The following is a 60,948-nucleotide window of genomic DNA, read 5'->3' on the forward strand; positions in this document are numbered from 1 at the left end:
TAAGAAAATTGAATATTCCTTTCAAACTTAAAAAATATATATAACATATCTGTTTTCGATTGGTACATATTAGGAACTTTTTAAAGGGTATCGTCCTAGTGACAGCTATTGTACATTTAATTCTGAGAGTGCATCATGTACAAAGTACAACAGCGTATAACTAATTTGCAGTTCAACCTCTTATCTAAAACAGCACTTAGAATGCTTATAAATGCACAACAACAAAAAACCATTAACCCTTGTCACTCACTGCAGTTCAGAATGCAATCAAAATGCTAATGGACAAGTTAAGTGGAGAGGCCACAATTCATTTTCATGTTCCCATAACAAAAATCTCCTTATACGCCCATATCACTGACAGGCAGTACAAGTAGCTCTCCATAAGGTGGAAGTGCCATAGAGTAGTGATTGGATCAGATGGCAAAACTATAATAGGTTCATGCATTAAATGATGCCATGGTATGTAGACAAGATACTATCACAGTAAAAACTGTATACAAAACACAATGTACCGTGGTACTTTTGGGAATTGTTGTTGAAGCAATAAAAACAAGACATACCGCTACAGTTCTACACCAGGGGATTTTACTTTCCTTTACATTCAGAGAGAAGACATAAGACTTTTTTAGACGACAAGAAAACAACAAACGAGATGAAAAGAATAACAGGCAGAAGATGGAAACAGACGTTACAGATGGGAGGCCAGGATGTATTTAGTGAAAGAGCAAAGCTATAAAATCCCCAAACGTAAAAGATGTAGAGACATTTCTCAAAAATATCATTAATTGGCCTGTGTTTACAAGACCAGAACAAAGAGAGTCGCCACAAAAAAAAGGAAAGAATTCTCAAAGAGAATCATTTATTTGAAATAACCAAGAGTAAGAGACACAAATAATTGCCATCATGTTTTACCTTAGTTTTGGACAGGGACTGTATATGTTGGCTGGGGAAAGCTGCTGTTTTTCTTTGAAAAATTACTCTTAGAAGCCTGAACTGACTTTCCGAAATGTTGAAATGTAAAGCACTGTTTGTAATTTTGTGTTTATAATAACACAGATTATGCAACTAAATAATAATACTGTGGAGAGGAAAATCTATGAATTGCATCAACGATTATTAGTGCATTAATTAAACTCACTAACAAACTGTATACATTTTGTTGTTCTGCTGATTTAAGATTTAAATAATCAAACAGATCTGGGGCACCATTCACTTTCACTGTATTATTTTTTCCTACTATGGAAGTCAATGGTGCCCCAGATCTGCTTGGTTACAAACATTTTTTAAAATATCTTAATGTTTGTTCTGCAGAACAAAGACATGTATACAGGTTTGGTACGAATTAAGGGTGAGTAAATGATGACAAAATATTCATCTTTAATGAGCCATTCCTTTAAAATGCAGACAATGGGTCTCATTCACTAATAATTGCGTACATTTTTCGTATTTTTACGCACACTTTCCGCGTAATTCACAACACATGCGTACGCACATGAGTTTGTTTTTATACTTGTTCTTACGTTAGTGAATTTGGAGCATTTAATAAATAAAAATAAATAGAGACACGCATCTGTATCTAAAATAAAACAGACAGGAGATCAAGTGATTGACATTTGGACTTTTTAGAGATTTAAAAAGTGAGGAAGGAAAGCGTGAATATTTGTCATTACGTGCATCATCTTTATATGTAAGTATGCTATAATAATGTATAATATAATGCATGTAAATTTTATATATCAACATTATTATACCCATTATAATTATAGCCTAGTATTTGATTATAGCATACGTGATTATTGCGTTATTGTGTGGTTATAGGTTTTCTTGAATTTTTGCGTACATTTAGAAGAAATTTTGATACGAAAGTTTTTGTTGAATCACAATTTGTTTATGAAAACATCCGTATGCACATCTTATGCACAAATTTGTTTGTACGCATGCTTAGTGAATGAGACCCAATGTTATTCTGTGCATATGTTAACATTTAAAATATGATGGTGGAGGCAAGTAAAAATAGTAAACCAATAACAAAGCTTCTCAATCTAAACTAAACCAATTCACCAGTTTTAAACCAATTTACTTCATTTCTATTTACAATGTTACATAGAAAAAAACTGCACAAAAGGTCTGCAACAACATGACAGCTAGTAAATATTCCCAATTTTTAAACTACTAGCCAAACTCTTCCTTTAAACTGAGCTCTTGTTTAAAGTTACACTGCAATCACATTCAATTCGTGCATAATCCTCTGGGTGATTTTTTTAATGTATCAGAAATTCATAAGGCACTCTTTACAAACTTACTTTTACATTGTTAATCTATAGATGTAGTTTTGTTACAGTGGGGGAGAGAGAGAGAGAGAGAGAGAGAGAGAGAGAGAGAGAGAGAGAGAGCATCTGGGAAGCAGACAGCAGTTAAGCAGAAATAAGACCTCTCTCATCGGCGTCCCTCGTAGCATCACCGCCTCCCCTTGGCATTTCAATGCTCCCTCATTAAATCACAACACAGCACTATATTAATGACCTGTCAGGACCGTTAACATTTATTTCATGTGAATTCATTCAAATCGAGTGAATTTTATAAATGGCACCCACCAACCACCGCCTGGGTTTTTCTCCCTTCATTGAATTTAAGCCAGTCGTGCTCTGGTGCGTTGCATTCACAGAGATATGAGAAAAATTGGCTATATTTATGGTTTTCTGAAACATTGTTCTCAGAGGCACAATGGTTCAAGGCGTTAAACAAAAATGCAAGAGCGGGAGATTAATCTTTGCACCGACTAAGTAAGTCCCATAAAATACACGCATATATACATATTACATAACCAATCCAGCTTTAAACGGCGCCACCACATTGAGACCACCCTGCTGTCCGTCGTGGACACCCTGAGGTTGGACGGAGAAATTCAAAACCACACAGTGCCTTCCACACAGTGAATCATTAGTCACCCTGCATCTGATCACAAAATCTGCCTTTTTTTCAGCCTGACACTAAACTTTGCAAATTTTATAAAACGTGTTCAGAAATGCACAACGATGCTCTGGTTACCTTCCAGACATCTCGGCCTGGATGAAGGAAACAATCTTTTTAAGCAAAAACCCTCCCTCCTTTTACTGTATTTTTTAACGCTTACATGAATATATTTCGTGAATTGCAAATTGTTCTGCATCAACACTTTTTGATGGGAGGTCGAGGATGTTGACAACAGCTGAGAGAAACCATTTTTCCAGAGCTGAGAGTAAAGATGAGAGGAGGAAGATAACTTGGCTTTACATCACTTTCCCATTTCTAAGACAAACATGCCCATGAAAGAGGATTTTTGGCTGTAGATCCACATTAAAGATGAAGCTACTGTAACAACCTCATCCAATCTCATTTCAGACCTTTCATTGGTTGGCAGGACCAGAACTCATTTAATAAACTGAAGATTCGCTTGTGATTAATGGTGTCGATTTGTAGGCCTCCTTCCAAACAAATCTTACGTTAAGTGTTTTTTTGTTGTTTTGTCATTTTCAGGTCCTCATTCTTAGAAGTATTGCTTTTTTCAGTTTGCCATTAATAAAAATGTTTTTAATATACATTAATACAGATTAAATATACATTAAAGGGCACATATTATGCCCATTTTACAAGATGTTGTATTAGTCTTAGGTGTGCCCAGAATGTGTCTGTGAAGTTTTATCTCAAAATACCCCCCAGATCATTTATTATAGCATGCCCAAAATGCCCCTATTTGGCTAGGAGGGAAAATGCGCTGTTTTCATGTCTGTACCTTTAAATGCCAAAATTTTGAGCAAAAAGCTGAAATAATTGTGTTTTTGTGAAGGACTTTTGATAGAGATCAGATTCAGACCGATGATCAAAACATACACAGAGTTCTTACTGTTTGACGTAAGACGTTACTTCCGGTTTTATAAGTTGGGTAAGAGCACCACCTGGTGGATAATAGCGAAAATACGGATTGCCGTAAAACTCGTCATTGGCAGGGAAGCGTTTTCTCTTAATTGACGGGTTAACTCATCAATGGCGAGGAAAGAGTTAACAACAAGACCAAAACTTGGTTTTATTGTATAATAATTAGAAATAATAAATTAGAAGCACTGTTCTTATACTTATTCCCTCCTCGGTATGTATATGTACGTATGATTTTAAAAACAGATATAATTTGCACACACATATGCAGAGCATTTTGATTAATAGGCGAACAAACTGCAGGCACTTTACGAGTGCCTCTAAGAGCAGCGCTATTAAGAGATTAAACGGGCCGCAATGTTTATCAGCCACTGAGCACAAGAGCTCATTAAAAACTTTATTCAGTTAGTGGACTGTATTCACTCGTTCACTAGCGTGGTAAGTGTTCCCACTGGATCGAACAGGGCATTTAATTATAGACATGTCAGCGAGCTGTGAATTACTGTCACATTCATATCACAGGTTCACCAGCAGAGGTCACTGTGATCAGAGTACTGAGATTAGCCAATCACATGCCGGTAATTACTGTTTGTGTTAATCTCTGCTTCTCAATTACAATGAAGATATTGTTTTTTCATTAATTATCGGCACTGAAGCCTGTACTGGTTGGTTAATAATTGGTCTTTTGTCTTTTAAATTAAGTTTAAAAGTTTGTGAATTGCAAACTTTGGGTTAAATCTTAAAGGTGCCGTGTGTTTATTTCAGGAGGATCTCTTGACAAAAATGCAATTACTATATTATCAGTGATGTATTAAGGGCTATTTATAGTCGTGCGTAGGTCCTACGGCGTAGTCGCGACGGCATAGGTTCCGCGTCGGTTTTCATTTATACTTTTGCGTCGTCGTCCGCGTCGACGTGCAAACACCCCCGCAGACCGCTGGTAGGCAGTAACCACGCGTGTAACCACTGTAGCAGCAGAAGAAGTCACAGAAGAAGCAGCTAAGCAAGTTAACCCACAAACTAAGAAGAAACAGCAACTTGTTGTGTATAATTTGAGAAGACCAGCAATGATGAAAGTAAATAAACAGTTACTTTTGATGCAGTTTGAGTTAAATCACTCCTCAACTTGGCTCATCTTTGTTTTCACCGTCACAAACGGAAATATGACGTAGTTTTTTTTACCTGACGGGAGGGGTTCTGGTGGACCAATCACAGCGCTTGCGGTCCGCGTAGATCTGACGCGCTGTTGTTCTGTGGCGCTAACGTAGTTTCTCTATGCGTTTCGAAACGTAGTGGTGAGCAGTGGACTGAGCCGTTGGTTGCAATTCACAGTCTTACCACTAGATGCCGCTGAAAGTTAACACACTGAACCTTTAACTCTTTCCCCGCCATTGACGAGTTATCTTGTCAATTAAGAGAAAACGCTTCCCTGCCAATGACGAGAATTTCCAGCTTTCCGCAATACCGCTCTTCCGCAACTTTTACAACCCGGAAGTAACGCCTTATGTGAAAGAGAAAGAACTCAGTGTATGTTTTAAGGATCGCTCTGCATCTGATCTCTATCAAAAGTCCTTCACAAAAATGTAATTATCTCAGCTTTTTGCTCAAAATTGTGTGTTTTCGAAGAAACCTACCCATATTTTTATCACCATATGTGATAAAAGAGAACTAATGAAGGTAGGATGATTTTTTTTTTTTTTGAAGCAGAGGGTTCTTTCATTTGATATATGGTATATTGTATGTTTGTATATTTAAAGAAAAACATTTTCTGAAAGGCATTAAATCTTGGTGAAAATCATGAAAAATGATGGCAACTTTATTTTAAAATGCTGGCGGGGAAAGTGTTAAACGTCAATGCTGTTCTCATATGTAGTAATTAAGTTTTTTCAGATTTGTCTCATAGGATTCTCCTAAAATTGCTCTGCAAAAACAGCTGAAGATGAATGTAACTCACATCATTTGGTCCTGAATTTGATGGGTTTATATTTGAATGTATGACTTTGATCTTGGTAAATTTGTAATTATTTTCTCCTCTGAAGACCAAGATTTGATTTAAACATCAATTGACCCAACATTACCGTTATTTAGGTATTTAGGTTGCATTATGATGTTTAGTTTGGTTGTGTTTTATAAGGATATTTCGTATCACTTCTACGCCACAACATGAATTTGCACCATAAAAAGGTAATAGGAGTTTAATTGGATGCAGAGCCTTGAAAGATAACAACAAAACTTAAAGGGCATATTAAATTATTTCAAAGGTACTGTATGCACAGGCTTGTTGGAAAGTATGCACAGTGGGATTATAAGATGTTGCATTTTGCTCTTTGGTTTTTGTATACGTCCTAACAGCAAGATGTTTGACATGAACAGACAAAAAAATACAAAAGAAAATGGGCCCTTCCCCTTTTCTGTAGAGGAACATTAATGAAATTGAATGTAAACATACCCACTTTTCTTGACTACGGGAACAAAGTGGAGCTTATCAGAAGTTGATCTTTAGAGACAGACATTTAGACAATCTCAGGGTTTAACTACTGCACCATATATCCTATGAACCTTACAGTCCATTAACCAGGAGACATTCTGCCAATGCTCTGAGGACAAAACATCCCAAAGAGTTAAATTATAGAAAACCAGGCTCTTAAATAGTATAAGGATATACTCCTGAGGATATAGGTTGTTTTATGTGCTTGTACTGTTTTATATATTCTACTTTATAATATTGTTTTGAAATATCAATAGGGATATCAAATTCTGTACACAGACAATATAATCACATTTGTTTAACACAGTGTTCCAACAAAGCAAATCAAGATTTGCCTGGTGGTAAACATTTGTGTGTGTCACCTTGTAGGCAAGAGACATTACAAACAAGATATCTCTTATATCTCAACCATTTCCCCTAAACTGCAATAAAATTAAATTGAGAAATGAAGACTTCAATCTTTTGCTTAGTTATGGATTTCAACAAGAACCAAAATTTAAAGAGCAATGTCATCTTATTCTTATTTGTGTGGTTTTTTGGTCCATTAATGAATTTAAGGAGAAACATCCGATACTAACAAAGCCATAATCAAGAACTCATGGAGCAATGAAAGCGACTGCTGAGCAATGCAGTTGTCCTTTGGGTATCTTCTTGTGGAAAACTCATTATCATTCCGATGGGAAGCAGATTTGTGTGTGAACGCTGCAGTTTTCTGCTATTATGCATTCCAGACATCAACTCATATTCTAGATGTATTTTCTTGTCTGCCATTTCCTAGATATTATCACACAGTCGAACCATTCATAGCGTTTAAATACTGATTTAGTGAACCTTTTCTTCTTTCGTAACCCATTTTTACCAAAATCAGGATAACAAACAAAGTAATGAAATAAACTAAATTGAATCCATTCAATTCATAAAGCCTTGCTCTGACTGTGATATGACAAAGCTGACTCTTAAGCTATGTTTATAACAATGTAGTAAAACATGGATTTAAAAAAAAAAACATCCGTGTTTATACGGATCCATGAAAACGTAATATTATGCGTGCCAGACCAGTAGATGCCGATGCTACTTTGCAAAGAAACACTACACACGTGTGCACATACACATTCTTATACACAACAATAAATACCAGTCATTCCAGAAAAACGTAGAGTTTTTTGGAGATTGTGCCGGGCAAAATTCCTTGATCTTGCGGCACGTTTTCTTAAAAAATGCGATGGAATATGCAGGATATTCATGCATTTTCTTGCCATGTAATTGCAGGAACTTGCAAAAACTGTTTGCAGCTTTTCATTAATGTTCACGTCGCGTAATTACGTCACTTCCTAACATTCCCATGACAACAGGGGACATGGCTGCGCATGTGTGAAGTAAATGCAACATTTTTCAACTTTCTGCAAAGATATATATGAGTTTTTGCTACGAAAATGTGGGGATTATGAAATCGTGCAAGCCCTGCATATTTTGCAAGCAGAAATCTGCAATTTATGAGGCGCAAATGCGGCGTATTTAAAAAATGCGGTCCCCGCATAAATATGAGGACTTTGGCTGATTATGCGTTGAATCATGCGATCGCATAATCACGTTTTTCTGGAGCGACTGAATAATGTTCACGTCACTTCATTACGTTCCCATGGCAACAGGGGACATGGCTGCACATGTGCGAAGTAAATATATATGATTTTTGCTACGAAAATGTGGGGATTATGAAATCATGCAAGCCCTGCATATTTCGCAAGCAGAAATCTGCAATTTATATGCGAAAATGCTGCATATTTAAAAAAATTCGGCCCCCGCATACATATGCGAACTTTGGCTGATTATGCATTGAATCATGCGATCGCATAATCACGTTTTTCTAGAGGGACTGAATAATGTTCATGTCACATAATCACTTCATAACGTTCCCATGGCAACAGGGGACATGGCTGTGCTTGTGTGAAGTAAATGCAACATTTTTCAACTTTCTGCTAACTTTTTGCTACGAAAATGTGGGGATTATGAAATCATGCAAGCCCCGCATATTTTGCGAGAAGAAATCTGCAATTTATACGGCGAAAATGCGGCGTATTTAAAAAATGCGGCCCCACATAAATATGCGGACTTTGGCTGATAATGCATTGAATCGCATAATAGCGTTTTTCTGGAGGAAATGAAATACAGACAATCAAGATGGCAAAGCATCAAGCAGTTTTGTTTAGACTAACGATGAGGTCAGTTTTTAACTACCTGTGACCCTGAACAATAACTTTGTTAGAGAAGCGGTAAGAAATTGCCTTCGTTGTTCGGTCTATACTACAGCATGCCTATAGACTGAATTTTAGACAGGCGCATGACATCACCATTATCATAGATTTGCATTTTTGTCATTTATATAAAAGCAGCAAAGCGGCATTCTCAAAAATGTGCATTCTCAAAGAGTTTGCATTTTCAGGACCCCAAAACTGTTGTTGTGCAAAGTACTAACAGCTAAACTGCATGAAAACCGGTTTAAACGTTGTCGTATAAACGGCCCCTAAATTTTAACACAACAAAAGGATCTAGCAGAATCTTTTTGATTTGCTTAACTATAAATATAACTGGAGAATACAGAAAAATATATCATTCATCAAAGTAGTCTGACAGTCCATTAAAACAGGCCATTCCAGATCATTCCAGTACATTCAGGACCCTGCAGTAAGTGCGGTTACTTGATAAATGCTGGACATATGTTGCATCAGGTTTCACATTCCCCGATCATATGCTGGTAGATTTTGTAACAAACTGTACTGCAGAAGGCTCATTTGAGGAAGTCTGGAAATAACCTTTAACTATATTGAACAAATCCACTAATAATGACTGCTGTAGTGCAGGATGATAAACAATCAGATTACTGACAAAACAACAAACTAATGATATCTGGGGCCAATCTCTACACCAATCCGTATACATTTAAAGGGTACATATTATGTCCATATTTACAAGATGTAAGTCTCAGGTGTGGCTAGAATGTGTCTGTGAAGTTTCAGTTGTGGGTGTGGCTTTATCAGTGTGACATCAGATTAACAAGAGAATCAAAACAGCATGTCTAATGAGACTGCTTTGGTTTATTGTGGATTAAAAAAGCGTTTTTTTCCTTGTAGGGTTGTTGTGTTTACACACTGCCAACACAAATTTATGTCCAAACACCTTGTAAATGTGGATTTTGCATAATACGTGCCCTTTAAAACACATTTAATATTTAGAAATATCTAAAACAGAAAATGTGCACTAGGATGAAGCTCTCAGTAGATTTTGGACATTATGCAGAATGACAGCTTTTGTTTAACACCAATACTGACAATATCTCACACATATCCATCTGTCAGATATTAGGGGTGTAAATCGATACAATACAATATGATATCTCTAAGCTAGCACATACAACGGTTGTAGTTAACAAAACATACTGTGACATAATTTTTAATTCAATTTAGGGATACATTAATTGATGAACGGTGGAGAAACGGCCCGATCTCAGAAATCAATTGAACACAGAGATGGTTCAATGTTAGAAGGCACACTACATATTCACCAAACATCCTGCAGCAATACACAAACCCAAAGCATTTGACTGCTCACCTCAAGGCTTCAGTTCTTTGCCTCTAGCCAGACTAGGATTACATATAAGAAGTGGCTGAAGTGAATGCCAAAGGACCCGAAAGAAGAGCCAAAAGGTTTAGTAAAGTTTGTTTTTAAGACGTAACTAAATAGACCATGTGGTCAACGAAGATTGAGGGTCCTCTTGGCAAATGCGCTTTCAAAGCGGCGCACGCAACCGAGCCGCTTCATTATTCATTATTCAAGCACAGGTGACTGCAAACAAGATAGCGTAGAGAAGGAGAGAGAGAGACCGTCACAGTTGAGTTGAGGGAAATGAGGAATATGTACAAACACGATGGCTGGTGGTACGTGAGGAGAGTGGAGCTCTGGATTACTGCTATCTTGAATAACATTCACATTAACAGCGGATGACCAATGCTAACCGTATCTCCACATTGCTATTACATTTACACATTTGGTAGACGCTGTAAGTCAAAGCCTCTTTCGGTGCATTCGAGGTATTGGCAGTATTTTATCTATACGCGTTTATAATGGGAATCGAATCCATGACCTATGAATGCACTGCAAATGCGTTACCAGGTGTGTTACAGGAACACCTTTATGTGATTTTTGGACAGTCCCACTAGTTCCTTAACTAATATAAAGCACCTTTAAAGGGATAGTTACCCAAAAATTATGTGTCATCATTTTTGCATCCTCATGTTCTAAATCTGTATGAATTTCTTTTTTCTGATGAACGCAAAAGAAGATATTTTGATAAATGATGGACAGTTAATTGTAACCATTGACTTCCATAGTAGGAAAACAAATATTATGGAAGTATTGATAAATAATGAAAAAGATATTTTGTTGATAAGCACACACTTGCTGATACCCACTGAATTCCATCGTAATTGTTTTTCCTACTATGGAAGTCAATGGTTACAATCAGTGTGTGCTTACCTTTATCATTATCATTTATTAATATATATTCTTTTGTGTTTATCAGAAAAAAGAAATGTATACTGGTTTACAACAACATGAGTATGAGAAAATTATGACTGAATTTTCATTTTTGGGTGAACTATCCCTTTAAGGGCACTTGGTAGGTATTGGTCCAGTGTTTCTAGTTTGAAAATGAGCAACAGTGCCATCTTGTGATACCAGCATCAATATACACAAATTTTTAATACAACATCCAAAATCTAATGCTGATTCCATAATGAAGTAAACGCAAAGATGCTTTTAGCCAGTATTATGCTAATTGCTACATAATTTCCTGAACATTTTACAATAAAGCGTTTGGTAACATTGACAAATTTACTTTATATTTTTATCAAAAGTGCATCAACGTGCAAACAGTATAATAAATAATTTTTGTGATTATTGAAACGTACACATTTAAACATAGGCCTACACATTTACGAAGCAACTAGCGAGAAAACATGAGCGACAAACTTTATAAACACAATTAAACACAAATTAGCGTATTTATTTTATTTTCCCGACACAGTAGGCTACAGTACAGTACTGATAAAGACTCGGCTAAGTTCATTTTGTTGTGGTTACTTCGTGCTTGTGAGAAGTTGATAGCCTTACTCGCCAAGATCACCAACTGACACCATCATGGCAAACCGACTGATGAATAATACGTCAATGTCGCCGCCATATTGGGAAGGGCAAACTAAAGCAATTAGATGAATTTTAAATAATTTCAATTAAAAAAAACTTCGTTGTACAAAAAATACCTTTCACAAAAGCACAAAAAATATTCACCGTTTTTGGTGGCCTGAGGCCCACCCAAACTGTCTTGCCCTCGAATTATCTTATTTAAATTATAATATTTATCCCCGCATCCCCCCGAGCCCTGCTTGTAAGGTTTCTTACCTTTTAGGTGCTCTTGAAAGAAACTCTAACCGTTTTAATCATGCGATATTATTAGAAGTAAAAAGTAAAATTAAGTTGGTCTTCGAAATGGACTCTTCTGATCACCAGAAAGCTCTCCTCAGCTGACGACGCTTCAGTGCATATTTTTCCCGCCCTTTTAAAACGGAAGCGCTTACGTCAATCACTCAATTTAAAAAATAATGATAAATAAAAAGACATGAGAGTTTGAGAGCAAATTCAGTAAATAGAAGAGATAATTGTACATTTAAGTGTTATAAAAAATAATAAACAATAAATATCCATAACATAAAATGTTGTCATAGGATCAAAGTGGAAACAACAAAGACCGAGATGAAGATAGAATTGAAAAGCATGAATGAGAAACAAATGGTTATAAAGCAGACAGGTAAGAGACGAAAACAACAGAGAAGTGCATTATTGGAAATGTTTAAAGAACATTAAACTGGTTTTGCTGATTTTGGCATGGATCCGGCACAGAGTCGCCTGCTGTCTGAGTTAGGATTCTCACATTACATAAAAGCCCTGGTCGAAAAATATTTATACGAGAAATGTTTCAATACTCAAGAATATGCGAAGTTACGTTTATGCTACAAGATGAGGTACATGTACATATATCACTTAAAGGGGTCATTCCATCTCATTTTACATTTGACAGACATCTTTTACTATTATTTTCTATATGTCGTGTGTTATTCCCAAGCAGTTCCCAGACATTACCACCGAGTTTATGGAGACAGTGTGTACCGATATATTAAATAAAGGTACAAGGCAAAAATGTGTTTATTTGAAGAACAAAATAGAGAAAACTTTATAAAAACAATGACATTTATTAGTCACATGTTCAACTTACTATTCAAATAAGGGTACACAGACAACATTGAAGGCTCTAAAAATGAAAGAGCACAAATCATATTGATACAAGCAACTGGAATGTGGTTTCTTTGGAAAAAACAACAATAGGCATAAATACAAAAACAATGTTGACAGCACAGCCGCAGTATATTTTATACCTAAAGACAGATCTAATTTACAACTCTACGCCTTCCTAAAAAGGTCAAGCTACTTGTAGACGAGGATCAGTGCTGCAGATAGATACAGTACATCAGTGGGACCCGTAACAACAAATGTATGTATTGCTGTACTGAAGGTCCTCGCCAAGTGAGGTTTGACGTCAGCTCACAATTTGAGCTTTTTCCGGCGGCCGCGACTGTCAGGGGTCCCTTCTTGCTTGCGTTTCTGGGCCTGCGAAAGATTAAAAGGTGGTTTTAAAGCTTCACAGCAGGTATGAGGTAAAAATAGGATGGGGAAGACTAAGCTTACCGAAGATGTGCGAGGTCCTCTCTTCTTCTTCTCTGCCTTCTCTCGCTCTTCCAGCTCCATGTTTTCACGTTCAATGAGCGTGATCAGTGTGTTACACCTTCTCTGAAGCTCCTGCGTATGCACACCCATTAAGATATAAAGTTAATAAATATGTGAACTTCGTGAGAAAAAAAAACGAATTTAATATGACCATTATTCGTTAACATGTGCTCCAAAAACTCACCATTGCTGTGCGGGATTTGAGAAACCAATCGAAGCGAAACTGGGGAGAGTTGCGTATGCACTGGCGCAGCTCATCGTAAACGCTCTCCTTGTCAAAGCCCAGCTTGTGTAGCATGCAGATGAGAAACCGATCCTCTTCCTCCGTGTAGTTTTTTCCCTTGTTAGTGCCGTAGGAGATTCTGAGTTGGTGAAAAGGTGCCTTATAACGCCCGATCTAGGGAGAAAAAGGAAACGTTAATACATCAAACTTGTATTTGTATGATGACAAAACCCTTTCTGAGATTTACTTTAGAGTCCAATGCTTTCTTGATGCTGATCCTCCTCTGGATTCTGGCTTCTCCTCTCTCGATCTGAGCCATGATCTTCTCGATGTCCTGCAGCTCATTGCAGCGCTCCCAGAACACAGCTGCACACCAACATAAGAGTACCGATCTCAATCCCATGCATTCTGTATATTATTCAGCTACATAGTTAGGACACACAAACATACCCGAATACTCCATGACCTCCTCTGGAGTTTTTCCCTCGACCTCACGGGCAATGTTTTCTATGTCATCTCTTCCCCACTTCTCATTGGCCTTGATGAACTGGTTAAAGTCTCGCTTGGTCCAGATAGTGAAACCCTGTGAAAGGAGACACAAGAGCCACTATAATTAGCACCATCACCTAAAAAAATAAATGTAGTTAAGTTTTCACGTATACACTAGGGCTGCGACGAGTAATCGTGTGTCCCATTAAAAATGCCCCTGAAATCGATTCAGAATCGATTGTTCATGCACAGCTTGTACGTGTACTATGGCATTTGGTCAGTAAGAAGTCCTTATCAATCTAAAATCATTATGAGTCTGAGTCGTTAATAATGTGCATTTAAAATATTCTTTATTATCATGAAAATACCTCAAAATTTTTGAAGAACAGCAATATAAATATTCCTATTATTGACATTTCCTGGAATAGGGTTTGTAATGCTGCTACTTCTGTGGCACAAAGGGAGTTTCTGAACAAGAGCGCCCCCTGGCTGCAGGATTTCACCGTAATAATTAAAATGTATTCATTGAGAAAACGCGCATTTGCACGATTAATCGTTACAGCCCTTGTATACATGAGGGTCCGCATATACGTGAAACAAATTTCATCATTAGAATAGTATGCGCGCTGTTGGATTTTTGTAACTGCGTGTAGGTCGCTCATGTAACGTACAGAAGAATATAGTATGTAGCCCAGGAGATGCATTGCATTGGTCGCAACATGCATGGGTCAAACGTCTGTGTACATGTATGAGTCAAATAAACTAGGCTGTGCATGCGCTAATGTTAGTGTACACAAAAAACTATACTCTGGGCCTTAAACATGAAAGGCGATTTTCATTAACTGTGACTGCAGGTTAACTCTTAATTAAACACTTGGTGATCCTTATTTTTTTAACTCTTTTCCCGCCATTGACAAGTTATCTAGTCAATTCTTAGAAAATGCTTCCGTGTCAAATGACGAGTTTTTACGGCCATCCATATTTCCACTATTATCCACTATTTTGCGCTCTTACACAACTTATACACAATAAAGCATCCACTGATCCAAAATCTTGTGTATGTTTTGATTATAGTTCTTTATCTGATCTCTAACAAAAGTCCTTTACAAAAATGCAATTATTTCAGCTTTTTGCCCAAAATTTGGTATTTTGAAGAAACCTACCCATATTGAGAGGTGATAAAAGGAGAACAAATGAAGATAGGATTAAAACGTTTTGGGTTTTTTTAAAAGCAGGTGGTCTTCTTTCATTTGATATATTGTAAGTTTATATATTTAAAGAAGAACATTTTCTAAAAAGCATTAAACTTTTGTGAAAATCAAAAATGGCAACTTTTTTTTAAACGTTGGTGGGGAAAGAGTTAAAAGCAATACATGAACTCATATCTAACACAAGCATGTGGCACAAGCCCTGAAAAGTGAAGCAAAAACGTCTTGATCACCCCCCAGTGACTGGTCCCAGTATAGGTCATAAACCCCATGTTATTCAATAGAGACAGAGCGCAGCGCATCATAACCTGAAAACAACGCCCACTGGGGGGGAAACAATCCAACCGTCTCCATTAACTTTGTATTGCGAGAGGCCGCCTCCTTGTCATTTCTGGCTTATAACAAAAAAACTGAATAATGCCTAAAAGCTGCTGTGTGTACAGCTAACAAGCCAAAAAACCCAGAAATAAGTTTTTATAAGCTGTCGAGCCGTAAAACTCAGCCTTTGAGGAGAAAAAAGTGGATCGCTGACTGCGTTTCCCCTAGTGGACGCAGATTCGTTAAAAGTAGTACTATGAAAAGTTGCCCATTTCCACTTTTATGTCTTTAAACGCTCGTTTTTTGAGGTCGAAAGCTTATAAAAACGTATTTACAGATTAAACTTAAAAACAGAACAATACCCATAAAAGCTGCTGTGTGACAAGGCGCACAGCCAACAAGCCAAAAAAACAGAATTAAGTTTTTATCAGAAAATCCACTTTTTTCTCCTTAAAGACTGGGTTTTACGGCTCGACAGCTTATAAAAACGTATTTCTGGGTTCTTTGGCTTGTTACCTGTACATATTGTCACACAGCAGCTTTTAGGCATTATTCTGTTTTTTGTTATAAGCCAGAAATGACAAGGAGGCGGCCTCTCGCAATACTAAGTCAATGGAGACGGATGGATTGTTTTCCCCCCGGTGGGCGTGGTTTTCAAATTTGCATAACTGCGCTCTGTCTCTATGGCACTTGAGACCAACTAAACAATTTAATTACACTACGATTCAATCTTTTTTTTTTCCGAAGCTGGTTTCTGTCATTTACTGTAGTTTTTTATCACACTAATGTAAATTCAAGTGTTTGTTTTTAAAGTAAGTTTAGATTTAGTATGATATAAAAATGGTGGTGTCACGTCATGATTGATAGCTGTGATATGAACATTCTGCAAGAGCGAGGCCTTGGTTTTGCGTCTTTACTTCCTGCTCACTTCTACGCAGGACTGTTCCCAAAATTACTACTGCGCAAACTGAAGACCCAAGATGTCAGCGCCATATCGGGACACTGATGGCTTCACTTTTCACCAATGGAAGAAAGCGAACGGGTGTTGTCCATCTTTTATTTTTCAGTCTATGATCTAACACAACAAGCCCTGTGTTTCTTTTTGTACAAAGTCAAAAGGTAAAAATTTTTGGGGAAAAATGTTGTTTCTAAAAACAAGTAGCCTCACCCAACCTCATGTTATTCTTCGTTTCATTAAGAAACGTCTCGCATCTCCCTTTAGGAGACATTTACCTGTGAAAGGAGGTTCTCCTTCTCCTCTAGCTCTTCCTCATTAAGTGGTTCTGCTTCATCAATCTTGGCCTGTTCCTCCTTCTGCGCTTGGGCCGAGTTGGGGAGATCTGGGTTTCTTGGCACCTGTTAGCATTGTGACATTCTGCATTATAAACTTGAAGATGACAGCTTCTGTAAAGAGTTTCTCATAACTTATTTTGATCTGATCTCGACCCCAAAACGTAGACCCACCTTGTAGCCAATAGTTTTCCTGTAATACAAGATCTCCTTCTCCAGCAGCTCGAAGAGCCGAGGAGGAAAGAACTGAAAGTCTTGAACATTGGGCTGTTTGGGAGGACGAGGAGCCTGTGGGAAGAAAATTACGTTTCATTATAACTGCTTGAAGTTTAATTCATATATCCATTCACAGTAAGGGTACTAATTTTACTCATACCTTTGGTGCTTTAGGCTCACTGACACGCAGGGCCTCTCTAAAATAAGCGTCCACAGCATAATTCGCCTTGCGTTCTCTTTTGGGTGGTTCAATCCAGTTAGTGATGACCTGATTTACAAAAAAATAAGTGAACTAGTATCAACGTCTTAGATACAAATTGGCCACATTACTGGGTTTACAGGTTAAGCACTAAATTGTTAAAATGAATGCATGACCTTCTTCTTTTCTCTGTAATCTTCACCCTCAAAATTGTACACACTGTTTTCGGTGTCCATCGTGAAGTTCCTCAGTGTGCCTTCTCCAAGATTGGCCAGCTTTTCCTTCATCTCCATGGTCTAAAATATATGCATAGTTCAATAACATGTTAGAGAATCCCACAGCTTTAATTAGCAAGACCCATAATACTGATGACATTTGTGTGTATTTAGTCACACCTTCTTCTCTCCTCTTTCCAAGATGGCATCGATGTCTTCATCGGTGATCTCGCTCTCCTTAGAAGCAAACACGTGAGTGGCACCGTGTCGAATGATGTTCAGCATCTCATCCTTGCCCAGTTTGTTCATGCTAGGATCTACCAGTCTGCCTATTAAGAGCAATAGAGATTAATTTAATTGAGGCTCAATAGGTGCCAAACCTTTTTTAAATTTAGAATTGGCAAAGCAATTTGTATTTGTTTACTGGGTAAGACACATTTTTAATATTTTATTTTTAGCATACCTTGCTGAATGACGATGGAGTCCAAGCGAAGTTTCATTTCGGCACGCTCCACGATTCTTTCCTCGACCGTATTTTCTGTGATGAAACGGAATACGCGCACCTGTTTCTTTTGACCAATCCTATGGGCACGGTCCTGAACAAAAATACCATCCAATGTCAAATATTTTTGCTTAAGTGGACATTTAACCAAAATTATTGTAGTAAAACATTATTATTACTCAATATTCTGTTAAAATTTTAGACTGGGCTCAAAAAACATCATGAATGAACAGCTGTCACAACGAAAGTGGATCAAAAAAAAAAAAAGTGTGCACGCAGTTCACATTTGATTCAACCTAAATTAGTCCGAGTTCACTTTATAAAAAATACAATGTGTGAGAGGTTTGCTATTTAGGGCTGTCACAATGATTAAATAATCGTCTCATCTCATGATTTCAGATCACCGCAATTATTGCACATTTCTTTAAAAAACACAAGGGGGAGCTGCAGCGCATATATAAATTAGACCGTATCAGATGGCGCTCTTTAACTAACAGTGTAACGCGATACATTGCAAAGCCATTCAATACAGTGGAAAAAACAGCATTTAAAGAAAAGCTGCAACACTTTTTCAGGTAAAACTGTTCTGTTATAATCAGTTTATTTTGATTGCATTTTGACACTTTATTGTGTTTATTATATGAAGAATTTTCAGTTTTTGAAAGATATATTCATTAAATAGTTACTTTTAAATTTTGTTATGTTTATTAATATTTACTTCCAGGTAAACCTTGCAAAATATTTAATTTAAATAATCACAACGTGTGAAAATTATTTCATGAACAAACAAAAAAATATGAGAATTAAATGTCAATGCAATAAAACAGACAACTAATCGTCACAATTGTCAAAGCCCTTATTAGGCAATTAAAGGAATATTTCATTTTCTTAAAAGAAAAATCCAGATAATTTACTCACCACCATGTGATCCAAAATGTTGATGTCTTTCTTTGTTCAGTCAAGGAGAAATTATGTGTTTTGAGGAAAACATTGCAGGATTTTTCTCATTTTAATGGACTTTAATGGACACCAACAATTAATACTTAACACTTAACAGTTTTTTTTCAACGGAGTTTCAAAGGACTATAAACGATCCCAAAGAGGCATAAGGGTCTTATCTAGCAAAACGATTGTCATTTCTGACAATAAAAATAACAAATATACACTTTTAAAGCACAACTTCTTGTCTAAATCCCGTTGTGATGCACTAGCGTGAACCCACGCAATACGTCATCACGTCAAGAGGTCACAGAAGACGAACGCGAAACTCCACCCCAGTGTTTACAAGCGTCTTCAAAGAGGACCGTTCCTACGTTGTTGTATGTCAACTGATACTAATTAATGTCTTTGTGTCAGTTTATTGTTTACAATGGTCCGCAAATGTGCGTTTTATATATGTAACATGTGACCTCCCTACGTCACTACGCATTTACGTTAGGTCGCGCTGGACCGGACCTAGACGAAACGTTGTAGTTTAAAAGAGCATATTTTTTATTTTTCTTGTCAAAAATGACAATCGTTTTGCTAGATAAGACCCTTATGCCTCGTTTGGGATCGTTTATAGTCCTTTGAAACTTTGTTGAAAAAAACTGTTAAGTGTTGAGTTAAGTATTAATTGTTGGTGTCTATTAAAGTCCATTAAAATGAGAAAAATCCTGCAATGTTTTCTTCAAAAAACATAATTTCTTCTCGACTGAACAAAGAAAGACATCAACATTTTGGATGACATGGTGGTGAGTAAATTATCTGGATTTTTCTTTTAAGAAAATGGAATATTCCTTTAACCGTCAGCTAAATTTCATAACCGTGACAGCCATATTGCCATTTTCATTTAAACTCTGAAATTACACCAATCGTTCTGCTTTATTCGGTGACCAACATGCGTATGAAAGCTAGACAACACGGTCCATAGCTTGTAGATCAACTTGAGGATTCCAGTCCGAGTCGTAGATGATGACGACATCAGCAGTCGCCAGATTGATACCGAGACCTCCGGCTCTGGTGCTCAACATGAATAAAAACTTTGAGCTGTTGGGCTCATTGAAAGCGTTGATGGAGATCTGCAGGCCACGAGAGAAGACGCCACATTAACACCATGTTAAATTAGTACCCACACCAAGAGGGTATGCATAAACTTCATACCTGTCGCTCCTCATGGGGTGTCTGTCCATCCAGACGGCAGTAATTATAGTTTCGCCACATACAGTAATCCTCCAGGATGTCAAGCACCCTTGTCATCTGACTGAAGATCAGAACCCGGGAGCCTGTGGGAAAGGGCACATCAACAAAAGCATGAGTAACTATTATGCAGGTCAACTGATGGAGATTGTCACACTGTAGTAGATCTAGGGCTGTCACAATGATTAAATAATCATCTCATAGCAGTTGTTTGACCTCATCGTGATGATTTCAGCTCACCGCAATGATTGCACATCTCTCTAAGAAACACAAGGGGGAGCTGCAGCGCTTGTATAAACAAGACAGTATCAGTTGTGTTATCTGTATTAATATTTACTGCCAGGTAAATCTTGCAAAATATTTAATTTAAATAATCACAACACTGTTTCTGAAATAATTTTTACACAAAGAAAAAAATGTAAGAGAATTAAATGTCAAAGTAATCAAACAGACAATTAATCATCACAATTTATTAGACAATTAACTCTCAGCCAAATTTCATAATTGTGACAGCCCCAAGTAGATCCCATTTCGGTGGACAGAACTGTTATTTACACAACATGAAGAAAAAAACACTTATAGCGGCATTCATCAGGTATTAATTTTCACCTTGCTCTTTGAGTTTAGGTAACAGCTTGTCCAGAACCACCATCTTGCCACCGTTGACCACCAGGTGGAGGTCGGTGGTGTAGGGCGGGCCAGGCTCCGCCCCATCAAACAGGTAAGGATGATTACAGCACTTCCTCAGCTGCATCAGTACATTCAACAGACGCATTTTGTCCATCTTACCAGCAGAATTCAGAATGTCAATATCCTTCATCAGAATCTTAGTGTACCTGAAGTCAAATAACCAACAGGGGTTATATTTCTGTTGCTTTCTTATCTCCAAATGATATAGAAAGTATGTGTTTTATGTAGCCCCATACCATTCTCTTTGCATCTTGCTGAGCCCGATATACATCTTGATCTCCTTTTTGGGGAGGAGCGATTTCTCCACATCTGCTTTGATACGTCTCAAGAGGAACGGACGCAGCACCTATCCAATCATAAGATTTGTTAGTGATGTTTTGAAACTTAATAACATAAAAAAAACTTTCATATACTTTAAGTAGAAGACCAGTGTTGTGCTTCAGAAATAAAATAACTTTTAGGGTAAAAAATTTAGTGTCACACATAAGAAATCAATTGAATTACGAACTCACAGTATGTAAACGCTCCACCAACTTCTGGTCTCCCAGACAGTTATTGGTGTCAAACCAGGCATCGAAATCCTGAATAATGAGAAATAAAAGATCACAAAACTATACATGTAACCTACATATAACAGCTTCAAGAAGTGCATATAAACCAGCAACTAATGCTTGATGACAAAACTCTTAACAGTGTAAGAAAGCCAAGCGTGAGACCTCAGAAGAGTTGAAGACATCAGGTAGCAGGAAGTTCAGTAGAGCCCACAGCTCGTGAAGGTTGTTCTGCAGCGGCGTTCCGGTTAGCAGCAATCGATTTGTCGTCTTGAACTCTCGCACGATCTCTGAAAGCTGAGAAAAATGTCTCTTGCTGTTAGCTGTATGTTTATGAAACAAAAACTTGTTTTTGTTGCAACGTTATCTCATGTTCACTTCTAAATTACTTTCACAACCATTTTAACCCCTAAATTATCAACTACCCTTTTTGAGTGGGAGTGCGAAAAAGTTGCACCTTGAAAATAAATATAACCGTTGCATTCTTTAGTCTAGAAGCCTAATCTTGGTCTCTTTTTAAAGAAGACAATAAGGTTTTTTACTAAGGTGTATGTAGTTGTTATTATTAAATTAAAAAGCTGTTATAGCAGTTTAAGCTAATTTTAATAAATATATACTTGATTGCATTTTTTTATTTTATATTTAAAAAAACTACAAAAATGAAAATGTTTCATGCCCCAAATGCTGAAAAAATAAAGCCATAAGTCTCAACTAGGGATGCACCGAATATTCGGCCACCAAAAATTTTCGGCCGAAAATGGCCCAAAAGTGGATTTTCGGTTTTCGGCCGAAAGACTTTTATCACCGAAAAAATACGGCCGAAATAATGTGATGACGCAAACAGAAACCACGACCTGCACGTGCTTGTCTGAAGAAACATATCTGCGGTGTGGACTAGATTTTTCTTAAACCCGCGTCCGCCGAATTTCTGACCAGGATGCCCGCAACCTGTGAGTTCCACTCCCGCCCACGCCCGTAATGTTTGCGGTCAAACCCGCGGATTTTCTCTGGGCATGTGTGTACAGTATTCACAAGCTCCGACTAAACATTCGTTCAGATTAACATCCAGAATAACAGACATGAAACATGATTGCTTTTAAAGTTAGGGATGTGGACGTAAGGTCAAATATTCGATCTGCAATAATAATTAGAATGGAAAAAAAATGATATTCAAATGGTTTTAATCCGCCACCGCAGCATTACGGCTACTGCTCATTTAATCCTTTTTCACTTCACCTGTGCGGTCTTTTAAAGACTTTAATGTAAAATATACATGAAAATTAATATGTATGTATTTCTGATTGTTTTGGTAATTCAGATTGCAGACTAATTCAAGTGTTTAGAGTTTTAATGCCGGGTTTTTGACGTGCTTCTTCGCCGCCGCATCAGCGTACATCATGAGAGATTTGTTAGCTTCCTTATATAGCCTAGTTTATTTTGTTGTTGAAACGACACGAGACACACATGGAAAGCGAAACGGAGAACATTTATTTTATCTGTGGATATGGTTTTAACGAACCCGATAACTGCAAATGCCGTAACAGCAAACAATAGATCTGTTTTGTGAAGTGTTGTTAAATTAAGCTCGTAACTTTGCACCCTCAGCAATAATGTATCAAGCCAGCTTGCGTTATTTGTAACATAATATTAAATTCAGATATATTTGTTAGATCCGTTTGTTGTTCTCACTGGATAACAACAGAGCAGAGTTTTTTCTGCAGCTGGCATTAATGAGAAAAACGGGTTTCACCGGAGAAGGTAGGCTAAATATGATTTTCTTTCTAAACAAAAACATGTCAGACTAAATAAAGAAGATATTCATATTTGACTGAGCCTTCGATCTATGCGGGTTTTAACGTGCATTAAAATGTCATAATTTTTTTATTAGCATTTTGTAACATTAACGTTAAAACAAAACCACAACTAGCACATCTCAGTTTTTAAATGTATATACTGCATGGCAAACAAGCAGCACCAAAGGATTAATTAAACAAACAGTTTAACTTTTAACAACCTGATGTGTCAATAGCCTACTCACCAGTTTTTCCAGACGTGAGGCAGATAGCCTATATAACTGAAGTTGGGTTTGTTTATGCCACATGTTGTTTGGCTTAATTTTCTTCTTAAATTGTGTGTGTTGACTCCATTTCTATTACACGCAAAAATACCATAAGTGCAATGGTAATACTAATAATTGGCATATTTTCTTTCGGTGTTTCGGCTTTCGGTTTTCGGCCTTGGTTTCCTCTTTTTCGGTTTTCGGTTTCGGCCAAGAATTTTCATTTCGGTGCATCCCTAGTCTCAACTAGTTTTGATCCAATGTTTTTCAAATTAAAATCACAAAATTGTTTTACCAACAAAGGCCACTAGGTGTCATTAGTTTGCTGCATACTATTGTCATAAATTAATAAATAACTGCATTATTATTGCTAAAAGGTTTAAATATATGAAAACTACATTCTTAGAGCTTTCTACTGACATATAGGTTGTCAAGATTGTTGAACATTTATAATAGGATATTAGTGTTATAAACATGTAATAACAACTTGGGCCCACCTGGGTGCCCATGACATTTTAGAAAATTGCTCTCAGTATCTCTCTCAAAATTGTGATAAAATATGAAAATTACATTCTTAGTGCTTTCCAAGTTAAGTTAAGATTTTTAAAGGTTTATAATAGGATATTAGTGTTATACATGTGTAATAACTTGGGGGGCCTTGACATTTTACAAAACTACTCACTACATCATTCTTTTTGCAAAATGTGAATGAAAAATAACAACACGCTCAGAGCTTTTCAACAATATAAAGTTAATTATACAGTTATAGTCTATTATTGGTAAAATAGTTACGTAAACAATTTGGGCCCACCTGTGGGCCTGTGACAGGGGTTAAACATTCCCTTACACTAGAAATGTAAATGCAAACCTTAGATTTTTCATTCTTGATACGGTGGGCCTCGTCAATAACCAGGTACCTCCAGTTGAACTTTTTGAAGACGGCTCTTTCAATAATAACCATCTCATAGGAGGTAACGCACACATCCCATTCACCTGGCAACAGCGTGTCACGAATAAATGCGGTCTGCAGACAGAAATCAAGATTAGATAGACAAAGACAAGACATGTAGACAAACATAAGTGTGACCAAATCTTATTACATGGTACGAGTCATTTCACATTAAGGTAACAATATTAAAGGGATAGTTCGGCCAAAAACGATATTAAACCCATGATTTACTCACCCCCAAGCTGTCCGAGTTGCATATGTCCATCGTTTTTCAGACAAACACATTTTCGGATATTTTAGAAAATATTTTAGATATTTCTGTTCATTAAATGTTATGTTACGGGGTCCAGCAATAGTCCACGACCTTCAAGTCCAAAAAAGTGCGTCCATCCTTCACAAATTAAATCCAAACGGCTCCAGGATGATAAACAAAGGTCTTCTGTGGGTGGTCCGTGCGGTGTTTTTGTGGAGATGTCCATGTTTGAAGTGTTGTTGACTTTGTAAACTGGCTTCCGGTAGCGCCGCCATTTTGGAGTGATGCGCATTCAGGATGAGAGCTTACGCAGCGTACAGAGTTTCTCTGCTGCTGCTCGGTGCCCCCGCCCTCCGAATTTGTCATACGTCACTAAGAAAAGTGCGTACACTACGCTAATCCTCTCTCCTGAGTCTAGGAGGGCGGCGCTACCGGAGGCTAGTTTGTAGAGTTAATAACATTTTAAATATGGATATTTCTACAAAAACACCGCACGGATTACCCACAGAAGACCTTTGTTTATCATCCTGGAGCCGTTTGGATTTAATTTGTGAAGGATGGACGCACTTTTTTGGACTTGAAGGTCGTGGACTATTGCTGGACCCCGTAACATAACATTTAATGAACAGAAATATCTAAAATATTTTCTAAAATATCCGAAAATGTGTTTGTCTGAAAAACGATGGACATATGCAACTCGGACAGCTTGGGGGTGAGTAAATCATGGGTTTAATATCGTTTTTGGCCGAACTATCCCTTTAACAATACCACATTTGCAAGATTCTTAAGCAGGAAATTCAACAAAACTTTTTGTAAACTGTGGTAAAGCCTATTTTTGGACATTTCTTTTTTTATCAAGTATATTTTATCATATATAAGACAAGCATTCTTTTAAATTTCTTGTCCAAATAAATGCCTGACTTACTCTTTCGTTCCTGTCACCGATGAGGCAGACGGCTCTCAGAGAGGGAACCCAGCGCTTGAACTCATTCATCCAGTTATAAAGAGTGGACTTGGGCACCAGAACCATGTGAGGTCCAGGAATGTTTCTATAATGCTTCATGTAGCCCAACAGAGAGATGGTCTGCAAAGTCTTACCGAGACCCTGAGAGGACACACGATATTGTCAACAATGTTTTAGAGATGAAATGGGGTTTTCGGTAGTGAATTTTACAAACAAATTGTAAAGTATGCTCAACAAATGGTATGGTTTAAATGAACAAGATACTTCTAACTAATGAAACATGAGTTGAGCGTAACTAAAAAAGGCTTTTTACAAAACCCCATACATTTCAAGACATTGTAATCCATGATAGTTTGACAGTGTCATACCATTTCATCAGCAAGGATACCATTGATTCCATTCTCATAGAGTGAAATCAGCCAGTTCAATCCACGGACCTGGTAGTCTCTCAGTTTGCCGGTTTTCACATCTATCATTGGTAGTCCAAGGAAAGGTTAATAAAGGTCGTTAATAAAAGACAGACTGACACAAATAAGGTAGCATTAATAAACTATTTTATGGGTTTAAAATTAACCCAAAAGCTTTTAAAGGCGGGGTGCATGATTTTTGAAAAACACAAAAGAGAGTCGGCCGAGTACCAAAACACACTTGCAGTCAATCAGCAGTAAGGGGCATGTATATTAACCGACATTGTTGCCTGGTTGTGTATGTGTAGGCGGGTCTATCAAAAGAAGGTCCAGATTTTATTGGGGTAGGAGCGTGTTTGTTTAGGTAATTTCAAATACCAACATTGGCTTTCAGAGATCATGCACCCCGCCTTTAATTGCCATGTTTATTTTGCAGGTGTCCGATGTGCGTTTAGCTCATATGAAGGCGAGTCGTCGAAACGTGTGCAAATGCTGGTGGCCTTGTTGCTCTCACTCAGAAGCTCCTCGTCTTCCTCCTGCTCGGTGCGGCGATGGCGATTACTAAAGAGAGATCAATTAGAGAGATCAGTCATGAAAAACTGATGCAATTCATTGCTGGTTTGTTTATGAAAAATCCTCAAAACACAGACAAAATGAGAGGATACACAAAAGTCGATTGAAACCGAATAGGGAAACTCACTCTCCGGCAGACAGCAGATTCTGCTTTTCATCTTTTTTAATGCGAGGACGGCCAGGTTTCATTTTTAGAGGTGAGGTTGGGGTCTTCTGGGCAGCTGGTTGGATGAAATGAGCGAACACTTCAGTCTGCTTTAGGAGGTACTCAAATCTGTTGGTCCGGTCAGTTTGCTGTCAATACAAATCATTAGAAGTTACTCAACTTTCAGAGAGCCCCACACAATGACAACATGCATATATTAGGTAATAATAATATATCATAAGTAACTAAAGTAAATGCATTACCAGTTTCTCATCATATCCACCCGGCTGCTCTGACTTTTCCGTCTCTAACTGAGATGACGACGACTGGACTTCACTATCCATCACTATATCGGATGCTTCGTCATGCCCGTTTTCTGAAGCCTCATCCTTAAAGAAACAACAAGTGACACCACATCATTTGACTAAACAAAGCCAAACATTTCAAAGTTCAATCAAGAAGAAAACAGGTCAAATTGACATTAAACACTCATGGTCAGTCTAGGTATAGAAAAGACTAAATAAACAGAAAATAAACTAACAATATCCTAAATAGTTTAATTGGACGCGTTGCCGCGGGCCCGAAGTTAACTTCCGGTCTGACTAGTGAATGAACTGATCTGACGCTGATAAGAATTTAATAAAAGATTATCATAAAAGTAGTGGCCAACAGTAACGCACAGTTTCTCAAAATATTGTAAACATATTGAATGACTTCGTTATATTGATTGCAAAATACCTACGTTTAAAAATAAACAAAAACACAACGAATAAATGGCATTGTATGATCGATCTTTGCGATATTTCATCGCACCAACGGCATCCATGTTCAAAAGAACACAACACGAAGTTGTTTCAAAAGAAAACAATGACAAATAAACTTTATGTTCAATACAATAAGAGTAAATATTTTGATTCGTTGATTAACTAAATTTTGATCAAGGAACCACACAAAACTTTGCCATTTTTATTTATTTACATTACAAAAAATCCACCAACAATGAAGTGTGATTCAAGACAGTTCTGGATGTCAGCGCGCGTGAAGATGGACGCCGAGAGGCTCTTCTATTCATTTCAGCCGGAACAATACAAGCTAACAAAAACTTTCAACTCCCCACTCGAAATACGCGCGTAATTGATCCATTTACACTTTATTTACAGCTTCAAAGTCCGCGTTTTACACGGTATACATTAGAAGAGGATCGTGAGTGGGATAAGATGAGAAAAGAACCGCTCATCCTCCGCCGGACCGGCCAGGTCGAGTTGGCTCGGTTCTTCCCGCTGCTGCTCCATGCTGCTTTCTGTTTCGGACATAATTCGCTGGCAGAATCGCGTAAATCACTATAAACACAAGTAATTCCGGGTACAGTGAGCTTGAAAAGACGAAAAAGTAGATAGGGTTGATTAAGAAGTTCGAAAATATTGCCCAAATAGAGCAAGCAGACCACGCGTCATTCACGGCCCCCGGCTTTTCTGTTGACACTGTTCCCGCAAAACGGGCCCGGTTTCAAACTATCGCGAGATTTTAGACTCACTGTACGTCATTGGTACGCGATATTTTGTAACTTTTTACATTTTTAATGGATAAAGGTTTGGATGTTTCATTTGACGTATTAAGAAAAGTATAAAATGTAGTAACAGTGTAAGTGTAAATTATTGCATTTAATCACAAAGCTATTTTTTAGGATTTAAGACGCAGTTGTTATACATGGCACCTATGAAAGACCTATCAAAATATTTTACAACTATTGTGCATTTTATACTGAACAATTACTAGTAAATGTTTCATTGTGTATGAGTGTGCTGTTTATTAAATAAAAATATATTAGAAAATAATGTGTATTTCCAAAGAAGTCAAACTTTTTTTTAACATTCATTCGTTATTTTGTGTGTGTTACCTCTTATAATGTTTATATTGTTATATTTGCTTTAAATGTGCATGTTCTCCTGGCAAAATATAAACAAAAAATAAAGTACAAACTTCAGACTTTACATATTATACCATACTCTGTACCATTGTATATAACATGCAATATGTTTCTGGTGACACAATTTAGTGTTAATTGTAAACAACAATATAATCATAAATCATACTTTGCTGGGGAAATAAGGGTTTGACTAAATTCAAGCGGCGTGCCATCTCTTTAAGCTCGTGTGAGCGCGTCAGGAATCTTGTGCCGTGTGTCAGCGCGCGCGGCGTCTCGCGCAACAGAATTGAACGAGATCTTTTTTTAACACATATACATGTTCCGTTTTCAGGTAAACGTTACTTTTCTTGACATCATAAACGCTTTATTTGCGATATTTTAAGTTCAGGTCGTGTGAGGATTAGTATTTTGAAAGCTGTATATTCAGATTGAGAGAAATATAGGGCTTTGTTTTCGACAACTGTTAGCAAGCTAAACGTGCTTGGGATGCCCACCATTGCTCTCACCGGCGTTTACCTTTAATAAGCTTTATTTTCCACTTCTTAAAATCTGGAATAAGCATCTGTCCATGGCAAGTACTGGCGTTTTGCGTTTAGTGTCGCCCAGATGTGCTATATTAAACATTTGGCCCTGTTAGCATGTTAGCGAGGCCATGCTAGTGCGTCAACTAGTAACGTTAGAGCAATGCAAACGTTTCAGCTTCAGTGTCATTGCGTGAATATCTTAAATTCACATGATATATATTATGATGTTGGCAGGCCAGCTGAGGTTTGTAATGGTTTTCTGTAATTTTAGCTTTTATGAGCACTTTGCAGTTTACTTGTTCAGCATTGGAAACGTGTATACACCCTATCCTAGAGTTTTAAGAAGTGACTGAGCAATGCCTTTTTTAGTTGTTAGAATAAATATTTACAATAAATCAGATAAACACACCCAGATTAGTGCATTTACATGTAACATGGTTGTTTAAGGTCAGTACAAGCACAGGTAACAGTACTACTATACAGAATGGCTACAGCAGCATCATTTCCTATGACCACTATTTTATCTACTACATTAATCTCCTCACTTAAGTATGACATATGCTGCAAATTTACTGTTTATTTCATGTGTCTGTTCTGTCATGTAGTCCTTGGATGATGACTGCACCCTGGAGGAGGAAGGGTTGGTAGAGGAAGAAGATGAAATTGACCAGTTCAATGATGACACTTTTGGTGCAGGAGCAATCGGTAAGTTTGATAGTTGTTTGTAGTAGGGTAAAGTAAAGTATCTAAAGTATGATGGTCAAGGTAATAATAACATCATGTGATATCAAGAAACAGTTTATTGTGGATGCTCTTGATGAGCCACACGATAGGATGCTATTTATATGTTTGTTCCCTGGGTGTAAACCCTTGCATTGCAATGCAATGCTGTACCGTTTGATCTACGGGAACCTTGCAGAAACAAAACTAAGCCTTAATATAAACAATAGTAACTCTAATGGCGCTTTTCCAATTGATAGTACAACCTGGTACGGCTTGGTGCAGCTCACTTTTAGGGTTTTCTTCCCTGTGTACGGTACCTAGTACCTGATACATTTTTTACAGGGTTCCCACGGGTCCTTGAAATCCTTGAAAGTTTGTGAATCTGGGGGAAAATTCAAAGTCCTGGGAAGTTTTTGAAACATACATACATATACAGGTCATTGAAAGTGCTTGAATCTATTTTATGCAATACGTTTTCTGGAAAAAAAATCCATATTTTTCCCTGTGTAGTGTAGGATCATAAAAATTCTAGACTTTTTAAGCACACGTGCTAAACTGTTCGCTTTAAATGCTTATATCTTCTGTATGCGAATGTTGATTCATACCAAAATGCTTTTTTGCATAGTTGTGTTTGACAAATGAAAACGTCTCTGGTTACGTACGTAACTGTTGTTCCCTGAGAAGGGAATGAGACGCTGCGTCTTCATTGCCATACCTCCTGCGTCCCTGTAACGCCATTTTTGGCAATATTTCAGATAGTGATATACTTCCTGCACCCTGTCTTTGTCGTTAAGCCTCACCATTGGTTGAATTTGATATACACATTCAGACGCACTTACCACTGGATGCGTCCCCCAAAGTGTCACCGCAGTGACGGAGCGTGAGTTCCCTCAAAAGGGAACTTTAACATAGTATCTTAAAAGGTAACACGATGTAACCTTGCTCTCACTTGAAAATGGTCCCCACATTTAGTCCTTGAATTTGAGGGTATTTAACCTGGAAAGTCCTTGAAAGGTCCTTGAATTTGAAGTTAACTTAGGTGTGGGAACCGTGTTTTTAGTGTACCACCTAAAACAGTACTAAAACGGTTGCTTTAGTAGTGACATGATTACGACGTAGCGAGCGAAATACGAAATAAACAATGGAGGGCAAAATCATCGTCGCTGTATGTGGACACCCGGAGCTGTACGACACACCTTCGTACTTTCATAAAAATATGAATAAAAAGGATTTTGCTTGAAAGAAAGTGAGTGAGGAGTTCTGATAAGTTGTAAAAAAAAGCTAGCTGAAGCCGTTATATTGAGCGTATTCACGTCTGAACTTTACGCACGAAAGATGCGTGTTAAAGGAATAGTCTACTCATTTTCAATATTAAAATATGTTATTACCTTAACTAAGAACTGTTGAATCATCCCTCTATCATCTGTGTGTGTGCACGTAAGCGCTGGAGCGCGCTGCGACGCTTCGATAGCATTTAGCTTAGCCCCATTCATTCAATGCTGCCATTTAGAGATAAAGTTAGAAGTGACCAAACACATCAACGTTTTTCCTATTTAAGACGAGTAGTTATACGAGCAAGTTTGGTGGTACAAAATAAAACATAGCGCTTTTCTAAGCGGATTTAAAAGAGTAACTATATTTTATGGTGTAATAGCACTTTTGGGAGTACTTCGACTCGCCTGAAAAGTCCGCTCCCCTTCTCACTCTCATAATGGGAGAGGGAGGGTGTTACTGCGCCGAGTCGAAGACTGAAAATGAGTAGACTATTCCTTTAACTAAAAATGTTCAACTACGCGCGTATAGCGCAATTTATTGATGATTGGTCAGAGATAATCATCACCACCAGTTTAATTGCTAGATCATGCAAGATAAGCTTATCTTTGTGCAACTAACATATTGTATATGTATAGACAGTTTCATCGGGCACACGTGCGGTGACGCAATAAGCGTCTGGTCCGAACTTTACTTCCGGTTTCTGTTTGTTTAATGGTCTGACTAGTTGCTAAAACTGAACTCTTACACACATATCTCGTCGAAAATAACAAATGTTTTGGGTTCCTATGTATTTTACATGTTGTTTATTTAGCTTGTTATAGAAAAAAAAACAACTTTAAAAGGACTTTGTTGTTATTTTTTCTTTGCGGAAGTTACGTGATGACCACGAAAGCCGCTTGTTTATTGTTACTGCTGAAACGTCTATATGTTGCACCAACAATTTGGGTGTTGGCAAACATGTTGACTGGACGTATAGCAATATCACCTCAATAAAATAATTTTTTCATCCAGATGATGATTGGCAGGAAGAGCACACCCGCCTTGCAGAACTTGATGCGCAAGTGCGAGACGTACAAGAAGGAGCCAGCGATGCCCCAATTGAGCTTCCTCCTGCTTGTAGCACCACCCAATCTTCCATCGTCCCTCCGCCCTCCTCCTCTCGCCAGTACTCTGACATAGATGAACGGGCAGGGGGTGACCTAGCAGAGTCGCTGAGTCGTTTCATCTTGGGATCGGATCCAGCCATTGCCGGAGTGGGCACGGCCAGCTCGGACCGATCTCACCTTCCTCCTATTCTCTCCGGTCAGAGTCATTCCTCTGCGTTAGCAGGACAGTCTCCTATGCTGCTGGGCTATCATCAACCACATCATCAGCTCCTGCACAGGGGCTCGGCTCCTCTTTCACAGGTTGGTATGATACTTTAATGATTTGCACAATAATCAGATTTATTAATTTTTTATCTTAAACAAATATCCATATACAGTATGCAGATATTTTCTGTTATTTGTTTAATTAACCAATAATTAATGTAGTCAATTCAAGTGAAATTCCTAACATAACTAATCAATATCTTTCTGTTCTTTTCTTTCAATCCTTTCCTGTCAACCTATAGATAAACTCTCACAATATTTGGGAGAATAATATGGGCTTCAGTCCAGGACTTGTTAATAAACCTGAGGTAAAACACTTTTTTTAATAGCTTGTTGTTGTATGGATTGTTGTGTCTCTGTGCAGTTTTCCTAAACTCTTAATTTACTACTTAGGATGGTTCGCTTATGTCTATTATCAAAGCGGTTGGCCTTCCAAAGCAACCTCCTGCCCTGGGCAGAGAGGAGGGGCGGGACTTTTCAGAAAGGGTTCCGCCTCCTCGCTCCTCCTCACCCGTGATTGGCAGTCCACCTGTAAGGGCTGTGCCTATAGGAACCCCTCCAAAGCAGCCCATGAGTCAAATGCTCAATCAGCAGGTAATATGATTAAATAATCGGACACTTTTAAATGTTACGTTTCTGTAAGGGAATGCGTAAAGTTTACCAAACGCATATTGTACCAAAAATCTCTCTGTCTCTATCTTTCACAGAATAATCATCCTTCAGCAGTTCATATAAGAGCCTCCATGCCGCTCCGTTACCCCCCTCCTTTCCCTGAGCGCCTGTCTCCTAACAACCTCCTAAGCATCGCTGTGAGTCCCATTTCACATTTCGTATGAGGTTGATGAATGTTTGTTCATTGTGAAGTTGGTTTCAGCCTCTATTATTTTAGGTATGTCTGAGTTTTGAGATTAACAAAATGAAATGGGGAAAATTTGCTTAATTCGTGTTTTTGTTCTGCTTTTTCAGAATTCACAGTTGTCTCATCATTCATTCCCTGGTGTTAATCATATGCTTTCTCAGATACAGAGACAACAGCTGCTCAACCCTCAGGTGAGGTCATCATGAGTAGGCCCGTAAGATATCTTAAAATAACGTAATATGCATATTGCAATGGTTTGCAATAACTGAATGATTTTAAGACTTCAAAGCGTTATGTTAAGTAAAAGTTTTAGGATAGCAGGGAGACAAAACAAAGTGTGTGATGTTTTTTTCTCCAATTAAATAACTGGCGCTGGACAACTGAGTTTACTTCAATGTTTTGCAAGTACATTTTTATCTATCACAACAAACTAGATATCGCTGGAAATGTTTAAGAATGTAGTTGTTATAAACCTTTTATCAGTAATAATAATGCAGTGACAGTCATTTATTAATTTGTGACAAGAGTGTGCAGCAAACCATTGACACCTAGTGGCCATTGTTGGTAAAACCACTAAAAGTGTAACCGTGGGTTCACACCAGCCGCGTTTGAGGCGTCAAAATCAGGTCTACCGCGTCTAGTTTGCCGCATGAACATTTTGAGTTTACTCGCGCATGAAAGCCGCCCGTGAATTTATAGTCAGAGACATTCACGCGGATATTCGCGTCATGGGAGGGGCTTCTGCGACTCCGCTCGCTTTCTATAATTACGTGCAAATGATGCAGAATCGCGTCTACTGCGCCTCACTAAACGCCTCATTTGCACCTCTCTTCACATTGACTTAACATTAAAGTCACTTGCGCTGGATGGCTCTACCGCGGCTGGTCTGAACGCAGCATAACTTAACTCATTTTTATGAATAAAATATATACTTTATTGCATTATTTTAATTTATTACAATAAATGTAAACTGAAAAATGTTATATTAATGTGAATGTGTACATCACCTTTTCACCCCCCACAATTGTATTTTTTTTTTTTAGATATTTTAAATTGTTTCAATTTTACACACTTAAAGCATTATTGTTCGATTAAAGTAAGTTATCACATAAAAAATTTTTTGGATATCAAATTTGTTTTTTAGGTTTGAGTGAAACTCGGTCATAAATGTTTATTTTTCTGTTAAAAACATCAATAATAGAGTATGTAACATAGTAGAAATTACCGTAGGAGTGTTATTAGAGCTCATCTTGTTTGTCTTAAGGTTGGCCAATTCCAGCGCGGTCCAGTTCCTCCGTTATTACAGGGTGGCATTGGAGGTTTCAGACCATTCTTTGGGCAATCTGGCCCCAGATTGGGTCCCCATGGCCCACCCCTCGGCCACCCCCCTATTATCAGACACAACACCACACACCTCCACCCGCAGCATCGCAGGATGCTAAGCCAGAGGATGCAGAACAGAGGCTCAGGGTGGGTACCATCAGCAGTCCAGGATGAAGCACAGCTTTATGTGACCTTGTGTAATCGTTTCTCTCCTGTTATGATTTGTCCTATCAGTGATCACCTTGGGGGCAGAGGGGTTTTGGAAAGGAAAAACAGAGACCCCTACAGCAATCTGATGACCCAGAGAGAGAAAGAATGGGTCGCTCGAATCCAGATGATGCAGCTACAGAGCACTGACCCTTATCTGGATGACTACTATTACCAGGTGAGGGGTAATACATCCACTTATATACTACATCACTTTCTGTGATGCTGTCTGTATTCTCATAAGAAAAGAGTTGACCCCCTCGTCATCACTACACATTCAATTAAATGCAAAAAAGTATAAGAGTGAAAGAAATGGTGGCCAGTCACAGCTCCTAAAAAGAGCCTTTCCCAATATTCAATTTAAATTGCTATGCAGAAAATGCATGTTTATATTGGAAAATATAGTTGTTAGATAATATAAATTATACAGTTTACAGTTAGCAAAATTAATGTGTATATTATAGCAACAATAGGTGATTATAAAGGGTGTTATATATGTAAAAATATAAACTTAAATCTAAAAAAAATTTAATTGTTGCTAATTTTTTTCCTGAATCTTTAATGGCAGAATTACTATGAGAAGATGGAGAAACGTCAGGAGCGGGACAGGGACAATAAAAAGGAACACGCCACCAAACTCATCACTCCTCAGGTGGCCAAGCTGGAGCACACCTATCGACCAGGTAAAAACATTTATATACCACACAATAATCGTACCTCCATATTAATTGTTTATTAAATTAAGAACTACAGTAACAAAAAATGAGCAGAGAAACGTATGCCTTCCGTCGCTCCTCTATGCGTCTGGCAACCCAAGTGGAAAATGTCTCCAATATGCGGTACCAAGTTCAATCGCTCGAAGTCAATACATACAGCTTCTTAAAGTAGCATTTGTTGTGTATCAGGATGTGATGTAATAGTTGAAATTATATTGTGTCTTATATTGTGTTTGTGTGTGTGTTTCACAGTACAGTTTGCTGGCTCATTGGGTAAACTCACAGTCTCAAGTGTGAACAATCCCAGGAAAATGATTGATGCCGTAGTGACCACCCGCAGCGACGATGAGGTCAGCAGTACAGCCCCCGCTGTTCACTTGTTAAAGAAATATTCCACTTTCACAAAAAAATCTGATAATTTACTTACCACCATGTCATCCAGGATGTTTTTGTCTTTCTTCAGTCGAAAAAGAAATTAAGTTTTTTGTGGAAAATATGCCAGTTTTTTTCTCCATATAATGGACTTTAGTTTTCTTTATAGTTTTAATGCAGTTTAAAATTGCTGTTACAATGCAGCTCCAAAGGCTCTAAACAATCCCAACTGTGGCATAGGGGTCTTATTCAGTAAAGCGATTGTCATTTTCACAAAAAACAGAGTACTTTTTAACCGCAACTTCTTTTGCACTATACGTGTGATGCGCCAGCGCGTCCTTATGTATTACGTAATCACGTCGAAAGGTCACTCTGACGTCGTTGTATGTGGAACAATACTAAGTAACGTCTTTGTGTCAATATATTGTTTAAAATGGCCCACAAGTGTGCATTTCACATATGTAACGCGTGACCTTTCAACGTAATTATGTAATGCGTAAGGTCGCGTTGGCTATATAGAGAAAAATCCTTGAAGGTTTTCCTCCTAAAACTTCATATTTTTTGACTGAAGAAAGACATAAACATCCTGGATAACATGGGGGTGAGTAAATTATAAAAAATTTTAAGTTTAATGTCATGCAGCACTTCTGGGTCCTAGCGATCTCGAATGCTATAGGGAAATCTGGCTAATATACACTGGTTTCATAATGCAAAACTACCAAAAACACAGATCATGATTTTTTATCTCCATAACAAAATTCGAGATGACCAGACATGGACTCATGGATGTGGATTTTTTTATGTATTATTAATATATCACTGTCATTACTGTCCTGTTCTGCAGTGTACAGTGTGAGTTTATCATATTTTTGCTTAGGGACACTCCACTTTTTTTGAAAATATGCAAATCTTCGAGCTCCCCTAGAGTAAAACATTTAATTTTTACCGTTTTGGAATCCATTCAGCCGATCTCCGGGTCTAGCGATACCATTTTTAGCATAGCTTAGCACAATCCATTGAATCTGATTAGACCATTAGCATCCCGCTAAAAAATAACCAAAGAGTTTCGATATTTTTCCCATTTAAAACTTGTCTCTTCTGTAGTTACATCGTGTACTAAGACTGACGGGAAATTAAAATTTTCTATGCAGATATGTCTAGGAACTATACTCTCGTTCTGGCGTAATAATCAAGGACTTGGCTGCCATAACATTGCTGCAGCAGGCGCAATGATATTACGTAGTGCCCGAAAATAGTCCCCAGCTATTGAAAGTTTCCAGGGGGACTATTTTCCGGCACTGCGTGATATCATTGCATTTTTCAAAAAAAGTGAAGTGTCCCTTTAAATATGTAATATCTATAAATAGTGCTCATAAAAGCTGTTTAAATAATATCCTCTATTGAAATGAGTGGAGGCTTGGACCTGGAAACAGTATTCGTTACGTCATGATTTAACAAGCGGATACTTTTGTACTATGATCTCTGCTTGCGTTTCAAAAGGATGTACATGATTAAGATGGACCATTAAATCTAGGCCAGTTTTGCATAATGAATACAAAGTTGCATGTCAGTTAAAAGGCACAGTCTCCACTTAATGTGAACACATGGATGTTTCTGTCATTTTACAGGAGAAACGAGAGAAACAGGTTTGGAATAAAAGACGGCAAATCCTTTACACTGTGGAGAAGGTAAGGGAGTAATGAATATAACCGCTACAGAGCACTGATATCTCAATGCCTCAAACAATGCATAAATAAGCTCTGTGTATAATGTGTTATACAGATGTACAGTCTTCTGCTCGAGGTGCAGGACTTTGAAAAGAAGTTTTTGCAAACCCCCGAACACCAAAGAGACGCCCTGCTTGAACAACACAAAACTCACACGCTGCAACTCTACAGCTCGCTGCGAGAGAAAGAGTGGGCCGACCGGTAAGCACCAACCAACAGCATCATAAAAGTATGTGGTTGACTCCTAAAGAGTCCTGTATAAGATGTTTCTCTCTCTCTTCTAATGCAGGGTGAGCGACGAGCAGTGTTTAATGATCATGTCTGTGCGCAAAGGGAAGCGGCTCATCTCCAGGCTCCTTCCCTTCCTGCCACAGCCGCAGGCTGCTGCGGTCGTCATGGCAATTGCCAGGAACCTTCCAGCCCTGGCTAAGAAAGACCGGCATGACCAGGTACAATGATAGAGCATGTGTATGTCTTAGTTAGTGTGTTGTCAAAGTCCTTTTATAAATGTTACATGCATCTTCTCCTGTAGGTACTGTGTTGGTTGGTGGAACCAGTAGCCGTGGTGATCCAGTCCATGTCGAGTACGTCTCTCACTGATCTCCTTCAAGAGCTTCAGGGCAGTGAAGGACAACTTCCTCTGGTGCTGCAAAATAAGGTACAGCATTCCCATCGTCCAGGCATTATTTGAGTTTTTATCCCACTAAATATCAGTACTGTATTTTAATTGGTCTGTTGTGTCGGTCAGTTTGGCGTGACGCTCCTCTATGTGGTACTGAGTGAAGGCGAGAGGATGCAGAGCTCTGATCCCAACTGTCAGCTCATGGACGATAACCGCTGGTAAACATCTACCTGCACATCACACTTGTTATGATGATAAGCATGAACCTTAAAGCCCCAAATTTAGGATGCAAGAGTTCAAGTACACACAAGCATCCTTTTCATAGACATTTTGATGGTGTTGTATGAATAACAGATGCACAGTTTAGAGCTTTAAAAGTACACTTTTACATGTAAATATCCAAATGTAGTGCCTTATTTAGCTTTAGTAAGTGAATTGAGTAAATTTTTATCTGTTTAGTCGATTAATCGAAAAATAATCGACCGATTAATCGATTATGAAAATAATCGTTAGTTGCAGCCCTAGTGGAATTTTTGGCTTTCTGATGGCTTTCATGTGTGAAGCTGGCTAATGTTTCTCTATTTCTTTTTCCAGGACGGAATTGGTGTTCTCAGTGACCAGAGAGCTTCTGAAGGTCCCATCGTCTGCTCTCTCATCGCCTCTGTTCACCCCTCCAAACCTTGTGTCGTTGTTCTCTCGATATGTGGATCGGCAGAGACTGGAGCTCCTTCAGGAGAAGCTACAGTAAGATGATATGCATCTATTAAAACAAGCTTTAATATCGCACCAACATGTATTAGCGTGATGAAGTTGAGCATTGAGGGAGAAGTGGAAATGATGATTTTTGTTTTTTCTTCCAGGATCACGGCCCTGTCCAGGTAGAAGTTCCTTCAGCTGTCAGACCTGATGAGACTGACTGTTAATGTAGTTGTGAATGAGCAATTTTATGTGTGAATATGTATCGGAGGGCGTAATAATGTCACTTTCTTGTTATTAAAGTTACAATAGAAACAAATGGTAAAATGGCCATCGCCCATAGGTTTGTCAATAAAGGTGATCAGGTTAATGTTTTAGCTTCGATTAGGGAACTCTGAGCAGAGAAGCCAGGAATGAAATCCCTCGCGTGGCAGTCGCTGCTCTCCAGACGATGTTTTCCAGTGAAATGGCTTTAATCATGAAAGCATCAGACTTTATTTATAGTCACGTAGATTTGAGACACTTTAATATCTTAATTTTTCTTAAACGCTGCAGCCTGAGGTGTTACAAAGAGTGACTGTACATATGTATGACTGTGAGTTTAAATGAAGGTTTAAACAAAGTTATTCATTTTTAAATATCTTGACGTGACGCCTGTGTTAAAACATGAAATTAAAACTTTCTATTATACAAAGTCACGCTTAAGTTGTGGTGTTTTTTGTTTTATTAGCTAGTGCTCAGGTTCGTGGAACACGGTATAGGGTTTCTTCTTGAAAGATCTTCAATATCAGACACATAATTTCAAGTAAAGTATGTGATAACCGATATAGATCCTTGAAATTGCTTGAATAAAGCACAAGGTATAGTCTCTTTTTTTACATATACGCAAGAGTACGTGCACAACCTTGCATAGCAAAGTTCATTTGCATATACGACGTGCACTGACGTTCAACGCAGGGCATTGCGACAAATGTCAAAACCTCTCAAAGACTACATATTAATGTACGTGCATACGTGACCTACGTGTACAATGTGCACAAGGTTTTAAAAATCTAATTGCATCACGCGCACTGTATGTGGACCCTCATGTATGCGTAAGTTCGGGCTTTAGCATTATAAAAATTGCTGATATAGCTACCTAATATGGTCAGGATTGACTTGTTGCCAGTTTAACTAACCGCTAAGTAGATATGAATTGTACATGTCTCCGTATCTTCCAGAAACCAGCAGTATAAATATAATTCAGCACATTGTTTACATGATACATGACAGACTGAAATAAAGATCATGTATACTTTAGTATTGCTTGTTAACACTTATATCACGGGGTTGTTGAATGCTTTATTCTGATTGGTTGAAAAATGCTCCACAGGTATGAATTATTTTTCGATAAACGCACACCCAACATGTTTTGAAATAACCACCAGAGCAAAAACTGCTTTAAAAACAAAAAACTGTGAAGCTGCTCCTAAACAGAGATTGGCTTTAGAGATTCACATTTTTTTTTATATGTGAAGCATCGCATTTCTCAAGGGATTTAACTTTATGTCATGCAAATCTTTAAAGGGATAGTTCACCCCAAAATGAAAATAATGTTATTAATGACTCACCCTCATGTCGTTCCAAACTCGGAAGACCTTCGTTCATCTTTGGAAACGCAGTTTAAGATGTTTTAGATTTAGTCCGAGAGCTTTCTGAGTCTCCATTGAAAATCTATGTACGGTATACTGTCCAGATAGGCAATAAAAACATCATCAAAGTAGTCCATGTGACATCAGTGGGTCCGTTAGAATTTGTTGAGGCATTGAAAATACATTTTGGGCCAAAAATAATAAAAATGACAACTTTATTCAGCATTGTCTTCTCTCCCGCATCTGTTGCAAATGCGCGTGCACAGTGACGCTGTTGACGTACGACACTGCTGACATGTTATCCTCAGACATGTTAGCGAAGATTTTTTTTTCAAACTTGCAGCATGCGTCTCCCTCATAGACTGTAAAAGAAGTTTGGGCGCACCACATAAAACATCAGCATCGTCGTACGTCAGCAGCATCACTGCAGTCTCATGCACACGGTTCACAACAGACCCGGAAAAGAAGACGATGCTGAATAAAGTCGTTATTTTTGGACCAAAACTTTTCAACAAAATTGAATCCCACTGATGTCACATGGACAACTTTGATGTTTTTATTATCTTTCTGGACATGGACAGTATACCGTACATAGATTTTCAATTGAGGGTCAGAAAGCTCTCTGACTAAATATATATCTTAAACTGTTCTGAAGATGAACGGAGGTCTTACGAGTTTGGAATGACATGAGGGTGAGTCAATAATGACATTATTTTTGGGTGAACTATCCCTTTAAGAATATTTTCAACTTGTGCGAAGACTTGTTTGAGGCGAATAGCTTGTGTTATCACGGGAATCGCGCTATGTGAATGTGCATCTATTTGTGTCTTTGCATTGACTTTGTATGTAATCTACTCACGCAAATCACTGAATTCCCGTTTGGTGTGTACGCCCCGTTACATCTGTGTGGATTGTAAAGTAAAAGGGTAAAGTTTAATTTCCTACCGTTTGTCACATTTGTCATGTTTATTAGTTAATAATAAGGAGAACAAAACACTTGCTTGTTTATTTACTATTACGTTTATTTATTATAGTTAATAAAAATATGTACTATGTTTTAAAGGGCACATTCTATGAAAATCAGACTTTTCCCACGTTTAAGTTCTACAATTGGGTCCCCAGTGCTTCTACCAACCCAGAAAACATGAAAAATAGCAACCCTGTAACTTTCTTTTGGTAAGGCTCTCTCTGCAAGCATGTGAATATATAGGTCATTTGGATTTCGCTCCCCCCATGACGTAGTAAATGGATCTTATTATAATGATACCGCCCCTTCAACTGCGCTATCCAACCAAGAAGCGAGTGCGAGAGACGGGGAGAAAGAATGACTGACAGCACGACGCATTTGTATTCCCTCAAACACAAACAGTAGCCTACAATCTTATAACTTGTAGTTTTAATGGTCTTTCTTAAGGTTGAAGATGAGGATTAACGTTACCTTAGTGCAAGAGAGAATGAGTGAGAGTGAGCAACACGACGGTTACAAGTATGTTGTTTAATATGTTTCTCTGAATGAACACGAGGATTAATGCACTGCACGAGACAGAGTGAGAGAACAACACGTATTCACTATCATACACAATAAGCATAAATATGTTGTTTAATTTTTCTCTCAAGTTTCAAATGAATACGAGAAGTTACAAGATAGATGAGAGACTGACAGAAACGTGAATGTGTTCAATCATACACAATAAACTTAAACATGTCATTTGATCTGTTTCTCTCAAGTTTTAGCATTAAATGTGTTGTTTTATTACAGATCATTTAAATGTGCTCGTGTGGTTTGGTCAAAAAGTAAACTTCTGAGTGTTTGTGGACGTGTATTTTATTGTAACATGCTGAAAATCATTGTGACTGTTTAAAACACTGGCAGCATGATGAGACCTAAAAGTCTTTATTTTTATTCCACAATGTTCCCCATCTGCTGATAAACATGTATTTAGTATGCATAAAACAGATGATTGACTTTTTAAACTTGTTCTAATAATGCTGAACATCTCTTACTAACTTCTTTCGTGAGAGAATGCAATGACTTGTCTACAGCGCGAGCGCTTGAGACTCCGCCCACCTGAGCAGCTCATTTGGATTTAAAGGGATACACACAAAAACGGTGCTTTTTTGCTCAGACCCATAAAGTGCCTATTTTAACATGCCACAATAAATTACCTATATGGTATTTTGAGCTAAAACTTCACATATGTACTCTGGGGACATCAAAGATTTATTTTAATATCTTAAAAACGTCTTGTGGAATGTCCCCTTTAAATGAAAGATTTCACATTTATTTTTAATTATTTTTTTAAATTAATGCTGGTAAATACACACATGTGCACTTAACACAAGCAAAGTCTTTAATTGCGCAAGACGTAGCGGTCGCTTGATGTTTGGCGCCCAGCACGTCCAATGTGCTTGCTGGGATTTGTAGCGGGCCAAGGTGAACTAAAAAAGGTTGATCATTCCACAGGCTTTGTATTTGACACATGTGGTGTAGTCTGTACTTCGGCATGTTTCCTCTGATGAGTATTTAAACTTCCTAAATAAGCAAATTTTTTCTCCACAGACGGAGCAGTGGTAAGGTTTCTCTCCGCTATGAACTCTCTGATGGGTCTTAAGGATATCCGATCGAGCAAACGTCTTCTCACACTGAGAGCATTTATAAAGTCTTTCACCTGTATGAGTTCTCTGGTGCTTTACTAAAGTGTATTTTTGACGGAAACTCTTCTCACACAAGTTACATTGAAAAGCTTTTTCTCCGGTGTGAATTCTCTGATGAACTCCGTAATGAGTTTGGGTACTGAATCTCTTTCCACAGTGAGTGCAGACGTAAGGTTTCTCTCCGGTGTGAATCCTCTCGTGGCATTTCAGCTGACATTTCTGACTGAAACGTTTATCGCAGTATGAACATGGATAGAGTTTCTCTCTAGAGTGAACTTTTTGATGGGATTTTAAGGAGCCTAAATCCCTAAAGGTTTTCCCACATTCACTGCACTGATACGGCCTCTCGTTGGTGTGGATGCGCACGTGTTTTATCAGATGGGATTTGTGGTTGAATCTCCACTCGCAGTGAGGACACCCGTATGGTTTTTCTCCTGTGTGAATTCTCTTATGATCAATAAGAGCTTGTTTGGTGCTAAAATATCTGTTGCTTTCGGTGCAGTGGAAAGGCTTTTCACCAGTGTGTGTCCTCATGTGAACGATCAGACCGGAAGAACTGGGACAAATCTTCCCACACTGCTCACACTTCTCTTTGTGCTCTTCTTGTGTATGACGTTTCTTCTCTTCTAAGGTAGTGAAGCTGATCTTACATCTGATGCATGTGAAGAGTTTTTGCTCTGTGTGTTGTTTCTCATGTCTCTCTAAATTTCTCTTTGAACTCAATGTCTTTCCACAGGTGACGCAGGTGAGAGTTTGTGCTGCCGCCGGTCACTCTTTTGATGTTGAGGACGTTGGTTCTCCGTCAGAACATGAATCACTCTTCTCATCTGAAAGAAACATTAAATATATTTTAAAGCATTTATGTTTACGTCGCATTGGAAGAAAACATTACAAACCTGTAAACATAGGTTTGAAAAGATTAAAATGAACATAATTTCAACTGCAAAAATATACTTTGTATTTTATACAAACTTTTATATTTTGATTTATAAGTTATAACAACACAGTTTTGAAATGACTTAATTAAATCTGAATTGATTAAACAAAAAATTAAAAGAGGCAACAAAGAATTTTTTTTTTTACAGTGTAGTCTTAAAGTGGTCTTATAATGGTTTCCACGTCATGTACAAATCCAATGTGTGTAAACTATCTGTACCATATTAAATTGCATAGCATCATATTTTTTCATTGCATCATACTGCATTGAATGACATCATGTTGAATCGAAATCGGACCACAGTGCATTGTAATGAAGTGTATCGAATCGTATAGTTACCTGCTTCATTTTCGGCCGAAAATGGCATTGTCAAAAAAAAAGCGTAAGCGTTAACGCTTAACGGAAGGCTTGTCTGAATCACAGTGGCCGCAGCACATGCTTCGGTATTCCATAAACGTAATTGGCTGGCTCTGCCTAGGTTATTTGCATAAGGCAATCTGCTTAAAGTTGAGAAATGTTCAACTTCTGCCGCGAGCAACGGCCCTGACGCGGCACAAACGGATCCACAATTCAGTTCGGCAACGCATGATGTCACCCATTAAAAGTGAATGGGAAGTGTTAACGCTTACGCCCCGTGTAAATGCACTAACATCATCACTCCTGACTACTCCCCCTCTCGCTTAAACTTCCGTCAATATTACTCACGCGAGGTCGAAGTGCTGCAAACTAAGTGCTCTTCCGTCATACAATATAACTAGAAAGTTTTCTGCGGAAGAGCAAAAAACAAAACAAAAAAACTGAATAAAGCCTAAAAGCTGATGTGTGACAAGGTGTACTAACAAGCTAAAAACCCAGAAATAAGTTTTTATAAATAAGTTTTTCTTCGTCACGGCCCGCTGTTGTCATATTCCTTCAAATAGAGGGTATGCATATGACGTCACTGTCGGCAAGAGGACTGCGGTTACGCCCACTGAGTGGCAAAAGACAGCGCGGCAGCATTTGAGTACAGCGTGACATTGAAATTGAAAACACGGGAATAACGCGTTGAAATGGGAAAAAGCTGTGCGATAGACTGTACTAACAGATTAACAAGAATTCGGAGCTATCGTTTTACAGACTGCCAAAAAACACAGAAAGGAGAAGTAAATTGATCGTTCACGCCAACGTCCACAGACCACAGGTGGGTTGATAAGTTGCTAGGGTCACTATCAAGAAGAGGTTTTACTTTCTACTTAAACGTATTTTTAATGTATTTGTATTTTATCTGTGTTTTTCTGTGGAAAACATACATTCCAAAGCATATTATCATAATTTTTATTCTATTACATTTCATAAATACATGTGTTTGTTTTACATTTAATATTAAAGTACATTAACATTCTTTTACTCAAGTAAAAGTACACAATTTTAATGTAATTAGGTATTAAATACATTTTAATATGCAATATTAAAGAATACACAGTATGAATCTATGCTTTAGTGAAGCAATTTTTTTCCCAATACAAACATCCTAATAAAACACAGATGCTTGGAAAATGTAACTACAGTAATGTAACTAAGTATTGTCCACCTGCTATCAAGTACAACTAAATTTAATTTAAGCTGATAATAGTCAGTTTTACTGGCATTTTCGCAGCAGCCCCTATGAAAACCAGCCATTTTGTTGCACGTTTTGCCACTCAACCAGGCAAGCTCTCACGTGTTCACATGGAAAAGTGACATCAATGCATACCCTTTATAGGAGGGGTGGGGAACCCTGGTCAAACCCTAATCAAACACACCTGAATTTCATTTACAAGTGATCCTAAAGACTTTAATTTGATTTTTCAGGTGTGTTTAATTAGGGTTGGAAGTTACTAAACTCTGCAGGACATTGGCCCTCCAGGACCAGGGTTCCTCACACCTGCTGTATAGCAAAACATGGGATTTCCAAATATAAATCATTTTGATCCAGATTTAACGTTTTAAACAACTAAACAGCCCCCTACAGATTTTAGCTCCAACCCTATTCAAACACAGCTGCTAATTGAGGTGTTCAGGGTTGCTTAATAATTACAGACAGGTGTGTCGGAGCTGGATGCAACTGAGGTCTGCAGGACGGTAGCTCTCCAGGAACAGGGTTGGACACCTGTGTTTTATTCAGTCTTTGGTAATTACGAATACTTTTGCATAACTGACCAAACTGAAATACTTATTTTACAAAACTTAAATTCTTGTTAATAACAAAACAATTTATAGGAAGAAACCGACATACCTGAAGGAACAAAATCATCATCATCAAGATTGTCATCTTCATCAGTGTGATGTTCCTCTGTTGTGGTTTCTCTTCTCATCTCTATCAGGTTCCTGCAGTCAATGAGTTTGACCGAACACCTCTTCAGGATCTGCTGCTGTTCTCCAGCGTCACAGACAGAATCCAGAGACTTGGTGGAGGTTTGATCAGTAGATTCCTCATCCTGTAAGACCTGATGATTACTGTCACACACAGCTGTGTCCTCCTGATCGTCTGTGGGCTTTGACTCAGTATAACAGAGTAAAGTGAGACTGATCTCGGAGTCCTGTGTGTGTCTGGATTTCTCTTCAGAGAGTTCAGAGTCCAGCTGTGGTGTGGTCTGATCTCCGCTCCACGCTGAATCCAGACATTCACTGGAGCTTCCATCATCATCAGTCACATCCACTGAAGATTCACGACAAACAACTTCCTGACAACACACACGCACACCGTGAGATTATAAATGACATTTGATGATTGAGTGATGCAAGTAAACTATACAGACCTCTCGGTTCAGGCCTTCATCTCCTCTTAACCTCAGCTTTGCCTCCAGTATCGCCACCTCTTTCTTTAGACGAGAGATTTCTGTGATGAACTCATCAATATCGAGCATGGACAGATCAGTTTCTACTGATTTACAGCACATGTGAACTCTCATTGTCAACATCTTAACACTAAAATACACGGTGACAAGTATCTGTTTACACCGAATAAAACACTAAAATCATTGAAATAAAACTGATGTTAAACACGCAGCGGTTGATGTTTGAGTGTTTTTCTTTAGTGGGTTTATTGGCGGACTAAAGGACTGCAGAGCGCCCCCTACTGTACCGGAGAGAGACAATACATTCACACGATAGTACAAAAATACAGGTAAACTCCGTAATGTCAGTAAACCAAATGTAATCTAAGAGGCGATTTATTAACACAGCAACATGGTGAGGTTCTTTATGTAGCATTAATAATAAATATCATGTAAGCTTAGTGTGAGAATCTAAAGATGCCCCTTCCCACTCCACTATTTACTTTATAATCTAAACCCAGCATATTCATGTATATCCTGCTTTCTATGAAATTTATGCTTGTATGCATATGAGCATCCTTCTTTTGAGTGGTGTTCTTTCCTATGGTATGGTTCCCATAACAACTTTGGTTTTCAAATGTATACACTGTATATCGTAATGCAACATGTTTAGAGTATATGTCTGCTTATGTCGTGTTTACATAATTGTTTAACATATGCTGTTTAGCTCTGAGCCTGTTCATTAAAATTTCCATTTGGTGATTGATGATCTTGCACTTGCTATGTTGGGAGGTATTACAACATATCCTCTAGCTTTGCTGCAGGTTGGGTCAAGTAGAGCAAGCTGGGGACATGTTCCAGACCCAACTTCTCTGTTTTAAGCACCACTTCCTTGCACGTAGGTAGAACATAAAACTGTCTATTGTTTGCTAAAAATGCACGCTTGCAGAGTTAACTGATATCACGCGATTGTTTGTCTCGACGGATTTACTCAATGTGTTGATCACAAGATTATGACTACTTCTCTGTTCAATTTATACCACCTGCTCCTTCTGCCCATATCCGTATCACAGGTTTGGGCCAAATTAGTGTTTTGTATTTTAAACGCATCTCCTGACTTCCGGTTGAATTGCGGAAAACGGACCTGGGACAAATTTGTAAATCGATGAAAAAACAGCTTTGCTAGCAGAGCTGAAATCTTATCAGGTGCAGATCTGGCCCACAGTCAGATACCGTATGTCCGCTACAGACGGATCTAAAGGCTTTCATGCGGATCCGGCCCAAAGGAAATTGCTATCTGGGTAATGGTCCCCAGGGCCCGGTTTTTCAAAAGGCTTAATCCAGATAAAATTTATCCGGATTTAGTAATCCTTTTTTTTTTCCGATCCGTGATCACGTAATCCAGCTTACTTTTGAGCCAGTTTTTTAAAGCAACATCGGATTGGATCAATCTGATCCGGATAGGAACTTTTCAGGATCACTAAATCGGGATTACCAGTGCTCCAACAGGATAGGAAATCACAATGTAGAACTATATATATTTAAAGAGCAATAAGTAGAATAGCCGGTGTGGGATCAATAAAAGTTTATTTTTATTTAAAATGAAAACACACACATTTAAAAAATAAATGAAAAAACCCCACCCCATCCCATCCTCTTCCAGTCTGCTCATCTGAGACCTACTACAACACAAACACTGAATTTTATTTATATATATATATATCAATCAGTGACAGAATAAAATGTATTGTTTTTGGTCAATTTTGACAGCTGTTTGGGGGATTATTTTATGATGCCAAACTCTTTCTACTTTGCTGTAGGCCTATACTGAAAGGCTGAATACGTTAAAGCCTACCTAATTACTGTAGCATGACTGATGAACAAATAAAATTAAAACCTTATGAATAAATAGGATATCTTGTAAGATACTGCAAGATCCAAATATATTGTTATTTGATACATTTTTAAAGTTTTCATTACATTTTGGGCATGAAATTCACGCTAAATCCACCCTTCTGATGGGATCAGTTTAATCCAGATTTTTTGGATCAAAGTGATCCAAATCCTACAAAAAAAGTTCTGAAAAACCCAAACTAAAGGTTTGATCCGGATCAAAGCCAAGATTGGATTACGTGATCTAATCCGATTATGTAATCGTTTTTTTCTTTTGAAAAACCCATTTTCAAGATTTGATCCAATCCGTTATCCAAAATCCTACTGGATTACTTTTGAAAAACTGGGCCCAGGTGACTAGCATTTCCTTTCTGTATCCTATATAATGTGGAGGATGTCTAATAAACTTTGGTCTATGTTTGAACTGCATCTCGGTGTCAGTGTCTTTCATGGTCCCCTGATATATATCAGACTTCTCTGCTGCTCATCTCAGACCTCATCAAACTACCTCAGTACAGAAAACTAAAGAAACTTTCATACCTCTAGACCTGCTTAGAATTAGATTCTAACACTTAGTGAAACTAAAAGTTTTTTTTTTTAAAATTGTAAGACGACAATGAAAAGATAACAGGGGGTAGACGGACATAACGCTTTACAAAAAATACAATACAATCAATATAATTCACAACAGAATTAAGTATATTAAAAGTTTTTTGAGCTTTTGAATTTAAAGGCTTTGTCATATTGTCAAAAGTTTTGAATAGGGACTTAATATATAGCAAACAATCTAAAATTGGGTTTAGAATGAATGGATCTGGCTTTATGAATATGACATTTTCTAGAAGAGAAATCAGAAAAATAGTGTTACCAAGATGAATGTCCTTAGAATAAAAATCTGAAAGAAAAATAATAGTCTCTGAAAATTCAACAATTTTTTTACAGCATCGAAAAACCAAAAAAGTAACATCTGACCGAAAGGATTTTGAGAATGGGCAATGAAAAAACAAGTGTAAAATAGATTCATCTTCAATATTACAAAATGAACATAAAGAAAAAAATTGCAAAGGGTAATATCGGTGTACAATCTTGAACTGGAGTTCCTTAATTTTGTTTGGTATAACAAGCTTGCTAATAAAAGGTTTTGCCTTGATGGGATACAGTTACAGAAAAGTCTCGCGAGATGTTGGGATGTGCGGTAAAGGCTAGATGTCTCGCCAGCGCTGCTGGCCAATTGGCGGCCATCTTACCACAGGCGGCTCGCTCACTCGTAGCATTGAGTTTTAATGGTGCAGGTACTTTTAAATGACCGTAACTTGTTTAATTTTCTACCGCTTTTCAAACGGTTTGGTTTGTTATAAACGTCAAAGATGTCCCTATGACCCTGCATACTTGTATAAAAAAAATATTTCATGAAACACGTTAAACCATCCAGAATTATAGCCACATTAATAACTGGTAGAAAATAATGAATAATTGGTAGAAAATTGAGCAAGTTATGGTCATTTAAAAGTACATGCATCATTAAAACTCAATGCTACGAGTGCGCGAGCTGCCTGTGGTAAGATGGCCGCCAGGTGATGACGTTAGAGACTCTGCCGTAACACATCTAGCCTTTATACATATCTATGGCATTAGAATAAAAATAGCGCTCATCCTGTGAGTTTTCACGAGATTTTGGCCGTTGCTGTATTCCTTCTAGCCACAACCCTAAACAGGCGTTAACTATAAAGCTGCACAGTTTAGCTCTTCTGTCCCATCAAAACTAGTTATTATTAAACCATGCCCATTATTTTACCAATACTGTATGCTTATAATGATTGATGAGGTTCTATCTAAATTTCTTTTGCACTGTTTTTGTCTTTTGTTGCTGTTATCTTGTGTTGTGGGAATTTTACCTTGTTGAAAACATGAATAATTAGTCATAACCCAGTACAGTTTGAAATGATTTCAATATCTTGCAAGAAGCACTTCTAATAATAATTCATTTTATTTATGGGCGCCTTTCACGACACTCAAGGACACCTTACAATAAAAACAATAGTCAAAATACATAATACAAATAAGTCATACATCAGTTACACAAATAAAAAGCCTGCCTAAAAAGATGAGTTATTATTATCTTGCAAGAAGCACTTCTGTCTGCACAATTCAGACTGTGCAGAGAAAAGGCAACCTTCAACTCTGCGTTAGACACATCCTGTTTATTCACAGTCTGCACAAAAGATTAAGTCTAAACAGTAAGGCAGTCATTTTTCATCGCCCTATATCACATATCCAACTAAACTTAAGGTCAAGACAGAAAACGTAGTTTAGTTATGCAGCTTAAAACTCTTAATAAACAGCAATAAATGCTCAAATCATAAAACAGTAGAAATAAGTAAATATAACATTTCCAATGACACTCTTGGTTTATTGAAGAGTTTATTTAGACTGATGAACAGAATTACAGAAAGAGATCAAACATCTGCAGGAAATGTTATGGAAAAACATGAATTTTGCATATGGTTTCATACAACGCAACAATGCATTCAGAGTCTGTTTAAATAAACCTTGCTGTTTTTGGTGCAGTGCAGTACCAGTTAAGCTTCAGAAAACAAGTACAGATGTGATACTTTAGTTATGGGAGCTTTCATGGGTGAAATAGTCTGTTTTTTCAGCTGACCTTGAAGATAACATAGACGCTTCTCTCCCTGGTAGTGATAATGAATAAAACACAAACATTCCTCCCTTGCAAAGTATAAAACAGCACAAAATCAACTGACATGAACACTACTGTTCAACACTACAGTAAATCTTAATATGTATTCTTGAAATTATTTTGTATAAATATAATTGAGCTTAGATATCAAATTTGATATACATGACTTGAACTGAATATTACACAAAAACAGCCAATGATAGATGTGAACTACTGTAAAATGCATCTCAGGGTGAAACCTCAAGAAGTTGCTTTAGAAAATAATAAGGGGACATTTCTGCAAATCACGCAAAGGGTGACTACACTGAAGATGCTAGAATATAACAGAGCTTTTATTTATATTTAATATTTTTTTTGTCACAGCACAATTCTCATAGTTTTGACATGTGAAACTTTTAAAGAAATGTTTGTTTGCTTTCCAAAAACATACTCAATCTTTATAGATTGAATATTTCAATATTTCAATCTGAAAAATGATTGAGTACTCTGGATCATATTTGAAACATTGAAAGCATTTTTATAGTATGGTACATCCACACACAAATCTCTTTTTTTCTTTATCACTATTTGTGTGTGTTGAGATGTCACTTCTCCTGGAAGAGGTCTGTGATTCGGTGTCAGTGATATCTGGCAATGCAATACAAAGCATTTGGTAAATTGGTTTTTGATACCCAGTGTCCTTCAGAAAGTCATCAATACTCTGATATGATTTGATGCTCAAGAGGAGAGTCCTGCTGATGTGAAATGTGGCACGTGAATCATAATCTGACTGATTTATGTGTGTGGTCAGATAAACTTTCCCGATCTCTCCGTATTCCTGAACATTGATGATGATACGATCCGCATTGCTGTTAGCATTTTGAACATCATAGTATTCCTTGACGAAGTCTGGTAGCATTTCAGCTCCTGGTGATTTAAGATTGCCAACCAAATAATAAGGAAACCTCATATTTGGAAGAAGCTTTTTGTTACGTTGAATGTATCTATTTTCAAAAATGTGAAATCCAAAATTTCCTTTTTCCGGGTCAAACCTCAGGATAATTACATCAGTGTCTGTGTGATGATAAATGCATTCATGAACCAACCAGTACAAGAGTTGGAGTCCATGACGGGGCCACGGCTGTCCAAACCCAAACTCTACCAGCTCAGATATATCTCGGATTTTTCTCACCATGGTCTTCAGTTGCTGGAAAGATGAATATAACACTGACTGAACAAAACATACCTTGGTTATGTGTCTGCTTTTAGTAAAAAGATAAAGATCTTAATGTAACCTTACCTCTTTTTGAAAAGTTAAGCTTTTTTATTGCAGGAATCTCTTGTTGTGCGCTAAAGAGCTGAAAAGAATCTGACTAGCTGAGAAACAGGAAACTTATATTGATGGGTGTGTCCTGTGAGAGCAGATGTTTTCCACAACGGTTTGGGGGATTTTTTTCTTAACATGTTATTTGTTACCCTGTACCCATTCATTTATATTATAGCTTTCATTTTTACATTAATTTATTTAGTGTAATTTAATTTAACTTATTGGACTATAAAATAGTTTGAGAGGAAATAAAACAATGTATTGAAGAAAGATCTATATAAAATGTTTCCTGAATTATACTTTTATTGTAATTTTTCGGTCTGTGTATTGCTTCACAATTCAATTTTCAGAATATACAATAAATGCAAAAATAAAAAATGAAACTGAACATAAATTTTTCCTCATGTTAGAATTTTAGGGTTGTTCCCCCACAGCCCACATTTATATATTTGTTATCTTTTCATATTAGCCCTGTATGTTTTTTATATTTTGTTATCCTCGTATGACTTATAAAGCAATGATAACTTTCATGTGTCTTAGCTTGCATTTACTGAGTTGGGACATTTCCCTTGGATATGCAGAAAAGCTCAGCATGGGCTGGTCAGTCTCGGTCATGAAGTTCGATCAGACCTGTTCCCAGTCTTAACTTCCTGTTCTCATTGTATACCTGTCCAAGGTATATTATTTATGTGTCAGTAGTTTACCCAAGTGCTGATCATAAGTAGTCCAGACATTTTCCCTCGTCTGACAGGTGATTCATGTTTCCTTTCTCTATACCTATATAGCGGGGAAAATAAGTATTTGACACATCAGCATTTTTATCAGTAAGGGGCTTTCTAAGTGGGCTATTGACACAAAATTTACAATGTCTGAGTAGTCAAAAGAATAATCAGGAGAGCCAAGAACCACTCGGGCAGAACTTCAGGAAGACCTTGCATCAGCAGGTACTGTTGTTTCAAAGAAAACTATAAGCAATGCACTGAACCGCCATGGCACCCATGCACGCTTACCACACAAGACTCCACTGCTGAACAAAAAGCATGTTGAGGCTCGGTTAAAGTTTGCGAAAGAGCATTCAGAGAAGCCTGTGGATTATTGGGAGACTACAGTATGGTCAGATTTAAGCTAAATTGAACTTTTTGGCAGTCATTCTACACACCATGTTTGAAGAAGAAATGGCATGCCCACCACCCCAAGAACACCAACAGTTAAGTTTGAGGGTGGAAGCATCATGGTTTGGGGCTGCTTTTTAAGCAAGGGGTACTGGCAGACTTCATATTACAAGGCTGGATGGAGAAATGTACCGGGACATTCTGGATAAAAATCTGCTGCCATCTACCAGAAAGCTGAAAATGAAAAGAGGGTGGACATTTCAGTGAGACAATGATCCCAAACACAAGACCAAGGAAACAATTAAATGGCCCAGTCAATCACCTGACCTTAATCCCATAGAAAATCTATGGAGAGAACTGAAGATCAAAGTTCATAAAAGAGGCCCAATGAACCTTCAAGATTTAAAGACCATTTGTGTGGAAGAATGGGACAGAATCACTCCTGAGCAATGCAGACGACTGGTCTCTCCATACAAGAGGCGCCTAGAAGCTGTAATCACCAACAAAGGCTTTTCTACAAAGTATTAAATAAAGTGTGTTCGATACTTATTCTCTTTGTCATTTCACCTTATTTATTATGACTCAACTTGTATACTTAAATGTTCTGATTTCTTTGTATGAATTCAATATTTGGCTTCATGGCTACATTTGGTAAAAAAATGTTTTGTCAATAGCCAACTTAGAAATCCCCTTACTGATAAAAATGCTGATGTGTCAAATACTTATTTTCCCCGCTGTATTGTGAACTTTCTCCAATAAACTTTGGACTATGATTTGAACGGTGTCTTTTCATAGCCCCTAGCTTCTCAACTCAGACCTCCAGACTACGAAACATATTCCTAGACGTGATTAGATTTACATTCTAACAACTATGTACAGTCATCGCATTTAATAGTGTCTCTAATTACACAATAATGGATGAATCTGCTTAAGAGAGGCTATGGCTGTAGATAGTTGTTAGAATATAAATCTAATCAGGTCTATAGGAATATGTCTGAGCTGAGCAGCAGATATTTCTGATATCAGGGGACACTGAATGCACTCATCATAGTCCAGTGTTTACTTAGAGAAAGTTTACATTATATAGGGATACAAGGAGGAAGCATTAATCAACTGTCAGAAGATGGAAAATGTTTGTAACTCATGATCATCTCTTGTGCAAACAAGTCTGGCTACTGATAGATTAATAATATGCATAGACAGATATACGGTGAGAACAGAGAAGTTGAGACTGGGAACAGTGAAGTCTGGTCGAACTTTACATGACCGTCCTAGACTGACCAGCCCATAGCGAGTTTTGCAAGTCTAAAGGAAATGGCACAACTTAGCATTTGCAAGCTAAGGCAAGTTATTATTGCTTCATATGTCATACGAGGATAACATAATGAGGAATATACGGTGTTGAATAAAAGATATTAAATGTATAAATGTGGGGTGTGGGGAAACAACTTTTTAATTCTAACAATAATGCATATTTATCTATTTTTTTACAATCTATGATATTTATGCATAAACATATTGGTGGAGTGTTTTTGGCACTGTGGTTCTGCTGGTTAATTTTAATGCAATAAATAAATGTATTAATAACTTGTATTAATTAAATGCATATATTAATACGTCCAGGGATTATTTCACGGGAGGCTGAGGCAAAGTTAGCTCCAATTGCAGTTTATTAGAACAATCTAATACCAAGCAAATATGAACAGGAGAAGCAATTCTTAAACAGGGTAGAAAACAAAACTAAAGGTCAGGTACCAAACAATCATCTATTTCCAGGCAGCGGTCACAGTAACAGTAACAAGGAAACAAGAACCAGGATATGCTTACACAATGAATGAGTGCACAAACAGGGTTTAAATAAACCAGGTAATGGGCCAACAGGAAACAGGTGTGTTAATGCTTAGTCTAGAGCAGGGAATTATGGGAAATGAAGTCCAGAGGGCTATGAGTAGAAATGTCTCAGAAGGCCAGCAGAGGAAGCCATGATGACGATCGTGACAGATTCATAATATTTCAAAGTGATGAAGATAGCATCTCACATCCATCAGATTGAGTCTTTTTTTAAAATCTTGTTCTTTGTATATTTATTAAATAAAGCAGGCACGAGATATTTACACAGCACACAGTCAATTTTACATACGGTTTCCTGGACAGGTTAGTCCCAGACTAAAATGCATGTTTGAGCTGCCTTATTTTAAAAACACTTTGCATTAACACATCTTAACATATATCAGTGCCAATGTTTTGTCTTAAGATGCAATAGGTATTGTTATTTTGGAAGGTATGTTTGTGAAAAATACTTAAATGTCCTAATATAACTAAGACCTAATCCTGGATTAATCTAAACCCTGTTTGGGAAACCACCCCTATACATTACATACTACATACTGTGATGCATTTTAACGCTTTAAAGTTCTTGGAGGCAAAATAAAACATGTTAACAAGCCACACACTTACAGCTCATCATACTAATCAATCTTCCCATATTAGTGGATTTTATTTGTCAAAAAACATTGTTGATAGAACTACATAAAAATACTTACACATATTGGCGTTATACATAAATATTGTAAATCAATGCATTTCTTGACTATTAATTAAGAAAAATCACAGCTCTTTCCCTCTAACTCAATGTATTTCAATGGCTCACTATGGAACTAGTAAGGAACTAACTGAAGTCTTCATGACTGCGTCCAAAACCGCCTACTTCCAGCAGGCGAAGGTGTTTATTCGATGGACACTTTGCTATCCCGTGATCCCCCAGGAGAGGAGTTATCCAACGAAGAAGAAGACGGAGGTGTGTTGCTTTATCGAAAAATGACTAAAGGCATTAACGCCACTTCAAATGCAAATACATATATTAACAGTGGCAACCGGTGACTTCTTTATCGAGGGCGCACGATGCGCACAATGTGTGTAGTATGTTCAGTGCATCATGTAAACTTATGTGCATCATGCACCTTGCCAAAATAAGTGCCTGCTGCAGACGCGTCTAAAGGGTTTATGATAAAAGTGACGCTCGCGTTTGCCAGATACTCGCTTAATCTCATGTGTAATCAGAGTTTAGTGTTAAGTGAGTTTTTTGCAAGTTTATTTTGTGAACGTGTCACTTATTTTGACATGACACATGATGCACATGGTTCAGATATTTATTTTATAAATTTGCGCCCCTCGGAAGAGAAGTCACCAGCCACCACTGAAACAACTGTACATTGTGTTTTTTAATTGCACTTGATTAACGTCATTCCAGTTAACGACTAACTTGTTGTTATGACGACGTATGTCACGTGATGTATCAAGATGGTGAATGTAGTACGTCCAAATTCATTCATCCTATCCATATTTAAACTAGTACATTCTGTTTTAATGGTCGATGAGTAGGTACTTTATCGAACTCAGTACCTGCTGTCAGAGTCAGTGTTGGGGAAAGTTACTTTTAAGATTAATATATTACAGTATTAAGTTACTCCCCAAAAAAGTAACTAATTGCGTTAGTTAGTTACTTTTCATGGAAAGTAATGCTTACATTACTTTTAAGTTACTTTTGCGTTGCTTTTTCTTACTTGGCTGAGGCTTGATCTCTTTCAGGCGTTGCAGGTGTTTTTTATGATCGCAAAAATGTCAAGGTCTGCCCTGCCATCTCCATTTCTGAGTCAAACTGCTCCCGCTCAGTTCGTAATTCTATGTTAATATGTTCAGTTTAGTTCAGTACATTATTTTAATTTTAAATTGAATTATTTAAACTGAAAAGTAACTCACATTACTTTTTTTAAAAAGTAACTATAATATTAATGTGTAATGGGTACCGCGTTACTTTACTCGTTACTTCAAAAAGGAATATTATTACATAATGCGCGTTACTTGTAAAGCGTTACCCCCAACACTCCAACACTGGTGACAGTATGCGGTCACGTGACAGTCAAGCTTTTTGCACTTCTTCTTTTTTATAGCAGGCGGCCCCAACGTTAAAGTGCATTATCGCCACCTACTGTATTGGAGTGTGGACCAAAGTTTACTCATTTCATAATTGGAAAAACAGCTTTTTGGACTTATGTTGTCAGAACTCTCTTTCTAAAGAGCTCTGAGATTCCTGAGCATGTGCAATGTTTATTGGGCCAATCATAACATAATGATTCAGATGATGCGTTTACCCCCCACCCATTCACCTTTTGAATAAATAATGACAGGTTTAAACAAAAAAAGTTATAAAATACAACAGCAATCCAAACAGCGATCTTCTCTGGGTCTGCTATAATTAGGACGTTGGGGTGATGGCGATGGACGTATAAATGGTCGACTGTCTGATGTCTCTTCATCGCTAAATGAATCAGACTGCACTGAAAGCTCCGGCGTCTGGTTGTCCACAGTTTCTTGAAGAAATTCTTCTAAATTTCCACAGCCTTGAATAATCTTAATGAGACGCTGGCTTATGCAGAAGGTGTTTTTTGCATCAAAATATTTTGAATGTCCTAAATGCTGAGTCACATAAATCTTGTCAAATGTTTTCAGATTTTTATCATATGAAACAATGATGCGATCTTTGTTGCTGCCATCTGATCTGTAAGTGTAATTCACTTTGACATAACCAGGAAGAGAGTTCGGAGGTTTCAGATTTCCCACCTCATAGTATGGAATATGGCTGTAAGGCAGAAGTCTGCCTGAATTGCCTTCGTTTCTGTTATTGAACCGCTTAAACCCAGAATCTGTCGGGTTGCACAGGGCAGTCATTCTGCTGTTGCTGTCAATGTGAACACAGGTTTTAGCAAACCACCAAAGCAGTCTGCGACCATGTCTGGGATCTGGTTGACCAAAGCCGGTTTCCTTTAGCTCATCCAATTTATCCAGTGTTTTCACCATGTTTATGACGATCCTGTTTTCAAAGAAATGCAAAGGATGCATTTGAATATTAAACAAAACATGTCCTATCAAAAACAGTTGATGTTTAAAGTATACCCCCCTATACACTGTCATAAAAACAGTCAAAATATGAAAGTTTGACCCTAAAGAGTTCATATAAGTTCCCCAGAGGTACATGTTAGTATCTTAAGGTACATACAGTTACCATATGCATACATATCTGTACCTAATAGGACCTTTTAAAGGGTACTGCCACAGTGACAGATGGGGTACATATTATTTCTGACAGTGTATACCAAATATTTTTGTAAAAATAATATATGTAATACAAGATTTATAGGAAACACAAAACAAATACTAAAACAAGAGAGATTACATTGATAAGATCTGAGACTGAGAGGGAACATAATCTTGTCGTAAGCTTTGTGTTCAGAAATTTAAAAATAAAGTCAAAAGCATAAGTAAGGCATCCTTAGTATACTCAAATGCTTATAATAACATTTTAAAAGTCTTAAACTGTACCTGCACAAAGACAGATCCTCCAAGACGTTTCAAATGAGTTGAACTCTTCAACTGTAGAGATGATTTGTGTGTTGTAGTAGTGGTATTGTTTCGTTTCTCTTAAAGTGAAAATGGAGATAAGAAAATCCGAAACAGAAAACCAGTGTGAGCAGTATTGAGTCTAGTGTATTATTATGTATTATCTCTATGTTTTGTCACTCAAAAGCAAGAAGTGAAGGCTTCAATTGTTACGGTAGGCTATACTTGGCATGCAAGATCTGGAAGATAAAGCAGGTGAAACTAAAGCAGACAATAGTTTGTGTTTGTAAGAGAAGTTTACGTTTATTTACGTCAACTTTAATGTTTGCAATTATTTTTCTGAAATATTAATTGATATTTATTGACCTTTATATACTTTTAGATTACTGTAGAATTTTCTAGTAGTTTATGTTATATTTTGAGCAACATAGCATTGGGCATTCAGATTAAACAATATTATTTTTGCAATTTTGTTTGGTGTACCATTAGTGTAGAAATTCGCAGGGTGCAAAGAGGTCGGGGGTCAGCTGCTTAGTTTCAACAATGAATTCTCACTTTCCGTGCTAACAAATTAACATTCAAACTGAAAATAAGTGGTAGTGACTTGTGTTGGTCTGTAGGGTGTTTCAAAAGCATACATAAGATTTAGAGTGCTCATAAAGTGCTCTAGAGGGAATAGGCATAGTGATGCTGATCTACTGCAATATATTGTAGTTCTAAATGTAGGTTCGAGTGGACCCTAAACATTCAGGCCTGTCAGTCATTATTATGGGCATATAAGGCAGCCTTCAGGCTTCCGGGTCCAGCTGCAATTTTTCCGACATCCCACCTCCTCCCCATCTCCTCCTTCAGTGCCCTCTTTCTTCCTCTGTGCAGTTCTGTTGCATGGGGGATTGACCTTTGGCCTCGAGCCCCTGCCTCAGGTTTGCTTGCTCTGAAGGTTCAGAGCTCAGCTGCAGATCTCCCTTTGAGGACCGCAAGCCAAGTTTGTTTACCATATATATTACGTATATAAACTTTGCATTAACGGTGATAGATCCAACTATGGATATGACTTGCAGGTCTTAGGAGGTATGTACACCTTTGGGTGAAAAACTCTCAGCTCATCATTGTCACTTCTCACTCGGCTGTCTAATCACAGTGGAGGAGGGGCTGGCGCAAACAAACACAAAATCAAACAAACTTGCGCAAACAAACTCAAAATCTAACTTTTACTGTAGTAATGGAGGACTATTATCAAGTGATTGTGTGTCATTACTGCTTAGCTAAAATTCTGAAAATGTTACTGTCGAAATCAATGAATGCACAAACACACAAACACACACACACACACACCAAAGGTTGCGTTAGTCTTTTTCAATCTTCATAATTTTTTGATGAACAGCTTTTTTCATGTCATTTTATTAATGATAATAAAATAGTTTTACTTTTTTCTTGAGAATGATCTTACTTAAGATTAAGAAAATTCAGAGAAGTCCAGAATTCAGAGATGTCAAGAATTCTGAGAATTCCGAGATGTC

The 60,948-nt window shown here is 37.6% G+C and overlaps 3 protein-coding genes, 1 long non-coding RNA gene and 1 pseudogene across 5 annotated transcripts; 1 reads left to right on the top strand and 4 right to left on the bottom strand.

Moving 5' to 3' along the window:
• Positions 1-12,682: 12,682 nt before the first annotated feature.
• Positions 12,683-28,174, bottom strand: smarca5 (SNF2 related chromatin remodeling ATPase 5). Its single transcript, XM_073860501.1, has 24 exons — positions 27,896-28,174; positions 26,927-27,046; positions 26,646-26,812; positions 26,403-26,506; positions 25,907-26,004; positions 25,500-25,679; positions 24,241-24,396; positions 21,479-21,610; positions 21,275-21,343; positions 20,999-21,108; positions 20,682-20,908; positions 20,037-20,158; positions 19,796-19,954; positions 17,856-17,988; positions 17,573-17,721; positions 17,354-17,473; positions 17,139-17,246; positions 16,937-17,050; positions 16,706-16,828; positions 13,908-14,040; positions 13,705-13,823; positions 13,419-13,631; positions 13,196-13,306; positions 12,683-13,117 (listed from the first exon to the last, which is right to left on the bottom strand). The coding sequence occupies exons 1-24, from the start codon at positions 27,974-27,976 to the stop codon at positions 13,052-13,054; spliced, it is 3,114 nt and encodes a 1,037-aa protein (XP_073716602.1). The 5' UTR covers positions 27,977-28,174; the 3' UTR covers positions 12,683-13,051.
• A 587-nt stretch (positions 28,175-28,761) lies between these two features.
• Positions 28,762-39,698, top strand: patl1 (PAT1 homolog 1, processing body mRNA decay factor). 2 transcript variants are annotated; one of them, XM_055204384.2, is made up of 18 exons: positions 28,762-28,921; positions 29,720-29,819; positions 32,124-32,518; positions 32,725-32,790; positions 32,876-33,076; positions 33,190-33,291; positions 33,449-33,532; positions 34,606-34,811; positions 34,899-35,049; positions 35,440-35,554; positions 35,840-35,937; positions 37,588-37,647; positions 37,742-37,887; positions 37,976-38,135; positions 38,219-38,344; positions 38,435-38,526; positions 38,903-39,052; positions 39,169-39,698. In XM_055204384.2, exons 1-18 carry the CDS (start codon positions 28,907-28,909, stop codon positions 39,188-39,190), a joined length of 2,289 nt encoding a protein of 762 aa, XP_055060359.2. In that variant the 5' UTR covers positions 28,762-28,906; the 3' UTR covers positions 39,191-39,698. The 2 variants fall into 2 exon arrangements, with proteins under 2 accessions (XP_055060359.2, XP_055060357.2); XM_055204382.2 differs by lacking the exon at positions 28,762-28,921 and adding an exon at positions 29,237-29,358.
• Positions 39,699-41,725: 2,027 nt separating this feature from the next.
• LOC129445264 (uncharacterized) lies at positions 41,726-47,157 on the bottom strand (annotated as a pseudogene).
• A 5,117-nt stretch (positions 47,158-52,274) lies between these two features.
• LOC129444041 (uncharacterized) lies at positions 52,275-53,077 on the bottom strand. Its single transcript, XR_008644273.2, has 2 exons — positions 52,893-53,077; positions 52,275-52,799 (listed from the first exon to the last, which is right to left on the bottom strand). It is a non-coding gene; the product is annotated as an uncharacterized lncRNA (long non-coding RNA).
• A 2,376-nt stretch (positions 53,078-55,453) lies between these two features.
• Positions 55,454-59,613, bottom strand: LOC129444039 (uncharacterized). Its single transcript, XM_055204386.2, has 2 exons — positions 59,411-59,613; positions 55,454-58,901 (listed from the first exon to the last, which is right to left on the bottom strand). Exon 2 carries the CDS (start codon positions 58,886-58,888, stop codon positions 58,235-58,237), a length of 654 nt encoding a protein of 217 aa, XP_055060361.2. The 5' UTR covers positions 58,889-58,901; positions 59,411-59,613; the 3' UTR covers positions 55,454-58,234.
• Between the last annotated feature and the right edge of the window lie 1,335 nt (positions 59,614-60,948).

This window comes from Misgurnus anguillicaudatus, chromosome 3, assembly GCF_027580225.2.
Source record: "Misgurnus anguillicaudatus chromosome 3, ASM2758022v2, whole genome shotgun sequence".
Lineage (NCBI taxonomy): Eukaryota > Metazoa > Chordata > Actinopteri > Cypriniformes > Cobitidae > Misgurnus > Misgurnus anguillicaudatus.

Excerpts from the sequence above, each read along its gene's own strand:
- LOC129444039 (XM_055204386.2), bottom strand. The coding sequence starts at position 58,888 with ATGGTGAAAACACTGGATAAATTGGATGAGCTAAAGGAAACCGGCTTT.
- smarca5 (XM_073860501.1), bottom strand. The coding sequence starts at position 27,976 with ATGTCCGAAACAGAAAGCAGCATGGAGCAGCAGCGGGAAGAACCGAGC. Across the intron at positions 25,680-25,906 it reads GTATCCTTGCTGATGAAATG|GGTCTCGGTAAGACTTTGCA; the intron begins GTATGACACTGT and ends GTGTCCTCTCAG. Across the intron at positions 17,247-17,353 it reads ATTACAGAGAAAAGAAGAAG|GTCATCACTAACTGGATTGA; the intron begins GTCATGCATTCA and ends TTTGTAAATCAG.
- patl1 (XM_055204382.2), top strand. The coding sequence starts at position 29,275 with ATGCAAACGTTTCAGCTTCAGTGTCATTGCGTGAATATCTTAAATTCA. Across the intron at positions 33,533-34,605 it reads AACAGCTGCTCAACCCTCAG|GTTGGCCAATTCCAGCGCGG; the intron begins GTGAGGTCATCA and ends GTTTGTCTTAAG. Across the intron at positions 37,648-37,741 it reads TCCTTTACACTGTGGAGAAG|ATGTACAGTCTTCTGCTCGA; the intron begins GTAAGGGAGTAA and ends TGTGTTATACAG.